General features: G+C 43.4%; 1 protein-coding gene across 1 annotated transcript; it reads right to left on the bottom strand.

The window, feature by feature from the left end:
* Window positions 1–11,368: 11,368 nt before the first annotated feature.
* On the bottom strand, window positions 11,369–71,880 carry alx4b (ALX homeobox 4b). The gene is made up of 4 exons (XM_054776377.1): window positions 71,251–71,880; window positions 29,990–30,300; window positions 18,550–18,678; window positions 11,369–18,468 (listed from the first exon to the last, which is right to left on the bottom strand). Exons 1-4 carry the CDS (start codon window positions 71,567–71,569, stop codon window positions 18,148–18,150), a joined length of 1,080 nt encoding a protein of 359 aa, XP_054632352.1. The 5' UTR covers window positions 71,570–71,880; the 3' UTR covers window positions 11,369–18,147.
* Window positions 71,881–72,089: the final 209 nt, after the last annotated feature.

Genomic DNA, 72,089 nt, shown 5'->3' with positions numbered 1-72,089 from the left:
CGCTGCAGAGAGAGAATGTAAAGGGACCATTAGATTTATTTGCTGAAAGCCACCAATATTTGATGTCCCGCTTCAGGCTTCAGGCTTCCCTCTCTGTTCTTGCAGGTGTGCAGGATCATCAGAATAACATCGCAATGAAACGTGGTGTGTCTATTGCGCACGTAGCACCCCCAGATAACGACATGCGCCCCCAGCCACGTCTTGAGCCAGAGCACGGGGCTGCTGTATTAATTAGGCAGCGTCTAATCAAATGTAACCACAGAAAAAATACATTGTCATACACAAACTATGTATTTTGACTTTATTTTTCCATCATGATTGTGTAAATATTTTCTAGAGTTTCCGAAATGGTTTGGTTTCTGATTGATGGCCCACCTCCCGTTTCCTCCAGATCCCTCCGGTGCAGTCCAATCTTTTTTTTTAGTCTATTTTAAGTCAAACCACTTCTTTTTTACCTCTGCGGTGGTGCGTTTCTCCGTGGAAACGGCATTTATGTTTCCTGCAATGGTGCTCCATGCCGACTCTTTTTGGATGGCCTGATGACCGGTGGATACACTTGAAAATAAAGTGGTCTTGTGTTCGCTCACTCCTTGTAAAAGCACCTCTATTTCAGTACAATTGAACTTTTTCTTTCGTTTGTTGTCCAGCTGCTCCTCAGTCTTGCCCTTGCGCGTTGCCATCTCCGCCTCCAGCTGCCTGTTGCGCACGGCACATTTTTGACCTTATATAGGAAATAATAGGCGGTGACCTATGCAAATTAGGCCTTACATGCACGGGCATCGCAGTTGGCATTCATCAACCTAAGAACACCGGTGCAACCGAGTATCCCTACTTAAGAACGTGTCGTGAATGTGGTGCAGTTTCCAACCCGCGCCTTCTTAAGGACACTTCTTAAGAAGACTTTTAAGAAGATGTTCGGGAATGAGGCCCAATGAGTGTAGATTTTTGAGGGCATTTGGGATTTGGTCTCGTAGGTGAGTTAATTAATTGTATAAAATGTAAAGATTCACACTGCGCTTTCAATGGGTCAGACACAGATGTGAGCCAGTCCCAGTTCAAATCACCAACCAACACTATTTCATTGTATTTCAGTTGTGACAGAAGCTTCACTAGACTAGATAGTGAGTGACTAGGGGCAGATGGAGGCCTATAACACCCCACTAACATAATATGGTGATTTCTGGACAATTCGATTTCAAGTGCTAACAGTTCAAGTTCCTTACTTACTGACTCAGAAAGCACTAATTTAACATCAAAGTTCTGCTTAATGTATATGGCCACTCCACCACCTTTTCTTTGTCGATCAGTACAATATACATGATAGCCATTAATGTAAATATCTTTATTATGCACAGATTGTTTAAGCCAAGTTTCAGATAAGACTACAATATCAGCATTTGTTGAGTCTATCCAGATCTTTATCATATCCAGTTTAGAGAGTAAACTCCGAACATTGATATGAATAATCCCAAGACCAGATCTAGCTTTAAAATCTGCAGGTGTAAAACATTGTGCAGGTGTGTCAGGGCCTGGATTAGTTTCAACATTTCCTGAGAGCAACAGCAATAATACAACTAGAAATCTGTGCTTTGGGTGACCATCCTTTGAGTCATCCTTTAGTCTACAAAAGAGTGTTCTCACCAAATGGGAGGTAGCAGTAACAGTAAAATGATCTTTTAAAACAAGAAAACAATAAGAATGTATGGACACTACAATTTGGTTTGGTTTGGTTTGGTTTGGTTTAGTTTATTTGAACATGAAGGTTCCAATGGAATACATCTCATGAATCATTCTTTCACAGTTCCACATGTCCAAAAGGAGTAGGAAGAAGCAAAGCTTATTTAATCCTACCCCCCATCTATTCTACATCTAGTACAGTACATGTTATTCACTTCCTGCATTCTACATTAAAAATAAAGGTGTGTATGTTGTCTATACTTGGTATTATGAATGATACTAATATGTGATATTAAAAATAAAGGTGTGTATGTTGTCTATACTTGGTATTATGAATGATCATCACTAATATGTGATATTAAAAATAAAGGTTTGTATGTTGTCTATACTTGGTATTATGAATGATCATCACTAATATGTGATATTAAAAATAAAGGTGTGTATGTTGTCTATACTTGGCATTATGAATGATCATCACTAATATGTGATATTAAAAATAAAGGTGTGTATGTTGTCTATACTTGGTATTATGAATGATACTAATATGTGATATTAAAAATAAAGGTGTGTATGTTGTCTATACTTGGTATTATGAATGATCATCACTAATATGTGATATTAAAAATAAAGGTTTGTATGTTGTCTATACTTGGTATTATGAATGATCATCACTAATATGTGATATTAAAAATAAAGGTGTGTATGTTGTCTATACTTGGTATCATGAATGATCATCACTAATATGTGATATTAAAAATAAAGGTGTGTATGTTGTCTATACTTGGTATCATGAATGATCATCACTAATATGTGATATTAAAAATAAAGGTGTGTATGTTGTCTATACTTGGTATTATGAATGATCATCACTAATATGTGATATTAAAAATAAAGGTGTGTATGTTGTCTATACTTGGTATTATGAATGATCATCACTAATATGTGATATTAAAAATAAAGGTGTGTATGTTGTCTATACTTGGTATTATGAATGATCATCACTAATATGTGATATTAAAAATAAAGGTGTGTATGTTGTCTATACTTGGTATCATGAATGATACTAATATGTGATATTAAAAATAAAGGTTTGTATGTTGTCTATACTTGGTATTATGAATGATCATCACTAATATGAGATATTAAAAATAAAGGTGTGTATGTTGTCTATACTTGGTATTATGAATGATACTAATATGTGATATTAAAAATAAAGGTGTGTATGTTGTCTATACTTGGTATTATGAATGATCATCACTAATATGTGATATTAAAAATAAAGGTGTGTATGTTGTCTATACTTGGTATTATGAATGATCATCACTAATATGAGATATTAAAAATAAAGGTGTGTATGTTGTCTATACTTGGTATTATGAATGATACTAATATGTGATATTAAAAATAAAGGTGTGTATGTTGTCTATACTTGGTATTATGAATGATCATCACTAATATGAGATATTAAAAATAAAGGTGTGTATGTTGTCTATACTTGGTATTATGAATGATCATCACTAATATGTGATATTAAAAATAAAGGTGTGTATGTTGTCTATACTTGGTATTATGAATGATCATCACTAATATGTGATATTAAAAATAAAGGTGTGTATGTTGTCTATACTTGGTATTATGAATGATCATCACTAATATGTGTGTCCACTCACGGGTCCGAATTGAGGCAGAAGTCTCAGCACTCACTTGCAAAGTTGTAATCACAAGTTGTGATCACGAACTGTATTCACCAAGGTCGCAAAAGTTTAAAACTCCGGTAATAGTGGACGGAGCTTTTCCGTGAGCGTCCTTTCCATACAATTGCATACAACAATTGTATGCAGCCATTTTGTTTTGTCCAGAGTCACAAAATTCCTCAGTTGAGATGAAGTTGAGATAATTTTGTAGCTGCCACTATAATGGAATGTTAAATTATCATAGTTGTCAAACTGTGCATCTTGAAGTAACATAGCTTGTGAAGGGGGGTTACCAGATCCATTTGGGATACCAAAAGAACCACACAAAAGTATAAAACACAATACAATGATTTGTGACATGCTGAAAGGTGCTCCACTGTTTTACCATTTTTGATGATAGCAGGCAGGGCTGATGGCTGAAGGCTAGCAGTCAGGTCCCGTAACTAGAAGTTAGCAGACAAAGCTGACGGCTGGTGGCTAGCAGGCAAGGCCGATGGCTGGAGGCTACCAGACAAGGTCAATGATTGAAGGCTAGCAGGCAAGGTCGATGGCTGAATGTTGGCAGGCCAGGCTGACGGTTGGCAGGCTAGGCTGGTGGTTAGAGGCTACCAGGCGAGGCCGATGGTTGATGGCTACCAGACAAGGCCGGTGGTTGATGGCTGGAGTCTAGCAGTCAAGGCTGATGGCTGAAGGCTACCAGGCAAGGCCGATGCTTTAAGGATGCCAAGTAGGGCTGTCTGCTACTACCACTCCAACAGGTGGATTATAGGTAGGCCAAAGCCTATAGCAATCCAGTGACATCAGACGAAAATGTATCCACCAGAGATCCCACTTTGCAAAGAATTTGTTGCTCTTGCAGTGTACCACTCATTCAGGCTCAAATGAATAAAGTCTCATACATAAAAACACAAAAACTCAGACCTCAGGAACTGACATACTCAACACTGAACTGACTTGGCTGCCATCTTGGATTCATGACAATCCCCAAGCCAGTGCGGCTTCAGAGCAAGCAGAGGTACCACTGACATGGTCTTCGTGCTCTCTCAAAACAAGGGTCTATACGTCACCTTCGTAGACCTGACAGAAGCTTTTGACACCGTGAGCAGAAAAGGCCTGTGGCAGATCCTGGAGCGTCTTGACTGTCCCCCAAAGTTCCTCAGCATGGTTATGTAGTTGCATGAAGATCAGCGTGGTCAGGTCAGAAATAGCAACGACCTCTCGGAACCTTTCCCGATCATCAATGGCGTAAAGCAAGGCTGCGTCCTCGCACCAACTCTCTTCACTATCTTCTTCAGCATGATGCTTTAACGGGCCACGGATGACCTCGGTGACGAAGAGGGCATCTACATTCGATACCGCACTGATGGTAGCCTGTTCAACTTACGACGCCTACAGGCCCACACCAAGACCCTAGAGAAACTGATTCGGGAGTTACTCTTTGCTGACGATGCCGCCCTCGTAACCCACACAGAGACTGCCCTGCAACGTGTAACATCTTGCTTCGCAGTGGCATCCCAGCTCTTTGGTCTCGAAGTCAGTCTGAAGAAGACAGAGGTTCTCCATCAGCCCGCCCCCCAGGAAGCGTACTGTCCACCACACATTACAAAGCTGAAGGCAGTCCAACAGTTCACCTACCTGGGATGCATTATCTCCTCCAATGCAAGAATCGACAAAGAGGTGGACAACAGACTGGCAAAAGCATGCAGTGCTTTCGGCAGACTCCATAGTCGTGTCTGGAACAACAAACACCTGAAGAAAGCCACAAAGATCAGCGTGTACAGAGCTGTGGTACTAACCACCCTCCTTTACGGCTCCGAGTCATGGGTCACTTACAGATACCACCTACGACTCCTGGAACGTTTCCACCAACGGTGTCTCCATTCCATCCTTAGCATTAACTGGAGTGACTACAGCACAAACACTGAAGTACTTCAACTAGCGGGGATCACCAGTATCGAGGCTATGCTGTTGGAAACACAGCTACGCTGGGCAGGACACGTCTCCAGAATGGAGGATCACCGCCTACCCAAGATCGTCCTCTATGGTGAACTCTCCACTGGGCACCGTGACAGAGGAGGAGGACCAAAGAAGAGGTACAAAGACTCTTTGAAAAAATCCCTGTCTACCTGCCCCATCAACCATCGACAGTGGTCAGTCCTAGCTGTTGACCAAGGGGCTTGGCGGCGCGCTGTCCACCAGTCAGTCTCCTCCTTTGAGCGCAACCGTAGGGCTGCCATCGAAGAGAAGCACAGTAGGAGAATGAACCGTGCAGTCACAGCACCAGCTCCAGATTCGTTATTCCCCTGCCCCCACTGTGGCCGAGTGTGCCTGTCACGAATCGGCCTTGTCAGCCACCAGCGCGCCTGTGCTAGACGTGGTCAATGCCCCTAAAATCTTCGTTCGAGAAGCCTAGCCATGATATCATTGCTAATATTACCTTTTCCCCTAATTAAGAACAATTCAACATAAGAACGGTCGTCTGGAACCAATTGTGTTCGTTAGTTGGGGACTTAGTGTACTTTCACATTATTTGTATTATTTTGTAGCATATATTTCCATCCATCCATCCATCCATCCATTTTCTATACCGCTTCTCCTCATTTGGGTCGCGGGGGCATGCTGGAGCCTATCCCAGCTGACTTTGGGCGACAGGCAGGGTACACCCTGGACTGGTCGCCAGCCAATGGCAGGGCACATATAGACAAACACTCACATTCATACCTATGGACCTCATGTGGCTAGTGTATGCAGGTACTTCCTGGAGGATGAAGGAATTGATACCATTGACTGGCCCCCACGTTCACCTGACCTAAACCCAATAGAACACCTCTGGGACACCAGACTGTCCAGGAGCTCATTGATTCCCTGGTCCAGATCTGGGAGATCCCCCAGGACACCATCCGTAGTCTCATTAGGAGCATGCCCCTCAGGCATGCATACAAACACGTGGGGGCCACACAAACTACTGAGAATCATTTTGAGTTGCTACAATGACATTTTAGCAAAATGGACCAGTGTGCTGCATAATTTTTTCACTTTCATTTTTGGGGGGTCTTTGATTTCCCCCCCTCTATAGGGTGATCATTTTAATTTCTATCAAATGATGTGACATCATTTTGTTACTAATACATCACCCACTTATAATCAGGAAAGATATTCAAGAATATTTTTCCCCCAGTTTAGATCTTATGTGTTTTCGAAGTGTTCCTCAAATTTTTTTGAGCAGTGTGTATATAATCAAAAATGAAAGGAAAATGAAGGTCAGCGGCCGAGCGGTACATGAGAGAATCAAGTACCCGTGAGTCGGTGAGCCTCGAGTCTCTGTCAACCGTGAGTCTTTGTGGAGCACCTGTTACTCGGTAGAACACGAGTCTTCTTGAGCACCCGTGAGTTGGTAAAACTTGAGTCTTGAGTCACTTGGGATCATATTTAAAGGCATTTTCAACACAATTTGCTGCTGTTGGTTGCTGTATTCTATGCATTCATTGGTTCTGCTCTTTTGTCTTACAGGATGTGGCTTGTCAATTCTTCCTTCACACACACACACTTTTTTTTTGGAAGTCTGTCCTGTCCAGCCTTTTGGGAACTTATATTGTTGATGGAAATGTCATCCATCCCATGCAGATATACAGTTCTATACAACATATATACAATAATGATACATGAGAAAATATTCATGTGCATCCTAACAATAACAACTATTCTAATTAGTATTCTCTACAGAATATCATAATGACAACATGTGTGTGTGATGTCTTAGTGTATACTGAATGGGATGTTAACATACAAACATGGCAGGCCTGTGCAAAACTCAAAAGAATCCTTTTGAATGATTCCCGGCTCCAGACGGTGATCCGAATCCCCCCCAAAATGTAACCCGCTCCTCCGTATCCCGTCCCCCACAATTCCTGACCACTTCATCCAAATCCATTCAGAACTTTCCAAGTTATTTTGAACACAAACCAACATAAACACCTCTGTGCTGCTCTTGCGCTTGGCAGAGGTCATCTAGATGCTTTGAATCTACATTTTTCTTCCAGATGGAAGGTACAGACATCAACATTTAGCATATGACACAAGTCAAATATAAAGCAGCTGTGGCCGTCAATGATTGATAACATCCATTTATTTTGGACAGCCTTTTGAAAGCCTTGCTAAAGCAAAAGCAAGGTGTTGTGGGAGATGAAGTGCTGTTCTATACTCCTATCCAACCATTTGGACCTTGGTACAATTTGAAGCATCTGTTTGATCTGAGCAGCTTTTCAATGTTCATTTGTCATACAAACAAAGACTGCACTTAAATATCTCCTGTCATCAAGTATTGTCACATAAAGTCCATACTACAGTATGTACGGGTTGGTGGCCGTCTAGCATTAGAGCCCTCCAGACATGAGATAGCACCCTATATCATCTTTACACTCCACAATGAAACACACATGAAAGCATCCATCCCATAGCGATACTGCCCTGATATCCGTGATATCATGGATGGATGTGCCTGCCCCCACTTTACATGGGATGCAGCAGGAAGCCACTGAACTGGTTAACACGATCAGATGTAAATAAATGGGTACTAAGAGGCTGGACATACACCTTGTCTTCCATGTCCAGGTCAACCATCCTGCTGGTGGAGGTCATGTAGTACTTCCTTGTGGTGGTGGTGATGTCATCATACAGGCCCATCAGCCACTCTTTGTTCCCATCCTCCTTCTCCCCATATGCATTTAGATTAATCTTCTTACCATGTGATTGGTAGGTCAAGGTGAAGAAGTAGGCGCCCTTGTAGGGGGCTGTGAAAATGCCTGCAGGGGGACAATCACACCTTCTTTCATTTCCCTCTAAATATCTTGACTTTAATCCTGTGAAACTGCAGCTGTTTTGTTGACTTCTGCTGTTTTTCTTCTAAATCTTGTAAATGGTCTCGTCCCGTGACTTTCATCAGGTCCTATGTCAAATCGGAACCATTTTCCAAAAAGTCAAGGGGGTACTCCATTCACTGGCAGATGTGCAGCTTGTTCCAGTCAACAGCGTATTTTCCCAGCAACACCAGTTCAGACTTTGTGAGGTCTTCTCTGCTGCTTTGAATCGCTTGTGCCGTGTCTGCTTCTCCTTCGGCTCACAACCAGCAAAGTGTATATTCTTCTTATCAAGCATGTCATGGTGTCATTCCAAAGCTATGAAGGGACGCATCACAGTCATGAAAGCCACATCATCGTCATCATCTTTAATCCAATAGCGATGGCGTCTGGTGTTATGAACAAGATGTTTCCAGGTAACTCCCAAGTCACAGTGGAAAGTGAATGAAAGCAGTCCACAGCAAGCATATTAAGTGTCATATCCAGCAGCGTATTAAGTTACGTGGGGGTCCGAGGCAAAGCCAGCCCTCCACATCCTTGTCCCGCACTGACCATTGTTTTATTCTCATCTTTTTCCCTGCTTCTTCAGAATGAGCTAGCTGACTATTTGATGAAAGGAGGGAAGTTTACTTCTTGATGCAGGCTGCCTAGACATGAAATAACACTTTACACTCCTGTTACCAATCTAGTGGACGTTACAAGACAAAATAAGACATGTAAGACATTAAACAACTGTTAAGGACCTTCTAAATGCACTTTTTAACATGATTAGAGCCCCCTAGACATGAAATAACACCACTATAGTCACCTTTACACTCCTATTACTCTATATAGTAGACATAGTGAGAGAAAATAAGACATATAGGACAGTAAACCTGTTTATCACCTTCTAAATATGTTTTTTAACATGATTAGAGCCCTTTAGACATGACATAACACCCCTATAGTCACCTTTACACTCTTATTACTCAATATAGTAGACATAGTAAGAGAAAATAAGACATGTAAGACATCAAAAAAATGTTTAAAACCTTCTAAATGAGTTTTTTAACATTAATAGAGTCCTCTGCTTCCTCTGTGGAAGGTATGTCAGTGGGATTGAGAAGGGACTAGTAAGTACTAGTAAGTAAAGTAAGTAGTAAGTCAGTAAAGTAATTACTCATCACCAGGTGGTGATCAGTTGACATCTCAGCCCCTCTCTTCACCCGTGTGTCCAGAAAATGCGGATGCAGGTCTGATGATACGACTACAAAGTCCATCATAGACCTGCGGCCTAGGGTGTCCTGGTGCCATGTGCACTGGTGGACATCCCGGTGTTGGACATGGTGTTTGTGATGGACAAACTGTGGTTCTCACAGAAGTCCAACAACCTCACACCGCACGGGTTCAGATCAGGGAGGCCGTTCGACCCTATCACGCCCCCCAGGTCACACTGTCATTGCCCACATGGGGGTTGAAGTCTCCCAGCAAAACGACGGCGTGACATTTTAAAGTAAAACATTGCAGAAATCACAATGTTAAAAATAACATTCAAAATATGCATTCTAATGCATTTTAACCATCCACCCATCCACTTTATTTTCTAGCGCAATGTCAGCTGTCCTTCCCATATTTTCCGTGTCAGACACCAAAACTTGATTATTATTGGGGTCGTCCCTCCTTTAATCAAATAGTCAGCTAGCTAATTGTGCAGAGGCAACCCTTTTGACGAAAAAGGAAAAGAAAGAAAGATACGGAGTAGGGCGCAAAACCATGCAGCACCAGAAGTCGCATTAAAGGTAAAAAAGTAATTAATTTATTGTTGGTTAGCTTCAATAAAACAATATTATTACAAAGAATAAATTCAGAGAGTTGTTATATTCTAAAATTGTTGGTCTTCCTTAAATATCCACACATTTGGTTGTATTCGGTGTTAAAAAATATGATATGGCTCTCACGGAAATACATTTTAAAATATGTGGCTTTCATGGCTCTCTTAGCCAAAAAGGTTCCCGACCCTTGCTCTACAGTTTGCATATCACCAGAACCGGTCCACGGATGATGCAGTCAACACTGCCATCCACACAGCCCTTTCTCACCTACAGGGCCAGGACACATATGTCAGAATGCTATTAATAGACTATAGCTCTGCTTTTAATACAGTCAGCCCCCACAAACTCACAAATAAGCTCCTCACACTTGGCCTGTCACCCTCCCTCTGTAACTGGGTGTTTAACTTTCTCACAGGCAGACCCCAGTCAGTCAGAGTCCACAATCGCACATCCAGCTCAAGAATTGTGAGCACTGGGACCCCACAGGGGTGTGTGCTGAGTCCGCTCCTCTACACGCTCTTCACCTACGATTGCGTGGCCTCCCAGAACAACACCAGCATCATTAAATTTGCGGTTGACACTACAGTCATCGGCCTGATCACTGGTGGTGTTGAAACATCATACAGAAGAGAGGTGGCGGACCTCATAGCTTGGTGTCGTGATAACAATCTCCTTCTCAATACAGATAAGACTAAAGAGATGATCATCGACCCAAGAACAAGGGAAAAGGAGCCGCATAGACCCCTGTTTATTGATGAGACTGAGGTGGAGAGGGTGAAAACCTTCAAGTTCCTTGGCACACACATCAGCGAGGACCTCACCTGGTCTCACAACACCCAACAAATTCTGAAGAAGTCCCAAGGGAGACTGTACTTCCTGAGAAGACTGAGGAAATTTGGCATGTCCACCACAATCCTGAGTTGCTTCTACAGATGCACTATGGAAAGTGTCCTTACCGCCTCCATCACTGTTTGGTACGGTAACTGTACAACACGTGATAGGAAGGCACTCCAGCGGGTGATCAAGACCTCACAGAACATTGTTGGGGCAGCCCTCCCCTCACTGCAAGACATTTATAAAACTAGAGTCCTACGAAGAACACACAACCTCATCAAGGACAGCACACATCCACAACACTCATTATTCACACTCCTACCGTCAGGCAGACGCTACAGGAGTTTGAAGTCCAGGACCACAAGGCTGGCAAACAGCTTTTACCCACAGGTCATCAGGCTTCTCAACGAAGCACTCGCACACGCCTCACGCAACACACGCACACACTCATAGCACTTTATTTATTTATTTGTATTATTTATTTGTATTAATGTCTCTTCTGTTGTTGTTGCTTAATTTATTGGTATATATGTTTATGTGTTTATGTTTCTTATGTTCTTATTCTGTCTTGTGTTTTCTTTCTTTTCTTGGGAGAATGAACAGAATAAGATTTTCATTGCATGGTATAACTGCTGTTGTACTATGCACATGACAATAAAACTCTCTTGAATCTTGAATCTTGAATCTTTAGGTGTGTGTGTGTGTGTGAGAGAGAGAATTGCAGCCGATGGCTGAAGCACTCGGTCACATTTTCATACTTTTGAAATGACGGCAGTCTTCTAAAAGTCAGGGGTCTTGCACCCATGACGCGGCACGGTTCATTACCTTTATTTTTTGTGCACTCCATGTTTTGTTGCATCCGTTTTGTGCATCCGTTTTGTTATGTCTGGTGGCAGCACATCTGATAGAAACACACGCTGTTGCCCTAAAATTGCGTCCATGGGCCACAGTGAATCGTGCAATCACGTGCATGTATCGCAAGATTTGGTCTTGGGCCTGTGACCCAAGATGGCGGTGTACCATACACAGGCACCACTGTATATTTTTACTGCTTAGGTGTGTGGGGAAAAATGTTATTCGATGTGTTGGTACCAGCTACAGTATGTTCATTAAACTTAAGGATTGTTTAAAGTAAGCTAAAAGGCCAACTCAGATGTTTCTAAGAGCACTGATTTACAGCCCGGATGGCCTTTTTAATGAACAGCTCAAGCGTCCATTTGTTTATGGTGCACACTGACTGACCGGACCATTGACGGAGAAATAAAGTGCTGAATAAGTAATTTGATCTGTCCCCTCTTTGCCATATCAGCAGAGCTCTAATGTAGCGAGCTGAACTTTGAAGTGCCCTAACGGTCTTCATGGTCCCTTAACCATGCCGGCCTCAGGATGTCATTCGAGCCTGGCTGGGGCACTGTGACCCATTAGCTTTAATGAGAGCTGTTCAGGGCACAGCGGGCTACTCCACTACTTTCTACAAGTGTTTATTCATGTCATCTACCTGCATTTTAGACTCCTTCTTTAGTCTTTTAAAAGGTTTGGGATTTTATCGACCTGTGGTACCAGCCAATACAGTCTGGATAGTTCAGTCTTAGTGGAGTCATCGTCATGCAGGAAAAAAAAAAGTTGTAGTTGTAATTAGACGTTTTTGCCTTTTTTTTTAGTGATCGTAGATCGGAGCATGAGCCCACCAAATCTTTACGGCAGCTGCTTTGTTTTTGCAGTTGGCCAGAAAGTAAACAAAGCAAACAAAGTCAATGGAAGGTAAGTGACGTTATGTAGGCTACTCAATTGCCTACTCTGATAATCAGCTTCTACTTATTTGATTTGCGTTGTGATGATAAATAATGGCTTATTGCCCTCAAAAGAAACATGCAGTGAATTTGACAAATAGGCTACACTAAAAACAAGGAGACACAGTAAATGACCGCAAATTAATTTCTTTATGCGCCGCAGTTAATTACTGCATTGGCCTGGAACCTATTTCAAAACCACATAGATTTATTTTATACTCCGACATTGTAGTCGCTTGTTCGCCGAGCCCCGCCCACCTCTCTTGCGCCCGACCACGGCGGACTTTCAGTTTCATGCTGGACTTGGCTCTGCCCCTTTTGTGTTTTTGTATTTTACTCCTCGTGAGTCTTCTTTTGTTATTAAAACCTTTTTGCACAGACTCTCGTTTTGCTCTGCTAATTTGGGATTCAGCACTTCAGCAGTTCTTGACACTTGCACAACCAGTACAACATTTTCATAAATAAACGAAAATGTACCAAATGAATATCAACAGAGTTTATGAACGGATCTAACAACAAAAATAACATTACATGTTTCAATTTCAAAGAGGAAACACAAACAATGACCTGGACAGCAACAAAAGTACCCCTCCTGAATATTTGGTGGCGCACCCTTTGGCAGCAATGACGTTTCTTGGAGCCATCTTGAAGCTTCTTGCACTTCTCAGCTGGTATTTTCTTACGCTCTTTCTTTGCAATTTCGTTGAACGTTTGCAGGATTCCTCACACCACAGATTTCCAATGGGGTCAAGATCAGGACTCATCGCCACACAGTTTCAAACAGTCCCTTCCTTCTTTTTCGGCCATTCCTGCGTGCTTTTGGATGTGTGCTTTGGGTCTTGATCGTGCTGGAGAAACCATGAGCTTCGACTCAAACCTTCGTCTGTAGAGTCCTGCTTGGTTTTGAGCGAGTTGAAAACGTGAGCCCAGATTGTTCCAGGTCAGCTCGGTTTTACGTGGCGTTTCTCCACAATCCGCACCGACATTTCAAAGACTTCTCATCGATTTTTCCTCTTCCCGCCACGTCCAGGGAGGTTCTTGACAGTTCCATTCTTTGAAAATGTCTTAACATTATGTACTGGGATGAACCTGGGACACCAAGGCCCTTGGAGATGGCCTTTATTCTTTAGCGGTCCTGTGTTTGCTAATAATAGTGCTTCTGAGGTCTCCAGACAGCTCCTATTGTCGTCCCCATTGTGACCAACAAACAAAAAATATGTGGCTTTTTAATACATTTAGGTCATAATTCATTGCTTAATTCATGTCATGTGGCCGCAGTTTAACAGTAACCTTAACCCTAACCCTAACACAAGTGATTTTCATTTCCGATTTGTCACAGATGAGTCAAATGGACTTTAAAGGGCGCTAATACCTGTGTCGCAGCAATCTTTCACTTTTTCTATTTTTTCTCCTAGTTTGTTTTATCATTTGCTGTTCTGCATCAAACATGAGTTGTCGCTATGACCCAAAGCTGTTTGACTAGATTCATCTTTTTCAGGAGATGTTCGACATGATTGACTTCAACATCATGGGACCAGGGCTGTACATATAATGTGACGCACTTATTAACCAAACTACAGCAATATTATTATTATTATTAATATTATTTTTAACATTCTTATGCCAGTCGAGCAACATCACCGGCGTATTGACATTTTGCCACACCACACCGGCTGGCAACAACCTTCACAAAAAATAACGTGACATATTGGAGCAGCCCCCATTGCCGCTGGTGTTTTTTCCTTTTTGAGTTTGGGAAAAGTTAACGCTTGGTGTTGCTATGTGAAGTCCGTGCATCCAGGAAGGCCGTTCCGCTAATGCTGAAAAGAACCAACATGATGTACGTAAGTATTCCATGTTATCATGAATGCACCGGTCGCTACCTGCTCAGAGCATGCAGAGAAAACCGTAAAACCTCGTTGGAGGTTTGAATGGCAGTCTTTGTCGCATTACATGCAGCTGTCTCTGTGTGTGTTCATGTCTCACATAAGGATTGTGGATGACGGGCAACATTCCTCCAAAAAAGTGCACTTTTCCTTTTTAAAAACAGCTTTTAGAAAACTCCATTCAATGTGGACATGTTAGTCAGTTTTTGTGTGTGGATGAGTGAAACTCAGCCAACTTTATTGAACAAAACCTACTGGTGTTGGTTTCACTTCCTGCAGCTGTGGACAGATGTGTCCCCCCCCTCCCTCCATTCATGGTGTCTCCCGGGCTCTTGTCATTTTACGTCTACTATCTCTCCACACTGAGAACAGAGGAGTTATAATGAACCACCAAGTCGACTGTGGCAGCTTTTTCAGGCTTCTGATTGGCCAGAACGCACGTGACACCTGCTGAATGTGTGAAAATGTACATACAGTAAGTGTCAGAATGTTTTCACTCGATGCAATCAATCCTGTACCAAGAAGTCAAATCAGCCGAGGTAAATATCCACCATGTCAACGACATAAGTAGAACCCGTGCTCACTGATACAGACGGAGTAGCCTTGTCTCAGCAATATCAGCCAAATGTCAAATGCAATGTGTCTCCAGCCTGCCGTCAAACTCTAGCGAGACACTTTTTGGTAACACACAAAGTGTATGATTGCCCAATTTGGATTTCTTGTTAACATCCATGACCCCCCCCCAAAAAATTCAACTTGTACTTGTGTAAAATGTGAACACGATACGGGCAGGAAGTGACGCGCATGTGCACAAAACACAGAGGTCCCACGCCTCAAAGTGTGTTTACGGAAGGAAGCAAACATGTCTGCAATTTCTGGTCTGTTTTGGCACATTTGTGGCAATTTTTTATTTTGTTTTTTGCAACCGGAGACAACATTTTGCATACGAGTGGAACTTGGAACTTCCCGAGGAATTGGTTCTGCTGGAGTGGTGGGGCACCGACGCAAGGCGCTTTGCTGACATAGATTTTTAAAGTCCTTTTCGGATGACGAGGAACTTTTGCCCACGCCTTTTGATGACTTTATAGGACGTACAAGATCCAGTAGCATCAGATACACACTGGATTTTATGGCCACACGCAAAAGAGGCTTGTGTTGCATTTGGAAAACATCTGACTCGTACTGCTCACACTGACGTGAGAAAAAATGGCACTTTTCTCATTCAAATACAACTTTTTTTTCAGTCATATTTTGACTTTAATCTCGTAAAATGACGGCTGTTTTTTTTTAATTTCCATGTATTTCAACTTTCTTCTTGTAAATGTTCTTTTTGTAAGTATGACTTGATTCTAGGGATGCTCCAATCAGATACCGTCCATCCATGATTGAGATCAGCCGATACTGATCACATGGATTAAGCGTTTATATTTCAATTTATTCATGATGAGCACTATTGGCCAGGGCCCCTGGCAAATAGGTCAATATTACAAAATAAACTTTTGGGTGGATTTTTTTTCTCTTTTTTTGGCTTTTATTTCAATATTTGTACTATTTTACATAAACCTGAATTTAATTTGATGCATCTTTTGGAATAATGCAAATTCACGGGGAAATAAACGATTCAATTCTTTTTGTTAGCGCAAGATAAGAAAATGAACAGAATAAAATAATAGAAATAAATATCTTTATTAAATACAAATGTGTCCTGCTTAAGTTAGAATGACAACAAGACAGCAAAATTGTTCAGTGACGCTTGAAAAAGTTAGTACGTACCTCATGAATGTGATATCCACTTCCTCGTGGGACAAAACAGAGCTCCAAACTAACCACATTGCTTGTTTCGTTTTAAAAACAAAATGTCCTTGTGGTAAAAAGTCACATTTGGAGTCCGAAGACCAGAAATTCGGCGGATGACTCGAGTGGCGACAGTGACGGCTAGGCAAAGCACGTGAAGAAAGATGCAAGAAAAGTGGAACAGCAATAGGTTTGATAAGCGAGTGCTCTAACACGCTGGCATGGAATGGTGTCGCCCAGTGATACCCCAATACCCAAAACTCCAGGCTTGAACTGGTGGATGGTCTGTTGGCATTCATTTTGTGCTTTTAATTTGATGTTGTTCATGTCTTACTTTTAAGATAAATTACATCTGTATAATGTATGACAACCGATCACGTTTTATGGAAGTCAACTAATCGGTGGACGATTGATCAGAGCGTCCCTGGTTTATTCCCGTAATATTTCGACTTAATTCACGTAGCGTAACGTGCGACCTAATTTACAACTTTATAAATCTTGTTTGATTCTCTCAATAGTACCACTTTGTATTACGTCTTTTTTTCTTTAATGTTCCAACTTTATGCTACAAAAAGGGTGTTTTTCCTCATATTACGATGTTCTCATGAAAATAAGACTTTTTCTCTTTAACAACTTACAACTTTTATTTTTGTAAAATTACTGCAGATTTTTCCTTGGTTATGTGTTTTTTTTTCTTTTTGTAATTTCTTGTTAAGTTCTACTTTTATAATGTGCTGCAGGCCAAAAAGAACGGGCCGTGCTTCAGACACCCCTGACCTAAGCATTATAGAATTATCCACCGGGCAGTTAGACTCACTGATTCAGTCTGCAGTCTCTGGCATGTGTCGGATTCTGTGATTCAGGAGTCATCTCTGCTGAGCCTATGTTGAACCATAAGCTGACCATTACAATATTTGTACCGGATGTGTCTTCACCACGTACTGTACAGTATGTCCTGGAGGCCCACTGTGATGCTCAGTAAGCGTGTCTAGTTGCGTTGTGAAGATGGCGTGACAAGTTGACGTTTAAGGCTGCCGATAGCCACTGTGGACGCTGTTTCCTGTAACCCGAGGCTGGTGTAACCCACCCTGTTTCACACCGCCCGCACCGGGGCTCAAACCCAGGACCTTCGCAATGGGAGGCGAGAGCGCTGACCACACAGCCAAAAGCCCGGACTGTCGACCGCGTGTTCAGTGCAACTCTTAAGGCAGAGGGAGTGAGGTTTACCAACGTACACTTGCACAGCCTCACAGGCTGGCATCCGTTACACTGGGACTCTCAGGGCAACCTGCGGTGTTGGCTCTGCAGGAGGAAATGACACGTTGGCTTGAAATGAGCACTTCTGGCTTGAAATGGCACAGGCCTTGTCAGCTCTCAGTTTGTTTTGGTCTGACCTTTTTGGAGCAATTTTAATAACGAAAACTGAACTACCATCGTACAGGGTCCTTCACGTTAAAAAAATAACAATGTCTTTCTTGTGTGAGGGACCTTGAATGGTCAGGTAAATAGAAGATATGACTCCAAGTCAACTAACATATAGTCCTACTGAGTGTATTTTGCAGCACGTGTTTGTGATATTGTTTGTTTAAATTTGTGAAAATGAGCACTAAGACCTGACACATTAATGAATCAAGACCCCCTCTATGATCTTTAGTGTTCAGTATCTGCTGACTGTCACAGTCACAGACATTATCTCAGTTGAGTTGGCCACTGCATGGTTTCTGCTATATCTGCAGTCGCTCCTTGTTCACTTGACCTGCATTATTATGAGTGCTTGATGATGGCCGCTTAGGATAAGCAGAACATCATGTTGCCCAAGAAATGGCAGCACTGTGCTCCTTGGCCTTCAAACGTAGTGCTGCAATGCTGGACGACTTGCGGTCTGGATCGACATTGAGATTGAAGCCATTGATCCCTCCTCCCATTCCAGGACCCCCAAATAGACTGCCCATATGTGTCTGTCCCATGTGGCTGCTCCCTGGGCTGGGCACACCGAGGAAGTCTGAGACCCCGCCGTGACCATGCGCATGAGAGGGCATGCAGGGGGGCACAGTATCACAAGGAACAACGCAACCTGGCACTGGAGAAGTGCCACTGTTGCTGCCGATCCAAGAAGGGTTCTGGATCTGAAACCAAAGAGCAAAGATGATAAGACTCCAACAAAGAGATTACATTCTCTGCAAGACGGTGATGATGGATTTATTTACCTGCGCATAGTTGTCAGACCGAGTTAGGAGAGGCAGCTCATAGGCAGTAGAGAAATGTGTTCGAACCTGTTGCATTTGGCCAAAGCGTTCCCTCTTCCTCCACTTGGCTCTCCGGTTCTGGAACCACACCTAGAAAAAAAGTTAGCCATTAGGGAACCACTTCCCAACAATCACCAGTGAACTGAAGGCACTGAAGCGTAGCCGAAGACGTGACCGTTCTCTACTCTACAAGGAAAACTCTACAGAGGAAAGCAAATGAATTCCGGAGCACATGAAGGTCCCAATCAAAGTTTTACAGCTTGATGTGTCGTTAACATGCCATCCACATTGAGCTATTGATGTGAAAATGAAGCACCTCACATTTTTTTTTCCATCCGCCCTTTTGATACGCAAGAGTCTGCCTACCTTCTGACTGCAACGATGCCGACAGATCCACATCTGCTCTGTAACCATTCATAGATCACTCTGAGAAGGGTGTTCCCTCCCTCACATGTCAACATAACACGGGACAAAAGGGAATCCCGCTGCACTAGCCATGAAGCAATGTTTAACCAAAATATGTCTGCCATCTTTTGTCTGAATTGGACCTTGCTGATGTCAGGAATCATCAGCATCGCTTTCCCCTCGGTTTGTGCTGATGGCTTAATACAGGATTGTCCAAACTTTTTCCACCGAGGGCCACGTACTGAAAAATGAAATGATGCAAGGGCCACTCTGATATTTTGTAGAGCAACACACGTAGATATGCTAAGCAGTTACAGTATGCATATTTCAAGAAAAACCTGTATCTCAGCTTTGATATAGGTTGGCATGTCTTATATTAGCATCAAAATGCAATATTGGTTGCTATCGGTATCGGGCTTTTCCTTATAATGAAACCCAATAATAGAAAACTGCTGTATATACATAGGCCTATGGGCTCGCATACTCCCGCCATCGAGGCATCTAGTGGCACCAATTCGTGGAAATACTTTGTGACGTCCCGTGTTATTCCTCGCAGTCGGAAATGGGTTTCAGTGTGTTGAAATCACGGGCACAGAGAGCACTGATGTTGGCTAACTCGTCAGCTTTTAGCGGCACAGACCGGCACAGTCTCGTCGTCACTGTTGTCAGTGGACATATTTACCCCCAGGATATATGTGATGTTACAGATGTTGGAATCGGAAATTCAGAGTTGCACAACGTCGGTTACCGGCAAAAAAAGCCAGTATCGGACATCGCCATATACAGGCAAGAATGCATTTTGTTAGCACAAATTTCGGTCTTTGAAGTTCCCCCCGCCCCATTTTGGCTGATGAAATACTTCAACTTTCTTCTTAGGTCATCTTTGTAAATGTTCTTCTCGTAATATGACTTTATTCCCATAACATTTTGACTTAATTCCCACTTTTACTTTTTCCCAAAACAAATTTTCCCAAAATACAACTTTATTTTGCTATTGTTTGATTCTCATATTACGACTTTATTTTATTTTCTTATGGGAAAATAACTTTTTCTCATTAGATTATGCCTTTATTCTCATAAAAAAAATGTTTTTTTCATTTTCCATCTTCCTCGTAAATTTTCTTCTTGTCATATAATGACTTTATTTAAAAAAAAGCAACATCTTTTTTTTGTAAAATATTTAAACTTTATTCTACCAAAAACCCAATCATCAGGTTAGAAATCTAGGGGTAATAATGGACTCAGATCTGAACTTTAACAGCCACTTTTTTACCTTTTTACCACATGAAAAACATTGCCAACATCAAGGGAATAGTGACTCAGCCAGATTTAGAGACTAATCCATGCCTTGGCTCCAGCAGGCTAGAAGGCTGTATTTTCATGACCATAAGGCGCACTTGAAAGCCTTAAATTCTGTCCAAAATGGGCGGGGCGCCTTATAATGCGGCGTGCTTTATGTGTGCACCGAGTTCCAAAATCTGTAAGTGTTGCTGTGTGACCTTTATGAGTGCTCCGCTCGACTGAATGGGAGCATCTCCTGCCGACACGCTGCTTATATAGAGGAAAGGTGGACGTGACTGAGGACGCTAAAGGCACGCTCCAGTAGATACTGTATATATTGTAGGTATATTTTATGAAACGGCGCCATCTATCCATCCGGGCAAGGACTAGCGTGGCGCAGCAACATCCAGCGGATTACAAGGCAAGCTGGCCATCTTCCACTCCTACTGCAGTAAAAACATTGCAGACAAACACATCCAGCCCAACTACATCACCAACATGGACGACATGCTGCCCACTTTCCACATCCTGGTGAACCACACTGTAGAGAAGGGGACCAGCACGGTAGATACACACAAGGGGGCACGAGAAGTCGGCTTTTATTGTTGTGCTTGGTTGCCATGGTAATGGACAGAAACTGCCACCGGTGGTGATTTTTAAGAGGAAGACGCTGCATAAAGAAAAGTTTCCAGCCAGACCAATCAAAGGGGCTGGAAGGACGAGGAGAACATGGTTGAGTGGCTAAGTGACGTGTACGGAAAGAGAACGGATGTTTTTTTCCACGTGTCACCACAGCCCCTGTGAAAAACCAAGTGCAGCAAATGAACTCGGAGCTTGCCATCATTCCGGGAGGCTTGACGAAGGAACTCCAACCGCTGGACATCGATGTCAACACGGCGTTTAAAGTGAAGTTCCGAGTGGCGTGGGAGCGATGGATGACAGCTAGCGAACACAGCTTCACTAACACTGGGAGGTAGCGCCGTGCGAGTTACGCCACAATTTGTGAATGGATTGTGGATGCTTGGGCTAATGTGTCTGATGCACTGTTGTTCGAGCTTTCACAAAAGCCAGCATCATTTCTGAGGCGCCGCACAGCAACGACACTGACTCTGACAATGACGACAGGGAACCTGGCGTGTTAGATGGAGAACTTGCCCCGCTCTTCATTTGGGATACAGAAGATGAGGACTTTGATGGATTTGTGGATGAGAATTGATCAAAAATAACGTGAGTACATCGTTAAATACTTCAATAAAGTACAACCCAACTCAGTTTTGCTCTCGCTGGCTTTTTAAAAACATACAGCAGCATGCATGCTAGCGTATTGTAGCATCGCTGGGAGCACTTCCTGTTCCCCAGCATGCTTTGTGGTAGTGTTTTGGTGCAAATGCTCTTAAAGTTACATGTTTGAGCTACATAGTTGTTAGTTATTGTTCTGCAAAAGTAGCGGTAGTGTCTTGTCTGTTTTTGCGTTGCTGTGTGATGTTTGTAGTTGTGCACCATGACTGAGACTGTTGTGTTGAGTGATGACCATCCTGATTTCAAGTCAACTGACTGAGAATTCTGCTCTTAATCTGTCCAAAGAAATAAAGCATTGTAGCTTCCTCACTGACTTCTGAGCGACGCGGTATGTTTTAGCATGCATACCTGCGCCCAATAATACGGTGCGCCTTGTGTATGTGTTAAAGACAGAAATAGCACCTGGAACTGAGACTGCGCCTTTTAATACGGTGCACCTTCTGGTCGTGAAAATACGGTACTCTAACGGCCTTCTCACTGGGCTCTCTAAACGAGCTGCAGGACATCCGGATTGCTGCTGCTCGAGTCCTGAGGACACAAGAATATATTTTTTCTTTAATATTTCAACTCTATGCTACTAAAATGATGCATATTTTCAGCATAATATTATGTCACTTTTTTTTCTTGTTATATTTTTTCTTTATATATGGACTTAATTAAAGCTTTTATAAAGAAAATTTTGTTTGCTATTTCAACTTTCTTCTTTTAAATTTTCTTCTCATAATACGGATTATGACTTTATTTCCAAAAACGAACATCTTTTTTTTCTTAAATATTTGAACTTTATGCTACTAAAATTACATTTTCCCTCATATCACTGTACATTATTCTGATTAAATTAAATCCTTTTCTCATTAAATTACGTTTTTCTGTCATTATTTTTACGTTATTCTTGTAAAATTACTGTTGATTTTTCAGATTTACTGCTGTTTTCTGTTGTTGTTGTTGCTTTTCTTGTTAAATTATAGAGAATGAAAGCTTCTGGTCAGGTTATATACTGCAAGCAAGAACCAGAGTGCCTGTTGAGGACACACAGACAGCAGCAGCCACTTTTCATTGTTAGTGACTGAAAATTTTTGTTGTCCAGCTCTTGAATAGGGTTGGGTATCATATCATTCACATGTTATCCAATACCAAATTGTTACTTTTGAAACAATGTCCATGCTGAAGCGGTGCCAAAACCAGTAAGTAAAAAAGGAAAAAAATAAAAACATTGCTTTTTTGCCATGATCAATGTAGGATACAGAGGTTGCAGTCTGGTCCCATTCAGAAAAACTCTTTTGGGGCAGTCAGCATGTTCTTATTGGCTGTCACATGCAGTGGTGTGAAAGTGTTCGCCCCCTTCCTTACGTGTATGTCACAACTAAATGTTTCAGATCATCAAACAAATGTAAATATTAGTCAATGACAACACAACTCAACACACAATGCAGTTTTACATGAAACTTTTTATTATTAAGGGAGAAAAAAAATCCAAAGCTATATGTTCCTGTGTGAAAAAGTGATGGCCCCCTAAAGCTAATAACTGGTTGGGCCCCTCTTAGCAGCAACAACTGCAATCAAGCGTTTGTGATAACTTGCAATGAGTCTCTTCCAGCGCTGGGGAGGAATTTAGCAGAATTGTTGTCATTCAGCCACATTGGAGGCTTTTCCTTTTTAAGGTCATGCCACAGCATCTCAATAGGATTCAGGTCAGGACTTGGACTAGACCACTCCAAAGTCTTCATCCATTCAGAGGTGGACTTGCTGGTGTGTTTTGGATCATTGTCCTGCTGCAGAACCCAAGTTGCTTTCAGCTTGAGGTCACCAACATTCTCCTTCAGCACAATTCATGCTTCCATTTATCACAGCAAGTCCTCCAGGTCCTGAAGACCATCACACTACCACCACGATGTTTTACTGTTGCTGTGATGTTCTTTTTCTGAAATGCCAGATGTAATGGGACACACGCCTTCCAAAAAGTTCAACTTTTGTCTCATCAGGCCACAGAGCGTTTTCCCAAAGATCTTGGGGATCATAAAGTTTTCTGCATGCCGGTTTCTGCGACATGTTTTCTGGCAAAATTAAGATGAGCCTTAATGTTGTTTTTGTTCAGCAGTGGTTTTGGTCTTGGAACTCTGCCATGCTGGTCGTTTTTTGCCCAGTGTCTTTCTTATGGTGGAGTCATGAACACTGACCTTAACTGAGGCAAGTCAGGCCTGCACTTCTTTGGATGTTGTTATGGGGTCTTTGGTGACTTCTTGGATGAGTCGTGGCTGCGCTGTTGGGGTCATTTTGGTTGGCCGGCCACTCCTGGGAAGGTTCACCACTGTTCTATGTCTTTGCCATTTGTGGATAATGGCTCTCACAGTGGTTAGCTTGAGTCCCAAAGCTTTAGAAATGGCTTAACCTTTTCCAAACTGATAGATCTCAGTTAATCTCAGTTATTAATTTCATTTTTTGACACAAGGCCATGTAGCTTTGGATTTTTTTCTGATCTGAAACATTGAAGTGTCACAAACACGCAAAAAATAAGCAATCAGGAAGGGGGCAAACACTTAATTTTCAACTTTGGAAATGAACTTAAACTAAACAGCCCTACTCCTAATACTTCATGCGGCCCAGCCTAACCCTGACCCTTCCTCTAGCGTCACCCAGGTAAATTGAGATTGTGTCAACAAGCGCATCTCAAACTGCGATTGGAATGCAGCCCTGGTTCTGAAGGCTCTGGGCAGATGACATTGATATGGCAACGCATAGAAACTGAAATCTGATTTACCAAAAAAACAAATCTAATATACATTACAAGAAGCAGACATCTTCAAGCACAAAGAGGAAACCATCCTGCTTCCACGGATTGTCGGTTGATTCCCACCCCAGAACACAATTACAGCCACATGCAAGAGCACGAGTCTTATTAATGTCTTATTTTCTCTTATGTCTACTAGATTGGGTAAAATAAGTATAAAAGTGAACATATGGGTGTTTTAAAACTAGAGATCGGCCGATGCCGATTATTGGGAGTTAAGGAGGCCAATTACCGATATTTGGAGCTCATATTCATTTGCAGTAAAAGTGTAAAAATTGGCGTACGAATGCTTAACTTGGTTTAACTGCCTAAAGTATGTTTATTTAACCAAACTAAAAGAATAATAGCTCCAGAAGAGAATGAAGTTCCTAGACTCAGAAGCATCTTAGCATCATGTACTTAGAAGTTGTATGTACTCTTAGAAGTTGAATAAAAGCTTAAATAAAAAGTTTCCACAATAAAGTAACATGTATACATAACTTATCCTTGTTTTAAGTTCAAACACAAAAACAAATTCAGAGATTCAAATTCAAGAGATTCACAGACACATCAGCGGGTACTGGAGCTAGCAAAGCTGTCGCTTGTGTTTACTCTGCTCTTCACGTTACATTATTGGTGTAGTCGTGAGCTATAGAGAGAAAGAGAGATACACATACATACATACAGACATACATACATCACCCCATTTAGTGTAAACAAAGGGTCAGACCACATCTTTAACTCATTCAATCTCAGCCATTTTTCAAAATACAGTACAACCCCTTCAGTAGCGGCCATTTTAGATGATTTTGATTGATCTTTCAAGACACACAGAATGCTGCGTTCTATTGCTATATAAACATGGAACCTACCAAAAGAAACATTAGACTCTCGTCTTTCATCAGAAAAAAAGGTTTGTTTTTACCTTTTTCCATTCTTTAGTAATCAGCAGTAGAACACAGGTAAGTTTCAGGAAAATATCAGTTCCCGACTAAAAAGGGAGAAACGATACATTTCGAGCATAACTTTCATTGACACAAATATTTTTTGCATTTATGACAGCTCAAATATCTAAAATATACCAACATAAACAACACAAGGTTTGTTTTTTTTTTACAGCCAAATAATAACAGCATAAACTATTTACAATTTTCACATTTGGAACTGATATATGCATGTGAGCATTTGTGTTTGCGTGCAAGTGTTAAAATGTCCCTACAATGTGTAACCTTCTGCAAGCTACACTCCTCCACGCTCTTCCACTTCCTCCTGCCGCGCACTTGTCAAATGCACTTCTGCCATCTAGTGGCCGTTCTTCTGGCTAAAAACAACTCTGCAGCCAAATGCATTAGTGGGGAGTTGCATCATCACCTCTTTCAGCCTCTCGGACAAAAAAACCCCCTAAAGTACGTATAAAAACGTCTTTGGCATCGGGTGTTTGGGTTTATAAAGACATAAGTACGTCTTTGGTATTGAATGAGTTAATAGCACAAGATTCAATATTCAATATTGTACGATAACCGAGGCAAAATTTTGGAGACAATATTAGTCGAAAACTAAATTATACAAGAATGAGGGCGTTTGAAAAGCAAGGTTTGACTGTATAGTACATATTGTGGTAGAGGGAGAGGCTAGCAATTTTCTTACAAAGTGTCTTAATGAGTGTGATATTTTGTCATAATCTCATTTTTATCCTCCACCCCCTACCAAGTGCCTCACTCTCCTCTACCCTCCCTTTTATGTCTGCAAGGGGAAGAGGGGATTGTGGAAAGTGAGATGGGAGAATGTTCAAACTGGAGCTTGTTTTCATTTCATGTTTAATTTCCTGACGCCAAAGCCCGTGGCTTTCCGCAGCTAACCCCCTTGACCTCTCGGAGGCGTCCACACAAAAGCGGCTGACCAGGCGCACAGGGGACTCACACACATTTCTATAGCGCCATGTCATTCAGTAAAATTCCAAATCTATCGCTGACTCATGTGTTGCCCTGGCCTCAGCGCTGCTGATGTAGACCAGAAGAGCAAACAAAGTCTATGCATACGTGCATATGCACGTACAGTATATGTATGGATTGCTTTCCCCAAGAGTGTATCATGTTTCACAGAGGGTTTGCACAATGCTGCTTAGCCTTTGAACAGCTGTAGGAAGGGGACACAAGCCAAACAGTTTGGCAAAGAGATCATTCCTGGAGCATTATGAAGTCAGGTGTGTCTCGTGTTGCTCTGCATCCTCAGTTTTCTAACTTTAATAAAGGTTTGTTCTCAACAGGCCAGTGGCCTCTTTGCACGAGCACAATGCAGATCATTCCCCTACAACATGAATGCTTCTGTATGCCGTACCCGCGATCCCTATTTGTTTCCTGCTTGCAGACACATCTGCAAGGAAGGTCAGAGCTCAGAGCACAAAGTGCTTGGCGCAATTCGGTCACTGCCAAAGACGTTGACAGCAAAAAGCAGCTTACAGAACCATTAAAGAGCTTTATTTATGCTCCACAGCAAGTAGGTAGAAAGAGGAAGAGAACAGGGCAGCAAGAGGGAGGGCAGAGTGCACAAACTCTAAAAGCAGCTTTGAAGTTTCACCGTCTCATCTCTGTCGTGCAGGACCGCTGCAATTGAGTGCCTCGGGCTGTGCCTCACTCACACGGCCCACTCCTCCACAAAAAGGAAGTCCTGAATGGTGACGTTCAATTCTGACTTTTTAACTAACATAATGGCAGCAAAAACCCCAAACGGCTCATTCAGACTTTCATGGTTACACTTAGGATAAAACTGAGACTCTCGCATTTTCTGCAGAACACATCTGGGCTTCAGTGTCTGCTGCTTCTAAGATGAAAAGGATTATTACATTGCTTGCCAAGCTTGCAATGCCTCTTGGTATTCCACAGTTGCATAGCCCTGGACTTTGTCTTGATGGACCTTCTGTTGCAATTGTGGGATTTAGACTTGATTGCGTGCATATTTAGGGTCTGTTTTGTCGAACTCCGGGTTAATTATATTCATGTGGGGAATACATGAGTCTATGTGAACGCAACATGATGTACTGTTTTTTGTTTTGTTTTGTTTTTTTACTGTACCACCACACGGGCCATGCTGTCCCTGACTGTGTCTCTGATTTCATAGGGAAATTGAAACTGGCATCTCAAGTGCTTTTTATAACCATACAAAATGGTCCAAGGACTTATTTTTTCCCCGCTTATGTCTTCCACCCCCTTTTGTGAGGAAATAGTTTGAGCATAGTAGCGCCAGGGAGAAGCCCTTCGCCGTTGACCTTTGTGTAGAGTCCACAGCTGTGGTGTCTAAACTTTTTGCACAGAGTGCCCCATACTGAAAACAAAAAGGATGCAAGGGATGCGTTTTTTTTTTTTAAGTTATGTTCATAATGTGATAACTTTTACCCACCCTAATTTTACAAAAAATACAACTTTATTTTCTTTTGTTTCTCATAATATTGTGACTTTTTAAAAATAACCTTTTTTTCTTTAATATTTGAATTCTAAGCAACTAAAATGACATGTTTCTTCATAGTATTCTCATGAAATTGCAACTTTCTTCTCTTTAGAATACGACTTTTCTTTTTATTCATGGAAAAGTTTTTTTCCTTTTCTGCAGTTATTTTTCAACTAATTTCAACTTTCTTCTTGAAAATGTTCTTCTTATAATTATGTGTCTGTGTAGGCTCTCAGTCGTACAGGAGTTGTCCATCGAGGGAAAGGCTTCTTGAGACGTCATCTGTACTTCTGTGAAGAAGGTGTCAGACGTTTCGCTCCTCATCCGAAGAGCTTCGTCAGCGAACTAATAAGTGCTGGTAGCTTAGGCCTTAAATACCGTAAGAGTGGGCGGAATTGGTGTGCCAACACCCTCCTCCTATTGGTTCCTTACACTAAGCCTGGGAGAAGTTGTTTTCTAATCCTCTCCTTCCATAGCACCTCCGAACAAAGACACATTTTTGTCTCAGGGTATTTACTGTTAACCAGTAAATACCCTGAGACAAAAATTAGTGCATCCTAAAGACAAGGCTCCAAACCAGAAACAGAGCAATGTGGTCTATTCCATCCACTGTAAAGATGAGGAATGCAAAGAGCACTACATTGGGGAAACTAAGCAAATGCTCCAAAAAAGGCTTTATCAACATCGCAGGGACAATTCTAGTGGTCCTCAATCAGCAGTACATCTACACCTTAAAGCTACCAATCACTCTTTTGAGGACAGCGAGGTAAAGATTTTGGCCAAAGAAAACAGATGGTTTGAAAGAGGAGTAAAGGAAGCTATTTTTGTCAAACAACAGAACCCATCATTGAATCGGAATGGTGGTTTGAGGTTTAATTTGGACCCTGTGTTCAGCAGGTTACTGAGACCAAAACCCACAGCTCTTAGTCTTGCAAATGAGGTGAAGCCAGGGCCGAGCCAGAACAATAGCTGCTAACGAGCCAGTATCAGAGTCGTTCATACCCAACCACAGGGAGCTACACTTCCCTTTGATCAGAGGTGCTAATGGCAGGAGAGGATTAGACCACCACTCCTCCCAGGCTTAGTGTAAGGAACCAATAGTAGGAGGGTGTTGGCACACCAATTCCGCCCACTCTTACGGTATTTAAGGCCTAGGCTACCAGCATTTATTAGTTCGCTGACGAAGCTCTTCGGATGAGGAGCGAAACGTCTGACACCTTCTTCACAGAAGTACAGATGACGTATCAAGACGCCTTTCCCTCATTCTTATAATTATGGCTATTTGCACAATATTCTAACTTCATTCTCGTAATATGTTTTCGACGATCTAATTTTGTAAAAATTACAACGTTAGTTGTTTTGTTTGCCCATTTCCTCCATTTTCCTCCGCTTAGCCGATTTCGGGTCGCGTGGGCAGCAGTCTCAGTAGGGAAGCCCAGACTTCCCGGTCCCCGGCCACCTACTCCAGTTGCACCGGGAGGACCCCAAGGCATTCCCAGGCCAGCTATGAGACATGATCCCTCCAGCGTGTCCTAGGTCTTCCCCGGGGCCTCCTCCCGGCTGGGAACACCTCCCCAGGGAGGTGTCCGGGAGGCATCCGGACTAGATGCCTGCTGCCACGACTGGCACCGACCACCTTGCGGCCGCAGCTCCGATCGGCTGCCTCAGCAATGGAGGCACGGAATAGAACCCATTCGGACTCAATATCATCGGCAGGCGAAGCTCTGCCGGAGGTGACAGTTGTTTGTTTCTCATAATATTAAGACTTTTTTCTTTAATATGAAGGTTATTTTTCCTCATATTATAACATAAAATTACATGTATTTTTCTTGTTAATCTACAACTTTTTTTCTCTTAATATTTTGACTTTATTCTATTTAATTACTGCTGCTTTTTGGGTTTTTTTTTAGAATGTCTTCCGGGCCAAAAAAAAACAGCTTTGGGGTGCCACATGGCCCCTGCGCAGCACTTTGGATGCCCCTGGTCTACCGTGTGTGTGAGCTGTATTCCCTTAATTGGCCCCACCGATCCCACTGTGATCTAAGGCTGGCTTGAACAAAAAGAAATGAAAAGGAGAACAATAGACTCTTCCGTTGTCACATTGCCAGTTTTAACTCTCCAGGGGCAATTAGCATGCAAACAACGATGTGCATACAATACAGCTCAATAGACATGTCACCTGCTGTATCAATCCCCCAGCCTCACCTGTACACGAGCCTCTGTCAGGTCCGTCCTCAGTGCCAGCTGCTCACGGGCATACACATCTGGGTAATGTGTTTTCTGGAAGACTTTCTCCAGCTCCTCCAGCTGATAGCTAGTAAATGTAGTGCGGTTACGCCTCTTCTTGCCTTTGTTGCTCTCAGCCTCGTTCTTGTCCAGAGGGCTGGAAAGATCTGAACCTGGACGTTCGCTTGGCCCCTTCACGCCGGTTTCCTTCAGATTTAGGTAACTGCCTTCCATCCCAGGGGTGTCAACACTGGAGGGCAGCTCTGACTCTGTCAATTCATTGTCTTTTCCTGCATGAAGAGAATTAAGGAATAGGTGAGTGTCATGACTTGGATTGTTTAAATACTGCGAGATGCATATTAATGGTGCCATGTATCAAATGTTTTTTGTTATTCCACTGCTCCCTGTAGTCGACTTGAGCTCGTTCAGGAGAATAGAAACGTCCCCTACTATGCAAAAATGAATAAATCCATCATGGCTTTTGCCTTTCGTCTCCACTTTTGAAAAAAGAGACGCTCAAACAGTCGGTTTTGAGCTTCCCTGTTTTCATGACACCATTGAGGAAAAAAACCTCCTTCCTCATGGGCATGATCCCGTTCATGTTTATATGAGCCCGCCCCATTTGTTAACCACTTCTGAGGGAACAGTGTCATTTAAAAAAAAAAGAAAATGTTGGCTTTGCTATACATTAAAAAATGTCATCTGACCAAAGCACTGTCTGCCATTCAAATCGGCCTATTTGTCATTGAATCATAACTAGCTTTCATGTACCGGAAAGCTTCCAGTATCTGTCTACGCCCAATATAGCTTAATTTTAAGCACACTATTGCTTTGGTCCTGCCTGGGATGTACCTACTGTATTTTAGAATATACTATATATGAAGTATTCTGTTTTTATGTATTTCAACATCTAAAACGCTCCAGTTTCCTCTTATATTCCAAAAACATGCAGATTAGCTTCATTGGTGACTCTAAATTGTCCTTAGGTATGAATGTGAGTGTTTGTCTATATGTGCCCTGCCATTGGCTGGTGACTGGGTGTACCCCATCTCTCGCCCAAATTCAGCTGGGATAGGCTCCAGCATACCCCCACGACCCTAATGAGGATAAGCGGCATAGAAAATGGATGGATGGATGTATAGTGATACCAAGAGTATCATTATCGGACCAATACCAACACTTGTCTTGTTACACAGTGCTGATATTGTTTTATTTTTGTATTGTTCTATAGTTGAGGACAAGCCGCATAGAAAATGTTACATAGTTCACAAACTTGGAGAATAAGGCTTTGGAGGCAAAAAGCCAAAGGATTTGAATGAGAGCCAATAGTCGTTTTTTTTAATGTGGTTATTTTTGTATGATTGTACAAATTTGTTTGTTTTATTTTTAAGTGATCACATTTATGAGGACACTTTTGCAGAGTTGCTGGAAACGTGAATTTCTCTTGGAAATAAAGTATTCGGAAATTAAGTCCTAGTTCTAGTCAGGACTCGAGCATCGGCATTCTGGTTGTACTGCAGCTGTTTTACAGCTCATTTAGAAAGCCCGATGAGAAGACCGTTACTAGTCTAGCCTGCTGGAGACAAAGGCATGGATTAGTCTCTCTAAATGTGTCTCAGAAACCATTCCCCTGATTTTGGCAATATTTTTTTTCGGTGGTAAAAAGCTGATGATGTTATTGATTTAATGTGGCTGTTAAAGTTCAGATCTGAGTCCATTATTACCCCTATATTTCTAACCAGATGATTAGGTTTTCTCAGAGTGACTGACAACACAAGAGACCATGATTTTAGTTTTGTCTGAGCTTAGATGAAGAAAGTTGTTTTGCATCCACACACGGATCTGTTTGATGCAGTGACAAAGTAAATCTGCAGGACCATGTTCACCAGCTAGCTCCCCACTCAAACCCTCCTGCTGGCTTGTCGACATTCTCCTCTGATTTTGGCTCAACGTGTGTAATAAAAGTGATTACTAGATTTGATTCAGTTCCAGAACCCTCCCCTTATTTCCTTGATTGCCATTGTTCACTCCCGACACAGGTTTAAGCCCAAGATATGTGACCCACACATTCCATTTCGGGTCTGGGTCACAGAGTAAGCAGTCTCAGTAGGGAAGACCAGACTTCCCAGTCCTCGGCCACCTCCTCCAGCTCCACCGCAATCTCGTTCTTTCGGTCACGACCTAAAGCTCATGACCATAGGTGAGGGTGGGAACATAGATCGAACGGTAAATTGAGAGCTTTGCCTTCAGGCTCAGCTCTCTCTTCACCACGATGGTCCGGTACAGCGACTGCATTACTGCAGACGCTGCGCCAATCCGCCTATCGACCTCACGCTCCAACCTTCCCTCACTCGTGAACAAGACCCCGAGATATTTGAACTTCCTCCACCGGGGGAAGGACCTCATTCCCAACCCGGAGGGAGCAATCCACCTTTTTTCGACTGAGAACCATGGCCTCAGATTGGGAGTTGCTGAGTTTCATCCGAGAAGCTTCACACTCAGATGCAAACCATCCCAGTAAACGATGCAGGTCACAGCTCGATGAGGCCATCAGGACCACTTCGTCTGCAAAAAGCAGAGACGAGATCCTAAGGCCCCCGAAATGGACTCCCTCGACACCTTGGCTGCGCCTATAAATTCTGTCCATGAAAATTATGAACAGAATCGGTGACAAAGGGCAGCCTTGGCTGAGGCCAACGTTCACCGGAAACAGGCTTGACTTACTGCTGGCAATGCGAACCAGGCTGCTGCTCCGGTTGTACAAGGACTGAATGGCACGTAGTAGCGCCAACAATCCCATACTCCCGGAGCACCCCCCACAGGACACCGCGAGGGACATACCTTTTCCAAGTCCACAAAGCACATGTAGACCGGTTGGGCAAACTCCCAAGTACCCTCCAGTACCCTTGCAAGGGTGTAGAGCTGGTCCAGTGTTCCGCGACCTGGACAAAAACCACATTGCACCTCCTGTCCCTAAGGTTGGACTAACGGTCGTACCCTTCTCTCCAGCACCCTGGAATAGACTTTCCCAGGGAGGCTGAGGAGTGTGATCCCCCTATAGTTAGAACACACCCTCCGGTCACCCTTCTTGAAAAGGGGGACCACCACCCCAGTCTGTCAATCCAGAGGTACTGTTCCCGATTTCCACACAATGTTAAAGAGACGCGTCAGCTAAGACAGTCCCTCAACATCCAGAGCCTTGAGGAATTCAGGGCGAAACTCACACTGACATACCTTCCATAGAGGAAGCAGAGTCCGAGGACACAAACTCGGACACTTCCATCACCGTGGCTGAGGTATCTGGGGTAGTCAAAACGCTCCCCAGTGGCAAAGCTCTGGGAGTGGACAAGTTTCACACACACATTTACAGTCTAAATTGAATTGGTTCTCAAGACTAATGAATGGTGATGTAAAGTGATCCATTAACAGACGGAATCACATTGTAGAAGTTACACAGTCATCCCTCAGTTATTGAGGTTAAGGTTCCAGACTTGACAGTGATAAGTAGGCCTGTCATGATAATGGATGAATTGGGTCTGTGTAGGCTCTCAGTCGTACAGGAGTTGTCCATCGAGGAAAAGGCTTCTTGAGGCGTCATCTGTACTTCTGTGAAGAAGGTGTCGGACGTTTCGCTCCTCATCCGAAGAGCTTCGTCAGCGAACTAATAAGTGCTGGTAGCTTAGGCCTTAAATACAGTAAGAGTGGGCGGAATTGGTGTGCCAACACCCTCCTCCTATTGGTTCGTTACACTAAGCCTGGGCGGAGTAGTGGTATAATCCTATCCTGTTATTAACACCTCCGATAAAAGGGAAGTGTCGCTCCCTGAATTGGGAATGAACGACTCTGATACTGGCTTGTTAGCATCTATTGTTCTGGCTCGGCCCTGCCTTCACCTCATTTGCAAGACTAAGAGCTGTGGGTTTTGGTCTCAGTAACCTGCTGAACACAGGGTCCAAATTAAACCTCAAACCACCATTCCGATTCAATGATGGGTTCTGTTGTTTGACAAAAATAGCTTCCTTTACTCCTCTTTCAAACCATCTGTTTTCTTTGGCCAAAATCTTTACCTCGCTGTCCTGAAAAGAGTGATTGGTAGCTTTCAGGTGTAGATGTACTGCTGATTGAGGACCACTAGCATTGTCCCTGCGATGTTGATAAAGCCTTTTTTGGAGCATTTGCTTAGTTTCCCCAATGTAGTGCTCTTTGCATTCCTCATCTTTACAGTGGATGGAATAGCTGGCTAACAAGCCAGTATCAGAGTCGTTCATTCCCAATTCAGGAAGCGACACTTCCCTTTTATCGGAGGTGTTAATAACAGGATAGGATTATACCACTACTCCGCCCAGGCTTAGTGTAACGAACCAATAGGAGGAGGGTGTTGGCACACCAATTCCGCCCACTCTTACTGTATTTAAGGCCTAAGCTACCAGCACTTATTAGTTCGCTGACGAAGCTCTTCGGATGAGGAGCGAAACGTCCGACACCTTCTTCACAGAAGTACAGATGACGCCTCAAGAAGCCTTTTCCTCAATGGATGAATTGATTAATCAAACCATTAAAAAAAAACAGGTCGATAATTAGGAGTCCTCGATAAATTGACATGTACGTGTATGCGTGCGTGCTCCATCTGATGGATGGATGCAAGAGGGCTCACTCTGCATGTGTCTGTGCACATTGGCTCTATCGTGAAATGAACACAGAGAGGGAGCCTCTTCTCAGCGTTTGAGGGCTATGTCCCAGTATGTGGAGGCGGGGGAGAGAGAGTGCTATTTGTTAGCAAGCAGACGCAAATATGAATTAAGGCACAAAAGCGATAGTAATGCCACAGTTCCACAGAGTGGATGGACGCAAATGGAAGAAGGATGGACTTCATGTATCACTGGGCATCTTACGTAAGGGACAGTCTTGCCACTTACCATAAAACCATGAAGGAAGCAAAAACTAAATACAGTACTAGCCATCGCCCCAGAGTGTTATTTAGCACCATTACAAACAGTCAGACAATCCATCCCAAAGGTCTCAACTACTGATCTGCTGGACTCCCCTGTAACACACACTTTTGAGAACTTTGAGCCAATCTCCACTTCTCTTCTTAAAAAATCTGTCCAACAGTTAAACCCCACCAACTGCCCTCTAGAAGGAGGTTAAAGATACCATTACTCCCAGCCTTGTTGTATTTATGAACAGCTGCTTCAGGCTGGGTATTGTCCCCACTGCCCTTAGGCAAGCTGTAGTTAGACCACTTTTTAAAAAACCAAACCTAGACCCATCAACTCTGTTCAACTTCCGTCCAATTTCACATCTGCCCTTCCTGTCCAAGGTCATGGAGAAACTTGTCTTCTCACAACTCCAGTCATATCTGTCTATCCATGATATTGCTAACAAATTTCAAATTTCAACCTCACAGCCTTTGACGCTAAAAACTGTTGTGCTGGTGCTTTTAGACCTTACGGCTGCTTTTGATTATGTGGACCACTCAGTCCTCATCTCCCACCTAGAACACTGTGTTGGCCTCCCACTCCCCTCTCCTCTGGGATGCCCCAGGGTTCCATCCTTGGGCCTATCTTATTTTCATTATACAGTAGTACCTCGCATAACGTAAACTTCCTTTTACATAAATTCCACTGAACATAAAGAATTTATGTAAAGTTTTTGCATCGTATTACGTAAAAAATTCCATATAACGTAAAGCATCAAGTCGGTGCAAGTTCAGAAATTCGATTTGAATAGCTCGCGCGACAGAGAGAGGGAAACATTTTCCATGACTAACAGAGTCCACTTGGTGATGCCTTCTGACGCTTCATGCTCTCATTGGCTGATTATTGGGGCACCGCCTACGCTCTCATCTCATTGGCTGATTATCGGGGCACCGCCTACGCTCTCATCTCATTGGCTGACTTATCCAGCGTGTACATGAGTTTGTGTGAGAGACAGGCTTGTCCCTTCAACCTCCTTCCTCTTCGTAGTTGCCCTTAAACTAACTTAAACAATTAAGTTAAGTTACAAATTAAAATTTTGCACACAGCATTATCGTGTAGTGCGAGTGCGTTTGTCTGTGAGACAAGCTGACTCAGGCTCGTCCTCCTCCTCCTTCCTGCCTCCACTTGCGTGCTCCTGATCAAGACATCTCGTAAACGGTAAGATTGTTTTTGTTTTTCAGTTTTATTCATTTACAGTAATCTTATTTATTACCTTATTTTATATTTATGTTACTCTATTGATGTTACTGTTTATGCTAACGTTTTCTTTTATTTTCCCATCATATTTGGTGGACTTTGAATATTTTGAAGGGCCAAAGGGGTGAGTTTGGGAAGATCTTGGAACGGATTAGGCTATTTACATGTATTTTACGCTTCGTATAACGTAAAAACCCTATAACGTAAATGTTCTCGGAACAGATTATTTACGTTGTAGGGGCGTCTACTGTACATGCTACAATTAGGACTAATCATCTCCAGATGCAATATCCAGTAACATTTTTATGCCGATGACGTACAGTTCTACCTACCAGTAATGCTCAGTGACAATAATGCACTAGATCACCTCCATAGCTGCCTACATCACACCAAACAATGGCTGTCTCAGAATTTCCTGCATTTAAAATGAAGGAAAAACAGAGTACATTGTTTTTACCCCGGATTCCCTGCAAGGGAACCCAATTTTAACACCCCCCACCCCTCTTTTTGCTCCTGCTGTTAAAAACCTTGGTGTGTTTTTTAACAACAGCCTACAGTTTGGTAAGCAAATGAGTTCTGTGGTCAATTATTGAATCGATTATTTCCCCCGCAACTTGTTGGATCTGGAACACATTAACCATGATAGAGAGTGTGACAAATATACACATTTTTTCCAACTTATACTAAAGTTTGGTTTAATTGTAGCTTACAGCACTACTCTTTACCCAATTAGGCCTGAGGAGAAACAGCTACAGGCAAAGAGCAATATAGTCCTTCCAATGTGTGTTGCGTTTGAATGCGGCTGGGAAAAAAAGAACACAGGGACAAGTTAGTGAGGGCATCTGCACACCATCATGTTCTAACATCCACACACAGTCGCAGCTACTTTAAGCTTACATCACCTCTCTAATGTTTTATTTGGGGGTTCAAAGGCCTTGTGTGTGTATGCTGAATCTACACTTGACTGAAATTAAATGTCTTTGGGTGTTTGAAAGGGTTGTCATGACACATTCACGTGACCTGTGACACAACCTTCCAGGCCGCCACACTCACATCTCTTAATCACGCCGCCTGAAATCCGAGCCATTAGGAGGAGTGTGTATGTTTGTGTGGCGGGCCTTGCATGCCCGCTGCTGCCCCGCACACTTTGGCCCTCAGATATAAACAACATCGTGTTTGTCATCTTCAATTTGGAGAGCTTCAAATTTGTGACAGACCTGGCCCTTTTCCTGTCAGCACATGCAAGCTTTTTTTCACTTTTGGAGATGGGGAAGGCTGTCCCTTTGCCTTCAAATAAGCAAACAGCCGTGTGGATAAATAAGCATGTGTGGTTCTGGTTGCAGGCCAGTGCTCTGTCACTTTTTCTGTCTGCCCTTGCTATTTGTAGACAGGGGGATCTGTCCTGAACAAGTCGACTGCATCAGAACGACAGTGGAACCTCTAAAACAGGTTCTCCAACAGGTGGACTAACTCGCCAGCTGACCCGCTACGTGACACTGTTGTTTCCCTGGGCAGCTCCTTCAGCAGCAGACTGTTACACCCACGGTGTAAGAAGGAGAGGTTCCGCAGGTCCTTCATACCGACCGCTGTCAGGCTCTACAACACCTGAACCATTTTGTATTCACTATGTCACTATGCATTCTATACTTGTGTATCTTGCTTGCTGCTGTAACAGATGAATTTCCCTGCTGTGGGATTAATAAAGTACTACTACTACTACTACTACTACTTTGAGTAGCTCACCAAAGGGAAAAAGAATAATAGAAATGAGATTTGCTTCAAATGTTTGTATTTTTATTAGGGCTGGCTTCGACTAAGGTGATTGTCGAATCTGATTCGTTAGACTTTGTCCACAATCAAATGGCAATCCCTACACATGAACATACTAATTTCTGACTTTTTCCACCTCAAAGAAAAAGCCTAAAACACTCAGAATAATTAATAAACATGGTACAACAGTACCTTAATTTATTTCTTTTAGAGGTATTTTTATTGCCACTTACCAAGTGTACAAAGGTGTTTACTTTTTTTTGTCTCCCCTATGTGGTTATGCTATTTTCCTACAGCATTTTACATCATATGCAAATTTGATGATGCCATCATAGCAACTTGTAGGACAGCCAATGGCTAATTTTCTGACTGAAAAGTTGGCAACAGTGGATGGGGTGCAAACAAGTGTATTTGTAACTAAAAGTCATGGAAAATCTGAGCAAAAATACTACATAGATGAGGCATTCTCATTCATGTGGAAATAAATAAAGAAATAAAATTCAAATACTGTATGTTTTTTTGTGAATTGCTATTCCTAAGTCCATCACTACGGTGACAAAAGTTCAGGAAATGCAGAGGAGCCACCTTTCGTCGTTTCATCGTTTGCTAGCCAGCTGTGGCACTCGTCGAGTGGAGCAGAGAAGCAATAAGGAGCACAATTTATACTAAAAACAAAACGATCAAAATGGAAACAATAGAAAAAGTTATCGATGAGATCGTAGAACCGCTATCAATAGCTTATCATTTCAGACTGGAAAATTTCCTAACAAAATAAACAGCTAAAGTAGTTCAAAAATGGAGACAAACATCAATTTACAAACTACCAACCAGTTTCCTTATTACCACAATTTTCTAAAATGATGGAGAAGCAATTCAATAACGGGTTGGACAAATGTGTTAATAAGAATGCATTACTCCTTGATAGTCAATACGACTACAGAGCTAACCTTTCAACCTCCATGGCACTGATTGAAATTTTGGAGGAAATGACCAACTCTATAGGGCAGGGGTCAGCAACCTTTTTGGCAAAGAGAGCCATGAAAGCCACATATTTTAAAATGTATTATTATTAAAATGTATTTATTTTTAAAATGCATTATGAGAGCCATATCATATTTTTTAACACCGAATATAACCAAATGTGTGTATATTTAAGGAAGACCAACAATTTTAGAATATAATAAGTCTCTGAATTTATTCTTTTAAAAAATGTTGTTACATTGAAGCTAACCAATAATAAATAATTTACTTTTTACCATTAATGGGACTTCTGGTGCTGCGTGGTTTTGCGCCCTACTCAGTATCTTTCTTTCTTTTCCTTTTTCACGAAAAGGGCCATCTCTGCACAATTAGCTAGCTGACTATTTGATTAAAGGAGGGACGACCCCAATAATAATCAAGTTTTGGTGTCTGACACGGAAAACATGGGAAGGACAGCTGGCATTGCGCTACAAAATGAAATGCATGGATTAAAATGCATTAGAATGCATATTTTTTATGTTATTTTTAACACTGGGATTTCTGTAATGTTTTACTTTAAAATGTCAGGAAAACTAATTAAAATAAATAAATTTTATGGTGTTAAGAAATGTCTGAGAGACAGATGCAGTCATCAAAAGAGCCACATCTGGCTCCCGAGCCATAGGTTCCCTTAACTGCTGCAGGGCATAGAAAGTGTGCAGCTGCAGTATTTATGGCTCTTACAAAAGCCTTCGATACAATTAATCAACATCCTAACTACAAAATTAGAACGATACGGAATCAGAGGATTAGTTTTGAATTGGTTTAAAAGCTACCTAGCTAACAGGAAGCACAATGTAAAGCTAGGAGAATACACATCTGCAAGTTTAAATATTACATATGGCGTGCCCCAGGGCAAAACCGTTCAACTTGTATATCAATAACATCTGTAAAGTCACGAAAGACTTGGTATTATGCCTTTTATTCTGGGGAAAACGCACAAGAACTAATTTTAAAAAGTCACGGATAAAACGGCCATATTAAAAAGATGGTTTGATTAAAAATGATCCTTGAACTTAAGTAAAGCTAAAATAATGTAATAGCAGAAAGGACATGTACGACCAAATACAAATAGATGGAGTGGTCAATGAAAGGATGAACGAAAATACATTTTGTTTTGTTTGTTTCTCATAATACTATGACTTTTTTACTTTACTATTTCAAATCTGTGCTGGGACTAAAACTGTTCGACTTATATATAAATGACATCTGTAAAGCCACGAAAGACCTAAAGCTAGTATTATTTGCAGATGATTCTTCTGCCTTCTGTTCTGGAGAAAGTCACAGACGAAATGACTGTACTAAAAAGATGTTTTGATGAAAACAGATGATCCTGGAGCCTATGTAAAACTAAGATCATGCTATTTGGTGATAGCAGAAAGGATATGCCAATACAAATTGATGGAGTAGACATCGAAAGGGTGAACAAAAATCTTTGGGGGTCATAACACATAAAAAAGGAGCTTGAAATCTCACATAAAAATATACAACATAAGGTGGAAAGAAATACTTCAATATTGAATGAAGCAAAATTTGTTCTTGATCAAAAATCACTCCACACTCTTTACAGCTCTCTGCCATTACCATATCTAACTTATTATATGGCAATATAGGGTAATAACTACAGTATAAAAGCACTCTTCACGCGCTAAATGTACAGCAAAAAAGATCAGTGAGGATAATCCACAATGCCGTGTATACAGAACATACATATCCCTTATTTTTAAAATCACAAATATTCAAATTTGCTGATTTTAGTACATTTTCAAACAGCAAAAACAATGCATAAAGTTAACAATAACCTATTACCCAAAATGTCTTACAATACTTTTCTACAAGAGAGGAGAAATGTGATCTAGGAAAAAACTAAACTGGGAACACTTATATGCGACTTAACTGCGCCAAAAACCCACAGCATGTGGAATCAAATTATGGAACGGGTTGAGTAAGGAACACAAGCAATGCACTAATATGAGCGATTTCAAAAAACACTAAAAGCAGTTGATGTTTGCAAAATACAAGGAAGAAGAATCTTGAGCTTGTTTTGTTATGCTCGTCTCTATTTATTATTATTCATTTATTATTACACTGATTGTTACATTTGATTTATATTTGCTATGAAAACATGTTACACAAATGACACAAATGTACATGTTACATTATTGTCATTATGCTGGACACCAAGTCTTCTTTTCAGCTATTTTATGTGTTCATGCATCCCACCATGCTCACTCACACAATTGGAGCAAATCATTTCAACAAAATGCACCGCTATTCGCTTTTAATCTCCAAAATATTGTGTGTGTATGTGGCTCCCCCGCCGCCGCCACCACCACCACGGGAAATGAACGCACAGAAAAGAGACAAGTGTTCAGTGTTCAGATTGCGGATGATGGGGAAAAAATGCAAAAAAAACAAAAAGTGCTGTTTTCCTTTAAGGATGCAATGCATTCAGCATGAGTAAATCTTTAGTTTGATTCTAAAATGACTGTTTTTGTTTTTATACTTTTATGACAGTTAAAATATTACATACAATTTTCTTGGGTTGTGAAAATGAGTTACGATGCCGATAATTTGACCGTGGAGCACATTAATTCCAGTCTGTTGTTTCAGTCTACGACTGTTTGATGGGCACCCTGGAGCAAATTGTATCGCCCGTTACCTCACATTTACTGCCATTATAGACACACACTGCCTGGCCACTGTTGTGTTCATTTGTTCCGTTGTCTGTCGTCTTACAAACTCACGTTGCTGCATGAGAATGAGTGTTTGGTGGGGCTGGTGACTTTGTCAGCCATACTTTTAATGGTGAGTAAGCTGGTGGAATAGTTTTGAAGTGATGAAGTTAGGCGTTGGCTGTCTACAACTCGCATGTTTGTTTTCATGGATTAATATGCTTCGGCTGGTGTGTCCCGCAATGTGATGTAAATCGTCGTCCCGCCAAACAGCAGGATCCCTCCCCTGTTCTTGAGCTGAGATTTGCCCTTATGGCGTAGTGAAACTACATTGCTTTCCCAGCAGGAGTTCATGACCTCATATCGCTGTGGCCCACATGCCTCTTACTGCCTCCACACATGCAGGCAGATGTTCTGATGTTACCAACAGGTAATGTCTTGATTTGCTGTATGCAGTGTTTTCATTCAGCCTTTGGGCAGGAGAATGGCTGCAGCGTTCACAAGTGAGAACTCTTGCTCATTTGTAATTGCGCCCATGAGCAAGGCATATGCCACCTTGACTCTTGCACAAATTTGGCTTTCATATTGTTCAAATCAGAGGTCCCAACCGCTGGGCCACAGCCCGGTACCCGTGTGTGGAAAACGTTTTGAAGCATAACTTTAAGTTAATTGACACGAGCACACTGCCTGGGAATGTGATAATCTTCACTCTGAAATACAAAGCGCAGGCTTGTACCAATGGTGAGTATTCATGGTAGAAGCTACGTTTCTGATTTTGGTCAGTACAGTCAACGCTTTTATTGTGACGGCCGGAGGTCCTTTCATGTTCATCGCTAGGGCTCGTCTTAATAAGCACACGGTTACTTAAATGTTGTTCTTTGTTTTATACACAGTTAATCAAATAATTAACACGCGCACACACACTCTCATCCAGACCAATGATTTAGAGTGTATGGCTGAAAAGCGTGAAGACACTGTTTGCGTTGTGCCGGGGGTGTCCAAACTTTTTCCAGCGAGGGCCGCATACTGAAAAATTAAAGGACATGAGGGCCCCTTCAATATTTTGTAAAGCAACACAAGTATATATGCTAAAAAGTTATTTATACAAGAAGAAAAATGCATCTCAGCTTTGTAATGTATAGGTGAAAAAGCCTTTAAATAGGCGGAACTTCGGGCTTTGCTCTTTTTTTTTTTCAATTTCCAAATACATGTTTGACTATAGACAGTCAAACATGTCTATAGCGGCCACTAGAGGCAGTCTGCAAAAGTGGCCGCTATAGACAGGTGGCCTCTATAATGTTGACCAGTAGAGGGCACTGTGGGACTGCAGATAAAAGTTGTACAGCACTACTAGGCTTGTTATTATCCACCACCCACAGAACAAAGCTGTGCTAGTAATGTCTTACGCTTGTTTTTCATCTTTTACTTTTTATACGGCAGAGTGTCATTACAGCTTCAGTTCATCAGGAAGTGACGGGAAGTGACGGTGGGCGTCCCGAGCAGGAGAGCTAGGCTCAGTGCTAGCTGTGAGTTTGGAGAGAGTTGGGAAGTGTGTTTATGTTGGCGTGGATGTAAAGTCCTGCAGTGTTCTCCGCTGTTAATAAAGCCATTAAAGTGCATCGGCGACGTGAGTCTCTCCTTCCCCACAACAAGCGGCATTACAGTATTGACCAGTGCACATTGTCTCACACCAGGAAATAAACGGTCTCACTGTCTGCAACAAGCTCAAAAGAAGACGGCTTTTTTATGTGGAACAACTGACAGTTTGTGTGGATCTTGTGAATGATTGTGACTGAGTTAGGACTCAGTAATTAAAGTCTCCACACGACGGCTTCATTGATTAAAAAACCAAACTTTTCCATGCATGAAGCTTCTACTTGAGTTGGTAATTTGGCCGCTATATGCGGTCAGATATTGACCAAGGGAGACAAAATGGGTGGCCGCTGGCCGCGTTGGACAGGTGACTGCTATACACAGGGTCTATAACATGTACATTTGCTGGGGGGGGGATTTTTCAGTGGCTGCTATAGGCAGGTGGCCGTTCTATACAGGTGGCCACTAAGACAGGTTTGACTGTATTTAAACATTTTCTGAAATGCTTTCATTCATTCATCCATTTTCTATGACACTTGTGCGCACTAGATTGACGGGGGTATGCTGGAACTTATCCTAGCTGACTCTGGGCGAGAGGCGGGGTACAACCTGCATTGGTCGGCAGCCAGTGGCAAACGACAAACGAGCATTCACACTCACATTCATACCTATGGACAATTTAGGGTTTCCAATGAAGCTAACATGCATGTTTTTGGAATGTGGGAGGAAACGTGAGTATCCAGAAACCCCCCACACACGGGCAGAATATGCAAACTACACACATCTTCTTAAATCAAAATCTTTTCTAAATGTACAAAATGAATGACTTAACTTTTTCTTGTCTCATTACAAAATTCTATTAATATTTTGACTTTATTCTCGTAACTCGTAACGTAAATTTTGAACACTTAAAATAAATGGATGCACTGGCATGCACATCAGGGCAACTAAATGGTCGGTCGCATTATACTGTCCCGTTTAAGCAGGGCAAACTTCTCTGAGAAAGATATTTAAATCGTTACTTTATTGTGTTAATTGTGTTATTTTGAACAAAAAATATATTGATGAACAATTAATTTCTCATGTACTAGTATTACTCTATAACAGGCATCAAATTACACAATTAAAGGCAATTAAAGGTGTGCTTTATTTACTTTTGCAAAAGTTAGTAACCCTACCAGTTAATTTGCTGATTTGATTCTACTATTATTGAATATTATTTTATTGCTGTCAAACTTCTGCCCCACACTTTAGCCATGTTTTTGACAGTAACGTGCAAAGGAGCTCGTTTGCCAACCAACATGAACTCCTAAAGAGGAAGAAAGGAGACCAACACCAGAGAAAAAGAAGGCGGGCTGATGTGTGTGTGTGTGTGTGTGTGTGTGTGTGTGTGTGTGTGTGTGTGTGTGTGTGTGAAAAGAGAACGGGATTGGCGTTAAAAGTATTTATCAGTAATACAGTGGAAATGAGAGGAAAAGTGAATGTTTACTTTGCAACTCAAATTCTGCTCGTGCTCCTCAAATTTTAAGTCTGTGCTCCTAGTAAAACAAACAATAATCATAAAAAGATAGTCCGGAGCCCCGCACATACTTCACACTTGTTTACCACCAGTTTACTCATCCACACGCAAAACTGCGTATCCCTGTAGGGACAAAAGTCGCGGCTATATCAACACGTGAGACACAGCTGGGTGCACAGATGGTCACCGAGAAGGTTTATGCTCATTCCTGCATACAGATCACATGCCATCAACACGTAGAGTGAAGTCTTTCTCTCCTTCTCGAGCCCTAAACAATCTCCCCCGTAGCACACTAATTGTAACCACGCACAAGCCTTTTCTCAACCATCAGGTCTCGTGTTCTTCCACAACGCCAAGATTCAAGTGCCTTGGCAGCAGTTTCTTTGAGAGATGTGTTTTTAGTGCACATCAACATACATTCAATGCGAGGAATAAGCAATGCCTGTGCCTCCCAATTGCCAAAGTTATTTTCTGATGAGCGACAGACCTCTTTGGTTAGCCGAGGTCAGCTGTTTACTAAGGTCGGCAATTTAATCACTGCTGAAAACATCAAAGTGTCATTCGACTGGTTGTAAAGCAACAAGGCACCCTCTTTTTATGGAATGGGACGGGGAGGGTCAAGTGAAGCCAAATAAAAGAAACACTATAAATTTGTAACCTAGGGAAGGGTTAATGACCATGCACTAACGAGAGAAGAGAAAGGAATGCTTTTAAACGGAACAATCTGAGATATTCACATAAAGCACTCATATTAACCCTCTTTTTGTTATATTTAACTTCATGGTGAACAAATAAGGGAATTATATTTGTTACAATCAATATTTTATATTTTATGGATCACATTGGTACATTATGTATCACGGTGGTCTAGTGGTTAACATATTGGCCACACAGTCACAGTCTGGAGTCAGCTGGGATAGGCTCATAATGAGGAGAAGCGGCATGAAAATGGATGGATGGATATTACAATGTACTCATCGTCTCATTATATTTTTGAATATTTCTGATTATATTTGAATTCCATTTTAAAATGTTAATTATGATCAACACCCACTTATGACCCATTACACCAAAACCAAAAAATTGTAACACCTGATTTTGGAATGAAATTGCACAAAAAGTTGTAGAGGGCAAAGGATAAATTGTCACACATTGCTTGTTGCTCTGCTGCCGCCTGTCTGCCATATGTCCGCAGTGCACCTCAGCCGGCGTGGGCGGAGACGCCGGAACACACCTGCAGGCAATCAGCAATCTGGACTCCTCTTAAGCAAGGCAGCAGCATCTGTTCGTGGCCAGATTGTACTTCCTGACCTCCCGTTCCTTGCTACCGCTCAGTCCGGCTCCACTACCTTTACCCTGCTTTCTGGCCCGTTACCTGTGCTTGTGCTTACCTGCTCTGTACTTCGTTAGCGTTTTCCTGTTGGTTTGCCTTCAGCGTTTTCTGTTGTTACTTCTAGTTTTTTCCTGACAACCTTCTGCTGTCAGTGTTTTATGTTTGTTACCCAAAGTGGATTTTCCTTTGTTTGTACTTTACCTGTTTGGACACTTTTTGTTATTAAACTTTATTTTGTATTTTGAAGTTGCCCTAGTCTTGCGTTGGGATCCTATTTTTCCTGCTGTGGCATCCGCCACTCCTGACAGAACAATCTGGCCAAAATGGATCCCGCAGACACGGAGCACTTCCGCTCGGCCCTGGCGCATCAAGGCCAATTAGTCGGTGGCCATAAGAAGACTCTCCAAGGCATCATGGAGGTTATATTGGTTCCATCTGCTGGCATGGACGCTTTAAACCTACGACTTGCCAGCACCTCCTCTCACCCGCCACCAGAGGTCGGTACGTCCCCACACGCCTTAGACACACCTAATGGCGCAGCTGCACACGCACCTGTGCCTCATCAGCCGCGAGAGCCTAATATCCCTCACCCCTCTCGTTTCTCTGGAGATTCGGACTCCTGCAACCAGTTCTTACACCAGTGTTCTCTCGTGTTTGACCAGCAGCCCACCACATACTCATCGGACCAATCTAAGGTAGCATTCATAATGAGTTTACTCTCGGGTAAGCCGCTACGTGGGCTATGGTTGCGAGCACATCTATGCCTGCCATACGCACCTCCTTACCTATGTTCCTTGAAGAAATTAGACGTGTGTTTCATCATCCCATACGGGGAATGGAAGCAGCAAGTAAACTACTAGATATGAAGCAGAAAGGACGCCCGGTGGCAGATTTTTCTATTGATTTCCGAGTGCTCGCTATAGAGAGTGGGTATCCCGATACCGTCCTCCGAAGTATTTTTCGCATAGCACTCGATGTACACATTAAAGACGAGCTGGTAGCTAAGGACAACACTACTTCCCTCAACGGTCTTATCAATTTGGCCATTGAATTAGAGAACCGCATAAAGGAGAGGGTGAGAGAGTACACCAAGGAGGGATACTACGGCAGGGTGTCGATTCCTACGAGGATACCATTACCATCTCCTGAGGGACAGACGCTCGAACCAGGGATCGGAGACGCCGTGGCCGTACTGCCAGAGGTTCCCATGCAACTTGGAGGACGACGCCTCGCCGCCAAGGAAAGAGCACGCCGTCGCAAGCTGGACCTCTGCCTCTACTGTGGAGATCCGGGGCATCGACTCCTCCAATGCCCCATTCGACCACATCGTCACCGGGGATCGACTCCTGGATCAACAGCTGAGTTAAAGCCAAGATCCAGGCGCAACCAACTGGCTCCGGAGGACCATCCAGCCATGGGGAGCTGTGAGTACCTCCAGAATTCAGCCACTACAGCGGAGGAGGTTCCCTTCAAGAGACTTCAAATTAAGGGAGTAATTATAAAGAAGGATATAAGTATTGACATAGCCGCTCTTATTGACTCGGGCGCCGATGACTGTTTCTTGGACACTACGTTTGTTCTCAAACATAATATCAGTATGATTAAGTTACATGCTAAGAAGGAGGTCTGGTCTTTGGATAGGCGCTTCCTGGTGGCCATTACACACCAAACCGAACCGCTTATTCTTCATCTCTCTGGTAACCACTCCGAGACCATCCGTTTTTACATCATGCCCTGCCAGTCCGCACCACTAGTGCTGGGATTAACCTGGCTTAAGCTTCACAACCCACTCATAGATTGGAACAAATTGCACGTCTCCAGTTGGAGCCCATTTTGTCATGCTAATTGCCTCCGTTCGGCTCGATCCAATGTTCCCTCTTCCATTTCTCCAGAGGAAGTAATAGATCTTACAGGAATTCCTAGCGAGTACCATGACTTAAAACAAGTGTTCAGCAAGGACCGTGCTCAAACACTTCCCCCTCATCGACCGTACGACTGCGCCATAGAATTACTGGCTAACGCCACCTTTCCTAGCGCCAAATTGTATAACATTTCCGCTCCAGAACAAAAAGCCCTCAAAGAATATATATCCTCTTCCCTAGCAGCCGGTCTTATTCGACCCTCTTCCTCGCCACTTGGGGCGGGCTTTTTCTTTGTCGCCAAGAAGGATAAATCTCTACGGCCCTGTATCGATTACCGGGGGCTCAATAGCATTACTGTCCGCAATAGTTACTCCTTGCCTCTTATGAATTCTGCCTTTTCCACCTTGCACTCTGCACGCATTTTCTCTAAATTAGATCTCCGCAACGCCTATCATCTGGTACGCATTAAGGATGGAGATGAGTGGAAGACCGTGTTTAACACACCGCTGGGGCATTTCGAATATCTAGTGATGCCTTTTGGTCTCACGAACGCCGCGGCGGTGTTCCAAAATCTCATTAACGATGTTCTCAGCGACATGATAAATCAATTCTGTTTCGTATATTTGGATGACATACTTATCTTTTCCAGGAATCTTCAAGACCACACCACTCATATCCGACTAGTTCTCCAGCGTTTAATGGAGAATAGGCTCTACGTAAAGGCAGAGAAGTGCGACTTTCACGCCACTTCGGTGCCATTTCTGGGGTACATTGTGGAGAAGGGTCAACTGCGTGCCGATCCTGCCAAGATCCAGGCGGTGGTCGAGTGGCCTACTCCTAAATCAAGGAAGCACTTGCAGAGGTTCCTCGGGTTCGCCAATTTCTACAGGCGATTCATACGTAATTTCAGCAGCAAAGCAGGACCTCTGACTAGGCTTACATCACCTAAAATTCCGTTTGTATGGACCCCAGAGGCTAATTCTGCGTTTAACACACTCAAGACCTTGTTTACATCCGCTCCGGTTCTGGTACATCCTGATCCTAATTTACAATTTTCTGTTGAGGTTGACGCGTCTGATACGGGAGTGGGAGCCGTGCTGTCCCAGCGGTCCCCGGTCGACCAGAGGCTGCATCCCTGCGCCGCCTTCTCGCGTCGCCTCACACAGGTTGAAGGGAACTACGATGTGGGCAACAGGGAGCTGTTGGCCATCGTTCTCGCGCTGCGGGAGTGGCGGCATTGGCTGGAGGGCGCAGCCCATCCTTTCATAGTGATCACCCACCACAAGAATTTATCCTACATCAGAACCGCCCAGAGACTCAATGCCAGACAAGCCCGTTGGTCACTGTTCCTAACACGCTTCAATTTCTCCATCACCTACAGACCCGGTTCACGCAATATTAAACCTGACGCCCTGTCCAGAGTCTTCAGTTCCACGGAGGAGGGAACAGCACCGGAAACCATCATACCTGTGTCCCGGGTGTTGGGTGCTGTTCGGTGGGAGGTGGAGAAGAAGGTGTCGGAGGCAACTAAAGAGGAGGAGTCGCCAGAGGGTTGTCCTGCTGGTAAATTGTTTGTTCCAGAGACACTGAGATCGGACGTATTGCAGTGGGGTCACGCATCCAGAGTTACCTGTCACCCAGGAACCAGACGAACTCAGCTGGCATTGGCGCAGAGGTTTTGGTGGCCTTCCATGGCGGCAGATGTGAAGGAGTTCGTCGCGGCCTGCTCTGTCTGCGCCAGAAATAAGTCGTCGAATCGACCTCCGGCGGGTCTGTTACAACCGCTGCCCATCCCGACCCGTCCCTGGTCACATATAGCTATGGACTTCGTTACTGGACTACCTGCTTCCAGAGGAAACACCACAATTCTGAACATTGTTGACCGGTTTTCCAAGATGGCACATTTCATAGCGTTACCTGGACTACCTACTTCACTGGACACAGCTCGACTCTTGGTGAGACATGTCTTCCCCATCCACGGCATTCCACTCAATATTGTTTCCGACAGAGGGCCCCAATTCACTTCCAAGGTCTGGAAGTCCTTCTGCAAGATGCTCGGGGCATCAGTGAGCCTATCATCCGGTCACCATCCACAGACTAACGGCCAGACAGAGCGGGCCAACCAGGACCTCGAGGCTGCCTTACGCTGCGTCTGCCACCGACACCCGTCATCCTGGTCCATCCACCTCCCCTGGGTGGACATAACACATAACATAACACACATAACACCCTTGTCAGCTCGGCCACAGGTATGTCACCCTTTAAAGTCGCCAATGGATACCAGCCTCCTCTTTTTCCCTCTCAGGAGGCGGAAGTGTCGGTACCATCGGTCCAGATCCACCTTCGCCGCACGGCGGAGCGCACTCGACGCCTGGCCGACCGCCACAGAATTCCGGCACCCGCTTACCAGGTCGGTCAGGAAGTTTGGCTGTCATCCAGGGACTTACCACTGGTCGGAACCAGCTGGAAGCTTGCACCCAGATTTGTGGGACCATATCCTATTGACTCCATCATCAGTCCCTCCTCCGTCAGACTCAAACTACCACCAGCACTCAAGGTACACCCGGTATTCCATGTCTCCTGCCTCAAGCCTGTGTCCTCCAGTCACCTGTGCCCCCCGGTCGAGTCGCCTCCTCCGCCGCGCCTGATCGATGGCCATCCAGCGTACACAGTGAAGGCCATCTTGGACTCCCGAAGGAGGGGCAGAGGATTCCAGTACCTGGTCGACTGGGAGGGTTACGGCCCTGAGGAGCGTTCTTGGGTCTCCCGCTCCCTTATCTTGGACCGGTCACTCGTAAGCGACTTCCACCGTCTCCATCCTAACAAGCCAGGTAAGCCGCCAGGAGGCGTCTTATGAGGGGGGGACATACTGTCACACATTGCTTGTTGCTCTGCTGCCGCCTGTCTGCCATATGTCCGCAGTGCGCCTCAGCCGGCGTGGGCGGAGACGCCGGAGCACACCTGCATTTTCCTTTGTTTGTACTTTACCTGTTTGGACACTTTTTGTTATTAAACTTTATTTTGTATTTTGAAGTTGCCCTAGTCTTGCGTTGGGATCCTATTTTTCCTGCTGTTGCATCTGCCACTCCTGACATAAATGTCAAAAATGATGAACTCCAAAAGTGTGTATTGCTTTTTCTTTGGATTTTTTTAACAGTATCACTGATCAGTGAAATGTGATGACCCAAGAGTCACAAATAAAAACCTACTGCAAAGTAAAGTTAGTGTTCGGGCTGCTCAGTACACAATGGCTGAATACTGGCAACATGAATACACATTCGCAATTCAGCAAATTTTAGCAAAAGTTAGTTTGCCTTTTTTTGCCACACTGAAAATCTGCCATTTTCCCACAACAAACACATTTCAATTACCTTAAGTCAGTCATAATTCATAAATATGTAATATATAAAACAGGTGAAATGTACAGTATGCATATACTGCTGCCAAAGCCCACAATCAAAATCAAAAATGTTTCTCATTTTGCTTTGGATTTTTTAACTATGGTCTTTAACTTATGACCAGCTGATGAATAGCCTGTTTCAGTTTAATGATTGTTTGCAATAAATTGTTTACTCATAATTTATTTTGCATTTTGAAGCTCTACTTCAAAATGAAATTTATTTTCGTTCACCCTTTTGATGTCCACTCTGTCTGTTTGTATTTGGTCATAGGTGTCCTTTTTGCTATTACTAAATTGCATTATTTTAGTTTTACCTAAGTTCAAGGATAATCTGTTTTTATCCAACCATCTTTTTAAAATTGTCATTTCATACATGAGTTTTAAAATTAGCTCTTGTGTGCTTTCCCCAGAATAAAAGGTACTGTAGTAGTATCATCTGCAAATAATACCAACTTTAAGGCTTTTGTCACTTTGCAGATGTCATTGACACACAAGTTGAACAGTTTTGGTCCCAATATTGACCCCTGCAATACTCAACACATAATTTATTAATTATTCTGATTCTATTTTCAAATTTTTCTTATCTCTCATGTCTTGCCTTGGTTGTTTTATTTTGCAATTAAGTTCATTATAACATTTTTGCAGAGATGCTGGAAATGTGAATTTCTCTTGGAGTACAAAGGATCTATCTTTGTGGAATTAACACAGCCGTCGTAAGTGGCTGCCTTTCAAGCAACTCTCTTTATTCCTTTTTTTTTCCCCTGTCCTGTCCAGCCTTTAAGGCAGATAGACTTGTAGATCGAAATGTCCTCACATGCTCAACAGATTTACTGTGCCAGGGAAAAGTGTGAGATACACTTCCCCTGTTACACACAGTTTATTTGACTTTGATGCTTGTTATTACGCAAATTTGGAGCGGCCGGACCGGAGCAGGAGGGGACAGAGAAGAAGAGAAAAGGAAACAAAGGGGGGATAAGAGGGGGACAAAAAAGACAGAGACAAGGACAACAGCAGCAACAACAATTGTGACAACAATAAGAGAACAACAGAAACAAACAGGACTACATCAGCAAATGTCTGTGACAACTATAAAGACCCTGATGGAAAGGACAAAATAATATCAACAACCGCAATGACAATACTGCATTGAAACAATCACACATAATAGTAGTCATGAAATGATGAACTATGATAGTGATCACAATGACAATACTGCATTGAAACAGTCACACATAATAGTAGCCATGAAATGATGAACTATGATAGTGATCACAATGACAATACTGCATTGAAACAGTCACACATAATAGTAGTAATGAAATGATGAACTATGATAGTGATCACAATGACAATACTGCATTGAAACAGTCACACATAATAGTAGTCATGAAATGATGAACTATGATCACAATGATAATAACTGCAATGCACATCATTGTAAAAACTATCATCATATTGTAATAAAACCAACATAATAACACCTTGGTTAACTCAGTGAGTAATGTGGTGAAGTACGTATGTACTGTGACTGTGCATATGTACGTGTGTGCAGGTATGTCTGTATGTGTGCAAGTCTTCATGTGCATAAAGGTGCACGAGTGGGTGAGTGTGTAATTGTCACTGAGAATGCATGACAGGAGAGGGGCCCCCCTCCACCGCCCAGAGAGCCCCGCCCCAAATAGCCAGGCCGAGCTCCCACCGCCAGAAAGCCACCGGGCCCACAGGGGCAGGCAGCACAAAGATCAGCCCCCCAAGAGCCAGCCCAGAGAGCCCTCCGCCCGGGAAGACCAGCACCAGTAAGGGGTCTCAGAGAGGCAATGCCAACCAAAGACAGGGCGCCGGCGGGCCGGAGGACAGCCAACCCCCGAGAACAGCGAGAGATCACACCCCACAAAGGCAGACGCACACCAGGGACCACACACCGGGAGGCCCAGAAACGCCCCCGCAACCGGAAAGAAGCCCACCCATGCCGGAAGCGCCAATACACCCCCACCGACACCCCCCACTACCAGGGAACAGAGCACGGCCCGCCCTGGGCCACCCTATGCTAGACCCCCCACAGAGCACCGCCCTGCCCAGGGATGCAGGAGGCACATCCCCCACCCACCCTACGGAGGCCCAGGTGGCAGAGATGTATTGCCCAGCACCTGACCCCACGGAGCAAACCCCTGTATACCCCCCAAAAAATAAACAACTAAAATAAATAAATAAATAAAAGCACACACATACACACGCACGCACACACACACACACACACACACAGTGTTTGAGTGCCCAACATCTGGAACCCTCGCTGCCAGACGTCCCCTGCCGGGGACCAAGGGCGCAGCGCAGCCGGGGACCCCGGGGTCCCTAGACACACAACCCAGAACCCAAGGCGCGGAGAACGCGGACCACCGGGGAGCAGGAAGACCCCAGGCCACCCCATCTCAACGGCAGGACGCTGCCAGCAAGACAGACAGAGGAGCCGGCGAGGAGGAAAGCTGGCAAATGAGCAAGCAGGTGGGCAAACGGGCAAGCAGCCGGGCGAACCACCACACAGCACCAGCCGACACCTGCAGGGCAGAAAATTCCGGACGGGGAATGGGAGTGCCGCACCCCAAGCCGCAGGGGGCCAAGCACCAGAGCCGAGAAGGCGAGACCAGCAGCAGACCAGCCGCCGGACCCCAACAGCCACCGGGAGCATGCCACCAGAGCCGACGGCGCACCACCCACGCAAAGGACCCCCTCCCCCGACAAGCCTGCGGACAGACTGGGGTAGTCAAGGACGCAGTCAACGGCACAGCAGAGCACAGAGACCAGCGGCAACAAATGCCTAAGCGCCCGGGAGAGCACCACCCCCCCAGAAGGCTCGGCCCCAGGGCACACGCTCCCATACCCCCGCTCATTCCCCCCGCCTATCACCCAGGCCCACGGTACCCGCGAGCAGGGTCAGCCCGGCGCCCCAGCAGCCACCACAGCGCAGCAACCACAAGTCCCGTGGCGACATGCTGGCCATCCGTAGTACCGGCACCGCCCCCCGGAGACTGCCGAATCCGCCCCAAGAGCGCAGAGGTGCCCGTGGCCCATGTCAGTCCAAGGGAAGCAACGCAAGCCTCCCGCCGGCGCAAGCTCTGGCATCAACAGGCCCCAACGGGCCACACCAGGGAAGGGCAGGGGAACCAGACAAAAGCAGACCACAAGCCACGCCACCCCAGTCGAGCCACTGCGCCACGATGGCCAGTGGACAGGTCCACGGCCACACCCCCGACCCTGGCGAACAAGCGCCGTGGAACCGGCAGGAGGCACCCCAATCCAATAGAGCTTTTTTCTTTATTGACTTTTAGTTGGTTAGCTAAGTATTTTCTGTGTTTATTGCCATGCTCAAACTTTTCCAAACGTAGTCACTGCAGTTGGAACTGAATTTTCTTGTCAGTAATTTCTTTTAAGTCTAGTTTCAGTTTCCTTAGGTTATTTAGAATATGCTCATCTTGTGAGTCAGCATGAGCTGCTTCGAGGATTTGGATTTTTTTCTCCAACTCTGATTCCAGTAATCTCTCTTTCTTTTTCTTATATGATGAATATGAAATGTTTTTTTCCGCGCATTACTGCTTTTGCTGCCTCCCACAGAATACTAGCCGAGACACCGGGTTGGTCATTGAAGTCTAAAAACATTGTCCACTCTCTTTCAAAGTATTTTAGGAAGTCTGAGTCTTTTAGTAATGATGTATTTAATCTCCAGCATCTAGTAGGAGCGCTCATAGTTTGGTTAGTGAGAAAAAGAGAGACTGGGGCGTGGTCACTAATGGTGATAGGGTGTATGTGAATGTTTGAAATGTCTGATATGATTGAGTTGCTTGTCAAAAAGTAGTCAATACGAGAGTAGGTGTGGTGCACTGGTGAGAAATAATTATCAAATGTGAAGTATGTGTACCTGTAAGTAAAAATCATAGGAATATATACATTTAAATTTATGCTTAATTTGTACATAGGCAAAGTGTAACATAGTAATCCCGAAAGAACTAAACTAACTAAAGTGAGGATGTGATGTGGGTTTATACATACATATGTGAGATGAGTGTGCTTGAGTGGGGGTGATATCCATATCAATAGTAGAGTATGATGTGTATGTGTATGAAAGTGTGCATGCGCATGTTTGTACTTGTGTGTATATTGTTTTAATTTGGTTGGGTTTGGACTTTGAGGGTGTGTGATCTCACTGTAGAGAGATGCTGATGAAGAAGACAAGAGGATATGAGAGATTATGAGAAGGGGTTTAAAGGGGGACAGCGTGAGACAGAGGGAGGAAGGAGAGAGGACAAAAGAGAGGGAAAAAAAGGAAAGAGGGACTGTGCATACAGTGGGATAAAAAAAGGGGGGGTAAAGTGGGAGCAGACTGTGACAATGGAAAGGCAACAGGTGGTGCGCACTGCAAGATAGAAAAATGTTACCTGCTTAAGATATATAATCAGTTAGCATATAAGGATGATTAATACAGCCATGGTGTGACTTCCCAGTCACGCTATAGTTCAAGATTCAGGAATTTTATGTCGCGGTATAGTTCAAGATTCAAGATTCAAGAGTTTTATTGTCATATGCACAGTAAAACTGGTGGTTCTGCTATGCAATGAAATTCTTATTCTGTATATTCTCCCGGAAAAAGAAAGAAAGAAAGACAAACACAAGAAAGTGAATAAGAACATCAGAAACATAAATACTAATAAATTAAGCAACAACAATAGAAGAGACATTAATACAAATAAATAAATAAATAAATAAATAAATAAATAAATAATAAAGTGCTATGAGTGTGTGCATGTGTGAGTGCTTCGTTGAGAAGCCTGATGGCCTGTGGGTAAAAGCTGCTTGCCAGCCTAGTGGTGCTGGACTTCAAACTCCTGTAGCGTCTGCCTGACGGTAGGAGTTTGAATAATGAGTGTTGTGGATGTGTGCTGTCCTTGATGAGGTTGTGTGTTCTTCGTAGGACTCTAGATTTATAAATGTCTTGCAGTGAAGGGAGGGCTGCCCCAACAGTGTTCTGTGAGTTCTTGATCACCCGCTGGAGTGCCTTCCTATCACGTGTTGTACAGTTACCGTAGCAACTCAGGATTTTGGTGGACATGCCAAATTTCGTCAGTCTTCTCAGGAAGTACAGTCTCCTTTGGGACTTCTTCAGAATTTGTTGGGTGTTGTGAGACCAGGTGAGGTCCTCGCTGATGTGTGTGCCAAGGAACTTGAAGGTTTTCACCCTCTCCACCTCAGTCTCATCAATAAACAGGGGTCTATGCGGCTCCTTTTCCCTTGTTCTTGGGTCGATGATCATCTCTTTAGTCTTATCTGTATTGAGAAGGAGATTGTTATCACGACACCAAGCTATGAGGTCCGCCACCTCTCTTCTGTATGATGTTTCAACACCACCAGTGATCAGTCCGATGACTGTAGTGTCATCCACAAATTTAATGATGCTGGTGTTGTTCTGGGAGGCCACGCAAACATGGGTGAAGAGCGTGGAGAGGAGTGGACTCAGCATACACCCCTGTGGGGTCCCAGTGCTCACAATTCTTGAGCTGGATGTGTGATTGTGGACTCTGACTGACTGGGCCTGCCTGTTAGAAAGTTAAAACACCCAGTTACAGAGGGAGGGTGACAGGCCAAGTGTGAGGAGCTTATTTGTGAGTTTGTGGGGACTGACTCTCTTAAAAGCAGAGCTATAGTCTATAAATAGCATTCTGACATATGTGTCCTGGCCCTGTAGGTGAGAAAGGGCTTCGTGGATGGCAATGTTGACTGCATCATCAGTGGACCGGTTCTGTCGGTATGCAAACTGTAGAGGTTCCACAGTGGCCGGGATGCTCTTTTTGATGTGGTTCATGACTATCCTTTCAAAGCACTTAGTTGTCCATTGACGAAGAGTTTATCCACCGTGATGACAGCTCGGCAACCCTCGTCAATGAACTTCCTCCGAACAGGGAACAGGCGTCGGCGTCTGTTGAGGATTTCTTGATCATTGACGCTGAAGTCCGTCCCCTTCAGCTCCCGGCCTCGGCTCTTCACCTGTTCCTTCTGCTTAAAATGTTCAAATTTCGCCACGATGGGTCTCGGCACGATGGGTCTCGGCACGATGGCCTACGGTTCTCTGGCTTCTTGGCTCTCAGGCGGTGGACGCGGTGAAAAGTGATGTTTTTGATGACGTCCGCTGGGAGTTTGAGCTGTTGCGCCATGAAGGCCTCACAGATTCTTCTGGGTCTTCCTCATAGTTTTTCCGAAATTCCCACGAAGACAAGATTGTCAAGCATGCTCCGGCCTGGAGGTCTAGGATCGTCACCTTAATGGTTTTATTCTCTTGGACGAGTTGTGAAACTCCGTCGGTAAGGGACTTCACCGACTCGCGGAGGGACGCGTTCTCCGTGACCAAGGAGACGATCTGATTTTGACTGAAGTCCAGAGATTCACAGATGGCCTGGAATTCTTTTTGGAGCACCTCGACGAGAGCGAGGCGGCCATCCAAGCAAATCAGCTTCTTATTGATGAAATCGAGGATGTCTCTGATGTCAGTGCCTGGTGGAGATATTTCACCAGGTGAGTCCTCCAGGCGGCTCTGCTTGGGATTCGGTGTCTTGGGTGATTTGCCCATGACTACGCGATCGAAGCACCTGTCGATGTACTCCTCCAGATCTTCCAGTTTTGACTTGGTAGGGGTTTAGGGTGTTTAATATGCTGGTATGCATCGAAATACTTTGTGGATGTTTCAGTAGTTGATTGTCCGCTTGTCTGCTTACAGCACGTCACGCACACTCTTGCAAGATTACAGCATCACGTCAAGCACATTTTTACGTACCAGAGAGCAATGTGCGGCATCAGTGTGATTCCCTGTCTACCCAGTGATATTGAGGCTACAGCACCTGGGGTAAGATCAAAGCGGCTAGCACGTAAGTAGGGATTTAAGCCTTCGGTACCTTCTATTATCATGACAAATGTGAATTCACTGCCAAGCCAGATCGACGAGCTGGCAAGAACGTCAAGAAGTTCAGGGAGTGCAGCTTATTTTTGCATCGCTGAATGGCTAAGAGCTAGCGTCCCACATGCTAGCGTGAGGAGCTAACCGTCTTCAGTACAGTCAGACCGGCCAGGAACACAAGAGCCTGTGGAAAGAGCAAAGGAGGGGGGCTTGCACTGTATGTGAACAAACTGTGGTGTCATCCTAGCCATGAGAACATTACAGTGCCATTTTTTAATATCGGTTGTCATTATCGGGTCAAAACCCGATGTATTCCGATATCATATTTTTATGCAATATCAGGCCGATGTTATAGGTAGGCCTATATTATCGGATATCCTTATGAAATACTTTGGAACCAACTGGCGGGGCAGATTCAAATGCTTGGCGGGCCATGTGTGGCCCCCAGGCCTGACTTAGATCTTCGATCCAACAGTGCAAAATGTCAATTGTTGCAATTTTTCAACTGGTCTTAAAATCAGCATTGTATATGTGTTTTATACTATTAAATAGGGACGCTCCAATCCATCGGCCACCGATCAACATTGGTTTCCGTGAAAAAGGACATGATCGGCATACGCCGATAAATGCCTATCAACACCGATCACCTCTGGCTGGTATTATTTTCATGATGCCTGCGTGTAGTGTAGCGTCTTGTTCTAACGTCTTGCAGAAGCGTCCCCTGCCAACTTTCCATCACACTGCGCAGGCGTGCCACAGCCAAAACAAACTGCCATGTGGAACTTACCTGACAATTGTGAATGTGATATAAAATGAAAAACATGCCACAGAAAATATGTCGCGCGTTTGTGTGGGGGGGGGGCGGTCTATGTGGTTTCGAAATAGGTTCCAGGCCAATGCATGAATTAACTGCGGCGCATAAAGAAATTAATTTGCGGTCATTTACCGTGTCTCCTTATTTTTAATGTAGCCTATTTGTCAAATTCACTGCGTGTCTTTTTGAGGGCAATAAGCCATTATTTATAATCATCACAGCGCAAATCAAATAAGTAGAAGCTGATTATCAGAGTCGTCAATTGAGTAACCTACAAAACGTCACTTACCAGTACCTCCTCTCCCCCCCCCCCCCCCCCCCCCCCCCCCCCCCCCCCCCCCCCCCCCCCCCCGGGCAAGTAGCCATGCCTATCGTGCGGTGAGGATGCCCTTGCTGTCTCTCCCTCCACATCATGATCCGCATCTTGTTGCTCAATCTCCGCATCAACATTACTGCTGCTGCTGGCACTAGTGTAACGGATGCCAGCCTGTGAGGCTGTGCAAGTGTACGTTGGTAAACCTCACTCCCTCTGCCTCAAGAGCTGCGCTGAACACGCGGCCGACAGTCCGGGCTTTTAGCCGTTTGGTCAGCGCCCTCGCCTCCCATTACGAAGGTCCTGTGTTTGTGTCCCTGTGCAGGCAAGTGTGAAACAGGGCGGGTTACACTAGCCGCTGTCAAATAGCTTCATTCTCCAATAACATTGTTTTTTTCTCTTTTAATTTCTGCCATCCACTTTTTTCTTTGCGTTTTCTGCTCGCCATTTCCAAAACACTTGTGTCTTCTTTGTTGGCTTTTTGACAGAATGTAGGCCTATGTTTGATTGACAAATGATCGTTACAGCACCATCTGCTGGTAGGCCTAAGTGTTAGACTGTTAGACAGGACCAGTCGAGAGAAAAAAAAAAAAGACCAATTATCGGCCGTAGACTGGACGGCCGTTCTGGACTTTTCCAGAACTCAGAGATTACCAGTCCGTCCCTGCACCTGTGTGTTACCGGGAAGTCTGGCTAGGGCTCCAACATTGTCTCCATCTCACATCCAAAGTCTCGTTAAAGAAGGCGTCTCATCCTTGGTCCATCCTTGTCCATCCTTCGATATAAAGTATGTTCTCTTGAAAAAGTAAGTCAAATATGTGTTTCTCTAAATGGATGTAATTTTATGCTTCCTTTTTTCATACCATACTATATATACTGTATATATATATATATATACAGTCAAACCTGTCTTAGCGGCCACCTTTATAGAATGGCCACCTGCCTATAGCAGCCACTGAAAAATCCCCCGCAGCAAATGTACATGTTATAGACCCTGTGTATAGCAGTCACCTGTCCAACGCGGCCAGCGGCCACCCATTTTGTCTCCCTAGGTCAATATCTGACCGCATATAGCGGCCAAATTACCGACTCAAGCAGAAGCTTCATGCACGAAAAAGTTTAGTCGTGTGTCGACTTTAATTACTGAGTCCTAGCTCAGTCACAATCATTCACAAGATCCACACAAACTGTCAGTTGTTCCACATAAAAAAGCCGTCTTCTTTTGAGCTTGCTATTTCCTGGTCAAACATGTAACTTTAAGAGCATTTGCACCAAAACATTACCGCAAAGTAGGCTGGGAACAGGACGTGCTCCCAGCGACGCTACAATTAAAAAAAAAAAACATACGCTAGCATGCATGCGGCAGCGGGAGCAAAACTGAGTTGGGTTGTACTTAATTGAAGTATTTTAGAATGTACTCACGTTATTTTTCATCAATCCTCATCCACAAATCCATCAAAGCCCTCATCTTCTGTATTTGACACAAACAAAGCCGTCTTCTTTTCCATTCGCCAAACATAGGGGCCAATAGTTGCCCACACCTCCCTAAAAAAGTGTGGGGGAACAGGATCAATGGGAGAGGAAGAAGGCTTAAGACCATCAACTACCTTGGTAATGAAGGCCAGCGACACAGGTTCAAATTGATCAAAAACTTTAGAGCACTGTGTCACTGTAGACAAATTAAAAGAGGGGGGTGAAATATTGGCTCGTATAGACGCAACCTTATTCTTAAAAAAGTGCAGGAAATGTTCACAAGTGTCATCAGAAGCTTCCAGTGTCGTGGATGGACTGGGGTTTAAAACAGAATCAATAGTTTTAAAAAGAACACGTGGGTTGTTCATGTTATTTGATATCACATCTGAGAGCTATTTTGTTTTCTCAGCCTTCACTATGTTTTGATAACGCTTCTGCAATTAGCAGAGAGCTACGTGAATTATGCTAGATTGACACCACGACACTATGAAACAGCTGCCGCTAATCGTAGTGAGTTAGACGGATTAGAAACAGGACTGACTCATTTGTCACCAGTCTTGATGAATTATGTCTTTTTTTGACGCATCCACACTCGAGAAGCCACGTGCAGGTAAAGGCCTGGATGTGACGCATATTTTAATTGATTCATTATAAACTTTTTTAAAATTCACTATTAAAGTTTCACTTCAAACTATACACTATAAAATCAATTGTTTTATGAAATAATTGGTCACGACCAAAAGGAGGCCCACCGACAAGGAGGCTGAAGAGCCACATGAACAAGAACGGCATTGCTGGATAGACAATATGTCTCTACTATTTTTATTTCTAAACATGTGTCGAAACATGGTGACAAGCGCACAGAACTTTCTCTGTCCGTCGTCTGTCATTGCACAGGCCTTCCAAACGTGCTGAGTATAGACACACAAAGGATTTCGTTTCCATCTCCTCCTCACAGTATTCTGTGCGTTCTGAATATTCATGAAGTCAAATTTCACAGAGATGTCCAGAGATCCCAACACAGATCTTCCAGATCTTGTAACTGTGTGGCCAACATGCTAACCACTAGGCCACCGTGCGGCCAAGTTTGGCCATGTTTTTTTGACACACGTACCACTTTAGTAGACCAATCCCCAAGAATGACAAAAAAAAATCTTCATCATCACACATCATCAAAGTGTATTTTAGTTTTGTTAGACCAGGGGTCGGCAACCCACGCCTTCGGAGCCTCCTTGTCGCGGCCCCCTTCGCCTAGCGCGGTGACTTTTTGTTTGTTTGTTTTAACACTGAGGTCGGAGAAATGTGCATTTTTCAAATAAATGTCAAATATCCGACTCACCCCAAGTCCGTGAATGCATCTAGGCTGCGTTCTGACAGCTGATTGGATGAAGAAGGGAGGGGGAGGCAGGCGAGTGGATGCAGTGAGTCTCACTGCGCGGGAGAGAAAAAAGGTGAGCGAGTTTTGAGTTGAGTCTGAAGCAAGTTACTGCGCAGTAAAATAAAAACAATGTCACTCACCGGAGCATAGTGATATTTTTTAGTTTTAGCACGCTGTAGCAATGTGCTCAGGGGCCGTGTCACACTAATCGCCCACTTGGTGACTCCAGGAGAGATAGATCGACATGTGCTTTCACTTTCACATCTCCAAATACCAGAAAACGCTCAACGACACCAGGAAAATTCTTTACATTTTTCGCCACTATCATTTGATAAAATATGTCACCAAGAGGGTTTGGAAAGTAACCAGATTTAGCGAGAAAACGGCCGAGTTGGCAACACTGGGCTTCACGTGAGAGGGAAGCCCTTCGCAGATGGAGAATACATGAAAGAGTCGTTCATAAAAATGTCAGAGCATCTATTCCCCGAATTTAAAAAATAAACAGGAAGTGATTCCAAAAATGAAAGAATGCCTCTCTTTGCAAAGACTGTCAAGTAGAGGACCGATAGAGTCGTTATTGATGACAATTCAGGGTAGGCTAAACGGTACTGAGCAAACAACACCGACGTGCAGATATGATGGACTTTTTTATTTTAAAGTTGGCTACATTTTAGGTTAATTTTACACAACTCTACTTTACTCAGGGAGACTTACAGAGTTAAGTGTTTATATTGTTTCAGAGTAAGTCTACACACTTCTGCGGCTGTAACAGGGAACATTTTTATTGAAAGGTTGCCGACCCCTGAGTTAGACAGTTGAAACGGTTGCATTGCCTGCACAGTTCATGAGGTTTCACAATGGTTCAATCCTTCAACAAAGTCTTTCAGTGTCCTTTTGTTACTTATGGAAGAAATGGAGGTTGGCCTGTAATCAGCCTCCTGACTACACTGCAAACTGAATGGCACAAAGTATGCAGAAGTAAAATATATATCATATATAAAATATATATAAGTACTAAATATTTGTGTGAATGCCCTCAGGGCACACATGAGTTTATTCCGCTGTTTTTTGTCCGCTAATTCCTCCTTCATTTTTCAACCGATTCACACCATTCAAGCATCAAATCGTTCAACTTGTTCGGAATCCTATGCGGCCATTTCAATTTTTTCAGAAAATTCCCAGATTTTCCAAAAATGCCACAGAATTTTTTCCCACTGAAAATGAATGGGCCATTTTTCAAACTTCCACCATTTGCACATTTCTCGACTGAGTCAAACCATTCCACCATGACGACATTCCACACATCCAGGGCTTCAAATTAACATTCCAAAACTTCAAACTTTTCCTGACGTTCCCACTTTTCCTTTGATATTAATTCCTGTAACTTCCTTTGATCTTTAATGACTCCTACTACTTCTTCAACATTTTTCAAAGAATTCCAACAGGATATCTATTTTTCACATTCACAAAATTTCAAATTTTTCCCAAAAAAATTCCCATTTTTCCAGAAATCTAATTAATTTAAGGATATTCCTTTGATCTTAATTGTTCAAGTACTTCAACATTTTTCAACCAGTTCTAACAGTTCCAACATCAAATCAAATCATACATATTTTGTCTTTCACGATGTCTTAGTCTTGAATACGATTATAGGTCACATATAATTTGTATTCCTTTTTTTCCTTTTATTATTCCTTGTTTTTCCCCCCACCTCGTTGAGTGGGCATTCACATTCACACGCAATGGCACTCATCTAGTTATTCTTGCTGCTTTGCAACCTAATATTAAAACGTGAGTGATTTGGGTGACGTCTCACAATGCTAAATGTAACATCAACGAAGACATATACGGAACTGATGGTCATTTTCATAGACGGGGAGACCTGGGTTGGATTCTCCCTTGGGCATTTCTGTGTGGAGTTTGCATGTTCTCCCCGTGTGTGGGGGGGGGGGTTTCTGGGTACTCCTGTTTCCTCCCACATTCCAAAAACATGCATGTTAGCTTCATTGGAGACTCTAAATGGTCCATAGGTATGAATGTGAGTGTTTGTCTATATGTGCCCTGCCATTGGCTGGACACCAGTCCAGGGTGTACCCCGCCTGTCGCCCCAAGTCAGCTGGGATAGACTCCAGCATACCCCCGCGACCCTAATGAGGAGAAGCGGTATAGAAAATGGATGGATGGATGGATGGACATTTTCCTGACTTCTACTAAACGTAGCTTATCATAGCTCTGTGTGTCCAATTAATCACATCAGTTTTACCCGTCAGACCATACTGGGCCTGGAAACAGGCTTCATGTTAAAGCCAAATGGTGTTGCCTTTTGTGGAAACGACATATTAACACTGATCTTCACGTCAGCTTTGTATCCTCTGAATCTTTGGTGTTGCACTGCTGGGCATGATCACAGCTCAGTCACCAACATGCCGAAAATGTGGTAGTCATCATCCCAAATGCACTGTACATACATATCCTATGACATCATTTCCCCCCAATTCCCTCTCTCTGTGGACATAAAAGACTTTATTTTGACAGGATGCTGTGAAAGCGCTGCCAGAACCTTCTTATGGTCTTGTTTTGCTCTCGCGCATTGAGGAACACGTCTTACATGCAGTATTACAGGATGCTCCAATTTCACACTCTTGTCTGAGGGCCTGTTTGAAATGTGCAGGGTGAACATGTTAGCGGGGACAAGGACAAAAAGAATTGATGCAATCAGTCTTACGGTGTCAGCCAGGATGCACCCGTCCACCCATCCGGACCACCCATTATACCTTTTTCCTTTCTTTAGTAATCAGCAGTAGAACATACAGTAGGTAACTTTCAGGAAAATATCAGTTCTCAACAAAAAAAAATGGAGAAAAACAACTTTTTGTGAAAAGATACATTTCAAGCATAATTTTCACTTTGACACAAATTTAGCCAAAATATCTAACTAAGCTATGCCGCAAAATAAACAACACAAAAGCTACTTTACATCCAAATAACAATTCATTTACACATATAACTCCATGGACTATTTACAATTTTCACATTTGGAGCTGAACTGGGTGTGTGCACACGTGTGCGTGTGTGTGCATGCGTTAACATTTCGAGCTCCCTGTTTGAATCTGTTTTTATACCTTTAGAACGCACAGAAAAGAGAAAGACGTGTTTTCTAGCCTCACGTAAGGATTGTGACTGGTGGGCAAAATTCCCAGTAGAGTGCAGTTTTCCTTTTAAATTGGTATTTGTCCTTCCTCTATATTTGGCTTGAGTGTATGTGCAAAAAAAATTCTCTCCAAATGTTCCATTTGTGACACTTTGCAGGGTTATGTCAACCAGTCCCTCTCCGTACGTCACTTCGGGGACTCTGGGTTGCTTTGGAGATCTACTGTATGTTTGGGGAGTATGAATAATAAGCATATAGGAGCCAGCCATGCACATCTGCCTCAGATTAATGCAGGCTCTCCTGCAGCGCTGACTCGCATTCCTCCGCCGTCCATCAGCTCCTGCTTTTATTTCATTCACTCCGAGGTGAGCAGGTCAATGCTCCGCCCCTGTGAGACTTTCACTGATTCACACGCAAGCCCACCTGAGTTGCAATAACGTGTACGAGTGTATGCTTTATTTTTGTAGACATGCTCAGAGAGTTACATGAAGGAACGCTGCGTGTTTACGTTTCACCGTGTCCGAAAAGGAGTCGGTTGAAGCAGAGCTTATTGGATCCTTATCTTTTACCGAGCATTGGATAACTTTAATAACTTGATGCAACAATGCTGTATTTTTGTTTGGACTGACGAGGATTTCATGGCATTGCCTTTGTCCACCACCACAACTGATTTGAAATCAAATAAGATGCGATGAAAGTGTGGAATTTCAGCTTTAATGCAAGCATTTGCTTAAATATGCCATCGTCAACCACAGCCACAGCAATGATTTATTACTAATATATTTTGAAAAATTTGAAATGGCGAGGGACGGCTCTGTCGCAGCTCAAAATGAGTTTGATGAACATTTGAGGAACAACACGGTTTCCACCAATAACCTCAAAATAGTTTTAAGTAAAAGTGTCTGTCAAGACTTTGAGCAATGGCAATTTAGTAGACTTGAATTAAATAGATAAGTGCACTTCATAGCATAAAATACAGACAGTTTGTAAGGCGGGACTGGCCTATTCAACATTTTAATGGCAGCAGACTAGTTGGTCTTCTATGACATTTGTAGCATTGAGGTGTATGACTGCACACTGGAAATGTTTGCTTGCTCTGTGTACCGACAGTAAAACGACACTGAACAAAAACAGAAGCGCAACACTTGTTTTTGTTCCCGGTTTTCATGAGTTGAAAGATGTAGAACTTTTTCTATGCACACACTTGGCCCGTTTCACTAAATCTGTTAGCAAGCACTTCTCCTTTGCCTAGATAATTCATCCACCTGACAGGTGCGACTTCTCCTGATTATTGCACGGGCCACAATAAAAGGCCACCGCGAAATGTCCACAGGCGTTGCAAGTGTTGAGGGCACATGCAACAGGCACGCGTACTGCAGGACCGTCCACCGCAGCTGCTGCCTGTGGAGTGAGTGTTCATTTCTCCACCCTACACTGCCTTTTTAGTAGCACATCCAAACGGGCTCACAACCACAGACCACATATAACCACTCCAGCACGGGACCTGAACATCCAACATCTTCACCTTCACTCCAATACAGTCAAACTGCACATTTTACAAGGACCTTTTATTGTGGCCAGCCTAAGGTACAGTACAACCTTAACTCATCATGCCGTCCGCAGTGTCTTGATGTGCCATACCTGTAGGGGTGGATGGACTATCTCGGCAAAGGACAAGTCCTAACTAACTATTTTTTTTTTGCCTAAATTAAGCATTTTCAAGCATAAAGTGAACATGTCTAAGTGAACTAAAATAAAAATGTAAGACACATTCAAAGACATTGTGATGATATGTAGTATTCCACACTGGCCACTAGGTGTCAGTGATGTGAATGGAATGTTGGGTGAGACACACAAGCACCAGACTTGATCGCTGGAACAACAGGCTTTTATTGCAGGTTTGAATGATCTCACAACAGGCACAATAATCCCTAACAAGGGCTACCATTGTGGCCATAACCCACGCCAAGGTACTCAACTCTGAATCCCCGATGTCACTTCCTGTCCGCTACTCAGTCATTTTTTTCAGAGCCTGAGCACTAAGACCCACTAAGGCCCCATTGTAATCATTGTGTTTTATTATTATTATTATTATTATTATTATTATTATTATTATTAATCCTGTCCCTGTATTATTTGTATTGTATTTGTATTGTACTTTATTTATCCCACAGCGGGGAAATTCACTTGTTACAGCAGCAAGCAAGATACGCAAGTAAAGAATACATAGTGACTACAACATGGTTCAGGTGGTGCAGGTGTTGTAGAGCCTGACAGCGGTCGGTATGAAGGACCTGCGGAACCTCTCCTTCTTACACCGTGGGTGTAACAGTCTGTCTCCAGCAGCCCACAGCATAGAAGATGGCTGAGGCCACCACAGAGTCATAAAAGGTCCGTAAAAGAGTCCTGCACACACCAAAGGACCTCAGTCTCCTCAGCAGGTGGAGGCGACTCTGGCCCTTCTTGTAGAGGGCGTGGGTGTTGACGGACCAGTCCAGCTTGTTGTTAAGGTGAACACCCAGGAATTTGTAGCTGTCTACCAACTCTATGTCCGCTCCCTGGGATGTTTTCCTCTGGAAGTTAATGATCATCTCCTTTGTCTTGCTGGTGTTTTATTACTAAACTTGCTCGAAAACTCACCAAAATTTGCAGATGCTTCAGATTGGTGATTGGTAATTTTCATGGTCCGGAACCCGCAGCTTCGAAATTCCCTCCGAACTGGGCCATACTTGCGTTCGTTACATTTAGCCCTGTAACTTGCCACCAGTTTGACGAATGGACTTCAAATCTGGTGGAGAATGTCCTTCGTTCGAATTTTAACGATCAACCCAGGAGGTTAGACGCAAGAAGTGATTAACAGTTACCCATGCATATTTTACTCCTCTGACCGTGCCTCTTCATTGTGGCGCCGCTCCGCTGTGACGTCTTTGGATCCTTGTTAAAAACCTGTTGTTGTCGCAATTTTCCTCCTCCTTTGAGTAACAAACCAAAGATTCATTTATGCCGTACAGCCATGTAACTTCCACCTTCCGTCAGCATGTCCAGAAGTCCAACTTCTTGTGCAGTGGTTGGATTCCTCTGCCTCTTGGGTGTTGGTCGATTGTGGGTTTTGTTGGGGAGAAGCTTGCAAACATACAGAGATCAGAGTCACGCTGCAAGGCAAACTAGCGATGAACACAACGGGAGTCACGGCACGTAGGAGACTGATTGACAATGGTGTTGCGTTTGAAAGGGTGTACATGCATTTTTATTATATATTTCACTCGTGTGTTTAATTTGACCCTGACAGATTTTTTACAATAATATTTGTTGATATGTGATGACGATGGTTTCCTGGTATGACAGTGGAAAGGAAACAATTAAGTGCTTGGACCCCAAAAGCTGCTCGCAGCTGTATACAATGTTCCGGAGAACGCACCAGGTAGCCCCCACGACCACACGAGGTGCCCTCAAGCCTGCTTTTCATTCAGGTTTCCAGTTAATAATGAAAGAAGAGTAGAAAGAAATGCATTGTGAAATACAACATGTGAGTTGTGGACACCAGCATTTTGTTCATGTTCTGGTAAAACAAGCATATTCACTTTGTTTGGGTTTAAAATAAGCTCTGAAAATAAATGTTACAAAAATGAGTAGCTCTTGGCCATTTTCATTTTGGAAAAGTAGCTCTCACAAGGACAAACCTTGGTGACCCCTGCTTTAGACTGTGCATAGTTGTGAGTGTGAATGTAAGTGTGAATGTATCCTGTACTGATAATCTAAATGCATCTGCTTTGTGTAAATATCATGAGGCACGTCTTTAAAGTATTCACAATTGCCACAGTAATATTTCCAGCTTGGCAGTAAAGCCTCACAACAGCCGGGTTGCCATGTAAACAGCGCTGCAGTCGGCCAATGCTGATGCGCGCACACACACACACACACACACACACACACACACACACACACACACACACACACACACACACACTCTGTCTGTATATCAGATGATTTGGAGGGGGATAACATTTCAGCATTGAGTCATATATCTCTCATGTTGGACCACACATAAGAACACAAGCCTGTTGACGCCTGAGGCTTTGAGCGGACCCAAAAGTGTCCTCCCCAGAGCCACTGTGCCTTCATCTGGCTGCAACATTTGCACTAATCACACCGCAGCGCTCTCCTGTTGGCTGCGTTTAATGACAGTGCTGTCAGTGCACTTGCCAGGTTAGTTCACTAAAGTACACTGCTCCCAAAAAGTTTGGAGACGTACGCCAACCCCCTAAAAATAGAAGACTTTGCACTTTCAGGATTGCGCACTGGCGAGTGAAGTAGTTCCTGCGAATTTTGACTTTCATTTCTTAGACATCATTTCAGCCAATTGGCATTAATTGCTCTGTGCCGCTAATTCTTCTCCGGACTTTTTTATGATCATTTCCTGCAAATGTTCCTGTGTAAAAGAAATGTCTGTTATGATCAACGCTTCAAATATGAGCCATGATGGCACGTTTCCTGGAGATATATGACCTCTATGGTTACAGGCATGCTAAAAAAGATATATGGGCCTGTATGGACTGTAGGTGCTTGTACACCAAACCACTAATGCAGGGGTGTCCAATTTGTTTCCCAGTGGGGGTTACTTAGTGAAAAATGAACGGATGCAACTCTGGCATTTTGTAAAGAACACATATAGATATGCTAAGTTTTATATATGTTTCAATTTAAAAAAAAAACCTGCATCTCAGTTTTGTAATATAAATGAAAAAGCGTGTTAGTGTGGACTTTTTTGCTCTTTTTTGCCCTTTATTTGTTGTCTTTTTTAAAAAAAAATATTCCTTTTTTCATCATACATCATCTTTGTGTATTATTTCTTGTAATGATAACTTTATGCTCATAATATTATAACGTTTTCCCCAACCTAACAAAGTACATCTTTATTTTGTTTTGTTTGTCATGATATTATGAAGTTTTAAAAAAACACTTTCTTTAATATTTTAACTTTATGCTTGTAATATTCCTTGTAATATTATGATGTTGTTCTCCTAAAATTTCAACTTTTTCTTGTTAGCTTACAATTTTTTCCCCTTAACATTTTGACTTTTGCTGCAGATTTTTTCTATTTTTCATGATGTGTGTTTTCTTTGTCAGTTTTCATGTTAAATTATATTTTTAGAATGCGCCACGGGCACCCACTGGCGGGCCGTGCTTTGGAAACCCTGCTGTAATGTTTCATTGAAGAAAGCACCCCAAACATTGTAGCAAAGTATTATAATACCGGGGTTGCTGTTCATTCGTGCACCCGATAGAATTCACTGCGACCACACTTGCCTGTTTATTTTCATTTAAATCTCTGTATGGCTGAGTAAATAATGAATGCAATGGAAAAAGGGTAAATTGCATTTCTCGTTGTGATTTCGCGTGGAATTATAGACACACTTTAAACACACACTTCAACGCCTGCGCAAAAAAGGGAACGACTCTAAATCCAAACTATAAAATACGAACGCTTTGAAAAGGCCTGCGATGCGGTGTCTTTAATATTGAGCCTTATTGAACAGGCAAAATTGACTGAATGTAAATAATTGGAAAAAATGAATTGTGTTGAGGTCAATGACAACCTCATTTTAACTTGTGCGATTCCGTCATCGGTGTTTCATCTGCGTACTAATGTGCTTTTTGAAGGCTGACACAAATTGGAGCCTTTTTCGCTTTTATTGATTTTTTACACGGATTTGTGGAAGCATTGCTGTTTTTAATTCGTTTATTTGCTGCCGAAATGCACACAGTACAACACTGCATCATGACTATTGCCTGCTAAAAACGCCCTTTCCGCATCCGCACACTCACCGTAGCAGGGAAGGATGCCGGTGTGCAGCTTGCCGCCCTCGGGGAGAGTCTTGTAGGCGGGCTTGTGCATGAAGAGCTGGTACTTGTTGAAGGTACCCTCTCCTTCCGCGCCATCCAGCGACTGGCACTCGGGCTGGAAGGGACTGGACCGGGACTTGTCCGCGAAAGCATGCCCTTTCCCGCCCGCAAAGGTGGGACTGTATTTGGCTTCGGTGGTGCTGAAAGTCCTGAACGGGTTCGTCGGGTGCGCCGAAGACGGACTGTAATAGGAATCCATCGATGTCATGTCGCAGTATGAGACGCAAGTGTCTGCGTTCATGCTTAGAAAGTTCGATTTCAAAGAAAGAAAGAAAGAAAGAAAGAAAGAAAGAAAGAAAGAAGAAAGAATCCACGCTGCCCTCCCCCTTCTGGGCACAACTTCCACGTACCGCACACTGACGCACGCTTGCACGCACACGCTCAAACGGACGGATCTGGGACTGCTTTAAAAAAAATCGAATGTTTTCCACACAAAAAAGCTGCTGTGACGCTTTGAAAGAGCGATGCCTCGGTCGCCCACAGTGGGAAATATCACGCAGCAGCGCACCGACCATCAAGCTGCGCCCACTGCAAGTCGGCCCTCTGCGCTCCGACTGCTCTGTTATGCGCAGATGGGAGGTCAAAGTCAAGGAAGGGGTGGGGGTGCGGGAGGGCTGCATTTCTTTTTTTATTATTGGTAAACAAGCGGGAAACACGACGCATGAAGTGAATGCAATTCCATGACATAATGTTTTTTATTTGGCTGTTTATTGTCTTTCGCATCACTACGGGTTTATTTTTCATTCCTTGGGAGAATGAAG

Source organism: Dunckerocampus dactyliophorus, chromosome 5 (genome assembly GCF_027744805.1).
Source record: "Dunckerocampus dactyliophorus isolate RoL2022-P2 chromosome 5, RoL_Ddac_1.1, whole genome shotgun sequence".
Lineage (NCBI taxonomy): Eukaryota > Metazoa > Chordata > Actinopteri > Syngnathiformes > Syngnathidae > Dunckerocampus > Dunckerocampus dactyliophorus.
The sequence above is the reverse complement of the archived record's forward strand: the minus strand, read 5'-3'. Positions and strand labels throughout refer to the sequence as shown.

Bases quoted from the DNA above. Each gene is read 5' to 3' on its own strand.
- alx4b (XM_054776377.1), bottom strand. From the start codon at position 71,569: ATGAACGCAGACACTTGCGTCTCATACTGCGACATGACATCGATGGAT. The intron at 30,301-71,250 runs GTGAGTGTGCGG...CTCTTCATGCAG, and splicing joins CGGCATCCTTCCCTGCTACG to GAAAAGACAATGAATTGACA. The intron at 18,469-18,549 runs GTAAATAAATCC...CTTTGGTTTCAG, and splicing joins GGTCTGACAACTATGCGCAG to ATCCAGAACCCTTCTTGGAT.